Source organism: Haemaphysalis longicornis, unplaced genomic scaffold, assembly GCF_048455015.1.
Source record: "Haemaphysalis longicornis isolate Haplotype H1 unplaced genomic scaffold, Haemaphysalis longicornis Haplotype H1 scaffold_1, whole genome shotgun sequence".
Taxonomy (NCBI): Eukaryota; Metazoa; Arthropoda; class Arachnida; order Ixodida; family Ixodidae; genus Haemaphysalis; species Haemaphysalis longicornis.
In genome coordinates, this window is record NW_027526203.1 from 429027105 (window position 1) to 429099193 (window position 72089).

Genomic DNA, 72089 nt, shown 5'->3' on the forward strand with positions numbered 1-72089 from the left:
GTGAAACAAAAAGTAAACGGAGCACGGGTTGGAGATTTTGACGGGGTTTCTCCGCCATGTGCCTAGCCATCAGCATCGAAGTGATTTTTCAAGAAAGTCATTCTAAAATAAAATCCTGCCGCTGGCAGCCGCATTTTTTTTTTAATTCGAAAGTTTGCCCTGCGGCATAGCGGTGCACGATTCACAGGTACACTAACAAGTTTGCTTCTCGTATATAGTCCAGAAGGTGCCGATGAAATGGTCCATGAACCCAGCGCTGCAGGTCTAGAGGGCGGCCAGGGTGGAGGCCGGTTGCACGAAGGTGCCGTAATCGGATCTGATGCAGTCCGGGGCAGGTCCACAGGAGATGCTGCACATTCACATTCTGTACGGCGGAGTCGCAGAATGGGCAGGTAGAGTCGTATGGACCGCGGTACTGCGATGGCCAAGAGGCAGTCACAGACGGCGTAAGGGCCATCCCAACGCGTATCCTCCGCAGCGCAACCTCCTCTCGGCGAGTTAAGTCACCAGGGAGGTTTGAACCACACGGGGGTATGAGGGCTCGCGTGGTGCGCAGGAGAATTTCCTTCTGTTGTGCCAGGTTTCCACTTGGATCTTCGGGGAAAAGTGGCAGTGGTCGCATCAAGGTATGCGGGTGACTAGCCGTGTCTGCCTCCCTACTGCCGGGTACAGCTGAACGGGGTACCCATTCTATGCGGATCTGCAGTAGAGTGCTTCGTGCAAAGAGGTGAATGGCATCTGCGAACGCTGTAGCTTGTGTTACGCGGCGTATGTCGTGGATGGCTTGCGTAGAGTCTGTGCGTATTATTAGTCGACAGTATGGCCCTGCCTGGACAATAGGCAGTATTGCGGCCATCCCATCGTGTACCGCTGTTAGTTCAGCAAGATACGCTGGTGGCATCGGGTTAGCTTCATAAGAGCAACATTGGTCCACCCAGAGGTAACTGGGGGCAGATGAGTGCAGTGTGCACCATGCCATTTTTGACGCTGGCGTCTACATATGCAATTGCCGTTTCCGCGTCTGGGCTATGTAGGCGAGAGACTTGGGCCGTGGCCTCGCGAGGTACCGGGTGACGGAGGCGACCGATTGGTTTGTTGTCTGTTAACTGTGCTCGCTGCCACGGAGGAATGTTTGAACCTTTCACAGTGGTACTTGGTACAACGTACCCCATGTACCGGGCTAGCGCAGCGGCGGCACCGGTCATCGAGATTTTACAGGCCCGGGCAGAGCATAAAGTAGGAATTATTCTAATTTCCCAAAGCCATGCTCCGTTTACTTTTTGTTGCACCTGTACCGACGATCAATCATTCACTTGACTCCAGGAAGCAAGGAAAGAAATGATGTCCAGCTTTGTACTGATTTCATAAGTTTATGGCCATTGGAGAGAGGCTCCGCTCAGCCAAAAACTCCACGTCTCGTACCTTCGAACCTCCAGTCCAAAAACGTTCGGTGCTTCCTTTCCTCCCACAAAATGGCGTAAACGCGCCGCTCGAGCCGTGCAGTCGTAGCACATCTGCGTCCGCCGGACTCACATCCGGGATGACTGGGATTACCGCTTTCCTGACTAACAGAGTTCTGGTTTCAGAGCAGCCTTGGCAGTGGACCGTGCGCCGCTCCGGCTGCTGCTTGCACAGAGGGGCATCGGGATTAATGAAGATTACACATTTCCGCTGGGCGCCCATTGCGACTAATTTGCTTTTTAACGTTTGCCGGGAGACGTTCTTTCTCTCGAGATTAGTACGGGGTTGCTGAAATACCTACGCTAGTAAAGAAAAAAAAACTTTTTCTTACCATTCTTCCCAGGAATAATCATAGGGTTCAGTGTTTTTTTTTTTTCGGCCAAGTTCGCTGTTTTAGCGCTGGCAGCCACGTGTAAGCATGTGTTTCCGCATAACTCAGTTTTACATGCAATTCATTGAGCGCGTGTGCTCGTACAGCGATCGCACCGTGCTCCTTTTCCCCCTTGGAGGGAAAAAAAAGCAGAATGACGTTATGCAGTGCTTCGGTCGTAGGAGTAAGAGAGACCCAAACCACGACGGCTGGGAGAGGAGGAAGTAGCCCGAGAGCACACCCCTCGAGGCGTTCATTGACTTCCGCTTGGCGCTGAGTGCGCGCACGCATCGCGTCTGCCCCAGAAACAGAGCTCATCGGAATCTCGAGATGTGGCTATCCGTAATCGATGTGCGTCCGGGGTTCTCGAAGGGCGCGATGAAGTCTTTGTACTTGGAATTGCGCGAACACGATTCGCGGCTGATCCGGACACGGCACTGCCAGCCAGCGCGCTCGGTCAATGTGCGCCGCGCGGCGCAACACCCGGCGTTGCGCTTCCCCGTTGCGACCATTAGAGGGAGGCGAGCCCTCCAGCGAACCGAAGCCCGGAGAATCGCCCGATTTCGCATCATTCCTGGGGAAAATGACAATCACCCGAAAAGAAAACAGCGATCGGCCGATCCGCATGACCTGCCGCCAGCCACGTACGGGGCTCGTTCCCACGAACGCCGTTCATTCCGCTGCTCGCGAGACGCTTTTGGAGCTTGTATTTCCCGCCGCCGACAACGCCGGACAGTTGGTCTCGGCGCTGCTGCTCTTGTTTGAGCTTTTTTCTCCGCTCGAGACGTCCGCATTGTGGCGCGCTCCTGATCGCCGCGAAGCCTCTCCCGGAACTATATTTTACACGGTACAAGTTCTCGAATGAGGAAAGAAATGGCCGCTCCACCGCCCACAGCAGTTGAGGCCCCCGCATAGCAATTCACGCTCCTCATTTCATGGGTCGAGCGGGCCTGCGCTGTGGCGCTCGCCAGCGCCTATGCCCGGTCGGCCGAGGTGCGTCAGATGAAGGCTGCTTCATTGAGTCCGCTGCTCCCCTCCTCGATGCTTTGTGTCCAGTATTCAGCCCGTATCGTGCTATGCGAATGGTACTCAGCTTTTGCGGGTAACTGGTGCGCAAATTCAAACTCTCCTAACGGGAACACTGGCGCTTGTGATCGGCGTGAAACTATCAGTTCTTACTGGATAATTATTTTGCTTGGCTATTTTTGTCTCATTCTGACATGTACCCTTGCGCTCATTAAGAGGCCTGAAAAAGAAATAGGGTTCAGTAAGGGATCTGAAAAATAAAATTATAAAGAGTTTAGCAACAGTACGAATCAAACAGTATGTTTATGCATGTCGTGTATATATATATATATATATATATATATATATATATATATATATATAGATAGATAGATAGATAGATAGATAAGGGTTGGCAGTCAAGAAAATCTCGGAAAGCAAAGGGGAGAATGCGGTAGGTCGTACAAACAGATGAAGAATTTTTTCAGACAGAAAGAAAGTGGTAAAAAAATAGTGGTCATCGCACCAGACGCGTATTCTTGAGGTCGTGGGTTCGGATCCCACGGGGCGGGCATTTTTTCACCACTTTCTTCCTGTCTCAAAAATTATTTATCTGCTTCTATGACCTACCGCATTCTCCACTTTGCTTTCCGAGGTTTTCTTGACTGCCAACCCTTATTTCTGTCTTAATTCAACGAGCCCCTCATGTCCCATTCTGATTCGCTATTTTTATATATATATATACATCAGGTGCCTCTGCGCCGTAAAATTGGACTAAACAACCAATTTATAGCTTTCGTACTTAACATTTTTCTTCTTAAACAACATTTAATAAATACATCTAAGGCTGAGGTATTCCGATGATCCGAGGACCCGATAAACACTTTCTGAAAATATATCTCCGTCCTAATGTAATTTACACATACAGCGCGCTCACTGCGGTCTGAATTTGTGGCTTTCAAGCCCTTTGCCCTATAGTAACATTCACATACTCCCGCCTACTGAGGGCTCCTTTTACGAAAAACGGTCCCGGTTGATCACAGCACAGCAGCACAACACGTTCTTCTTTTTGGGGCGCCTATAGGTTTGTTACGAAACGAACTTGTAGGCAATCTGTGCGCAATGAACAAGGCATTTGTGCGCATGTGACGACATCGAGCTCTGTGTCGCGTAAATTCGACTTCACGTTTCTTTCCCTGTATTCGCAGCCAAAAGTAAATCAGCGTACAAACCAGTGTCGAGAGCGGGATGTGAATGACAAGAAGTCGTTCAATCAGTGTCCCTAATTAAACTCCAGCCTCATTTTCCCCCCTTTTCTTTTTCGTCGATTCGCCCCGGCCCTGACTTTTGTAGCTTTCTTTCTCACTCTTTTTTACGTGCCCTGGTTGGCCGCTTGCAGTCTTTTCAATTAGGACGTGATTCTTCCTCTACGTGATGACTTACAGGTGTGTTCTTTTTCAAATAATTCAATTAGCCAGCACGTTCGCCTTGTTACACTGGCGCTGCTCTTGTTGTGTTTCGGTGTCCCTTCCCCTCGTTCGGAGTGTCGAAGTGGAATTATGACCCCCGAGGCGATTCTCACTGCTCTGGCCTCGCCATTGAAAAGCAAGAAAGTTCGTGGCTGGCGCCGACGGTGATGCCCGAAACGCAAACAAAAACGAACTATACTTGGAGGGGCAACGCGGCCGCCCAAGTGCGATCGGGCAAGGAGGGAGCGGCAACGCCATAATTAAAAGGTCTCATACGCCTCCTCGCCGATAAATGTGGGCGCCAACAAGAGTGTGAAAAGTGAGAAGGCGTTAACACGTATCTGGCGAAGATATCGCGACGAAACGAGACAAAAAGTAAAATTGGGCGCGTGGAATGAGGTGGGTGTTGAGGAAGCAGAAAGTTGCAGACAGGGGGCTTCAAAGACTGGAGGCGTTCGGTAATCAGCAACGCAATCTGATATCCAACTCTTAATTAAACTCGAGACGAGTTGATTAGAAAGCGTGCGGGGGCGAGGGTATGCGCTGGATGAAAAACAAAAAGAGAGAGAAGATGTGGCGGGGGGGTTATGGGAACGCCGGGATCGTCGGACGCAGACTGTCTCGGGGAGCAGTCGCGGAGAGAAGGTCAAGAATCCTTTATAATTAGAATTGAAAACAAGTAATTTGTTACTGGGAAGAAGGCTGGCGTTCTGCTTTGCCCTTCCGATCGTAGCTTTAATTGTGTGGCAGCACGCTACGCAACGACGGCGGACCTGTTTTAGCCGCGGCGGACGAAGCGAGGTGTGTCTGTGCTCCCTCCATCGGGGTTCATTTGGAAGACGTCAGAAATTAAGACGATGTAATGAGAAAGCCGGCGACGACGTTTTCTTTTCGGTAGCTGGGAGGAAGGAAGGAGCCGAGGAAGGCAGAAAGAAGGGGCGGCCAAAGCTCGCGAGGACCGAGCTGGTGGGTTGAGACGAGCGCGATATTTACGAGAAATGAAATTAGAGCAGCACGAAGGCGGAAATTAAAGTCAAAATGACGGTTTCGGAATTAGAAAAACGTGTTTAACGGTGATGGCTCGCGGTGCACGCGGGTCTTGTGCGCGCGATAACAGATGTGATTAGTTCCCCCAGTCCCTTTTTGGCTGTCACCGCAAAGACACGCTCTTTGTGGGCTTTTCGCGGAGATCGCCGCTCTAGCGAGTCGCAGCGTTCGCTGTCAGTTAGACTCTGAAGGAGTCATTTGCTCTCTCTGCCCCTTTGTGAGCGGCCCCGTGAGGAAGCCCGGCCCAACAGAAAAGTGGCACGCCGGCAACGCGACTGTTTAATTTACTCGCGGTGCGTTGCAGCAGCAGCAGCAGCCAGAGTTTAGTAAATGACAATCCGTAATAATGTTACGGAAGGACAAGAAACAACAAGAACCATAGCTTAGGCGAAATGTTCGCGTGGAGGTAAGCTGACAACTCTTTTAAGTTCCAGTTCACTTTCATTTCACCAGGGGGCCGGACTTGTTGTTTGTTGAGCGGTTTAATTTCACGTTCTGTATTTATTTCTCCTTTTTCCTCCATGGCGCAATAGGCATGCTATCCTCACCCGTGCAACGTCCCTGGTATTGTGCATGTCAGGGCTGTGACGCCTGAAGACTGTTCCACATTCAGCGGCTGCTAAAGATCGAAAGCGCGGCACTCCATTTGCTTTTTCAGCGGTGGTCACGGGAGCGATTGTCGAAAGCTTGCTGAGGCTGAGACATACGCCAGTTTACGTCCCACCGCTGCTTGCTGGCTGTAGAAGTCTTTTCTGCTGGGGCGGCACCAACGTGTGTACACTTTTCGGTCGGCGAAAGCTATTTCCACGATGGCTGCTTCTAGAGGTGAAAGAAACCTCAGCAGTGCATGATGCGGTACAAATGTCGTTGCTTCTGAAATAACTATAGTTCTGTTGTTGCCAACACCACTAATAGAAATAAAATAGTGCTATGAAAGTTATAACGAATGGAAAGGCGTAGAAAAAAAATTAATAGGGTCTCGCCTAGGACGGAGGCTTGTCGAACATAAAAGACAAAGAAAACAACCCAACATCATGTCAGTTGAAGTTGCCATAAAAAATAAGGACGTGTTTCTTGAGGTTCGGACGTAGTCGTGGATATTTAATTTTGCCTGCTCTAAAACCAGTGGGAGCTTACTAATAGATTTTATACGTTGCCCAACTATTGACAGACATGCCGTGAGTTTGAACCTTTTCTTGACAAGGAAGGCGCAAATTATTTTCATGATGAAAATAAAATCGTCGGGTTTAGTGAGGTTGAACTAGACAGGCGCTAGGAAGATTGACTGGCAATATAATAAGAACGCCTTTATCAGTGAGGATGCCGGCAACCCTGATGACGTATTCGGTCGCAACCTCCCTTTTTTAACAGCGAAGCTGTTTAGCAAAACGTGATTTGTCGAGTTCGTGGTTAAAAGCACGAAGAAATTTCCTAGAGCACGCACGTGACGCGGGCCTCGCGGCGACCTCCCGGCAGTTAACAAAACCAAGAAAATGCCTAGCGCTCGTATGTGCGTGCCTCGCGGCGACCGCCCAGCGTCCCTGGCACACGTTTTTCAAGCCAAGCATACCGACTTAGAGAGATTGGCCAAGATTTGCAAAAAAGAAAAAAAGAACTCCAGCGTTCGCCATCATCGTGGCAACACCTGCTCGGAACGAGTAATACGCGCCATTGCGTACGCCCAATGATTATCACTTCCAAAAAAAATGAAAGAAGCTCACACTTATAGCAACAACGGTGGAGTAAAGGTCTTTGCGGTAGCGAAGAAGAAGCAAATCGGCTGAAATTGTGGACTCAAACCTTCGTGATGGTCGTAAAGGTTGTGTACAGCTTCGCTGCCTTCAAGACTTACGCATTAGTGTGAGCTTCTTCATTTTTTTGTAATAGAAACAATGCAAGCGTTTTTGATAGAAACACTTTAGAAACATCACCAGCGGCTGGCAAGAAACCGATACTGATGACCGTTCATGCCGCTTCGTCCAAAGCACTCGAACTGGGCACCACTTTTCCGCCTTCTAGGTGGGTGTCCGTCTTGCGAGAGGATTCGTTTCTACCTCATGAAGACACTTTGTTCCCACAACAGCACCAACACTTAGGTGCCACAGCAGAGTTGGGAATGTTTCGTCAGCACTCGATCGGCCTGTAAGAAGGACAGTTCATTCACACACAGCGGAGAAGAAAATAAATGGATGGGGAAGTCGCGAACCGAACGTAGAGCAGCACTTGTGGCGTTCAGTAATTAGTAATTGTAGTCGCATTCACGCCTGGGAGTGTCGCGGCGTCAGCGTCAGAAGCAAAGGCACCCCGGCCTGTCCTTGGGGCTTGTGAACTAGAGAGCGGCGACTCTCGGTCGGACGTCGATTGCCTTACGAGGGCTACACTTTGGCACGGATACCAGTTGCATTAATTAACCGGTTTCTCTAATTATCACCCCCGACGAGGCTGGTTGCAGAGCTGCGCTGTCGACAAGCTAGCTGCTGTGCGGTTCTCCGGGTCACCCCGAGCGCCTTTCCGCCGTAATTAATTGGATTAAGGCGAGAAAGAAGACGGCGGTTAATTTGAATATATGGCTCCTTCCTCCTCCCGTCGGCTGCTCAGTGGCACTCGCGAGAGTTCGGGCCCGCGCTTAGGCGTGAACCCGTACTTCAGCACTTCACCGCAGCGGGCGTGCGCGCAGAGTTGGCGATCTCTCGCTGACGGCCTCACAGCTATACTGTCCGGCCATATTGGCCCTCTCTGGGGTAGATTTCCGGCTTAAGTAGCGGCAATCAGGAGCCGTTAATTCATTTGGAGCCTCGGCGATTAGCGAAAGTCTATTAGCGTGGAGGGAGGAATTGGTAATGAGCGACCTTACTTAGCACGAGTTCTCCTCGAAGGAGATCTGAGAAATGTGCTGAAGCTGCTCACTTCTGCTTTCGCCTAAGAACAACGCTGCTAGCAAGAGGGCGAGCCGAGCAAAGGTCTGCGGAACCCCTTTACGTCTTCGCGCCAGGGCAATTATAGGCACGTGTTACGAACTCGCTGGAGAGCTTTCATCCTCTGCCACGGAAACGCTACTAAGTTTTTGTTTGCTCGCTTATATTGCCCTTTCGCGCCAGTATGTACTTTTTTTCTTTTCCAACGATGACGATTCAGCGAAAAAAGTATTTTCTTTCATTCGTGAAAGCGGCATCTGTTCCACCACACGTTTCCGGATAACACGATTATTGGTCGCATCAGTCTCATCAGCGTCAAACCGACGCCAATGCTAGTTTCTGTCGAACAAAAACAATCGAGGCGATCATGGTTAAACGGTGCTCATTGCTCCAGCCGTTTCATGCGAAATTCGGCACCTTCCCCTTTTAAACGTCAATGTCAGAAGTTTATGGTTGTTTTGGTTTACGGTAAATGTGTTGCGTTAAAATGAAACTGGCTTCTCTACATTAGAAATGAAAAATAAATGCCTCGGTTTCGCTGTGTTTATCATTGAGACCAGAGGCACCGGCAGTACATTAAGATGGAGAAAATGAAAAGACCGAAACGCGCCTTTTTCTATGCGGTCCGTTCGGGAAGGCGAGTGATTTAGAGCCAGCAACACGTGGGGTAGGGAGGGGGGCACGCGGCGTCGCGGTGCATGTCACGTTAAAGTGCTCAGCGGACGCTCAAAGCGAGCAGCCTCCCGACAACAGTTGCGACTAGGGAGGACACGAAAAGCTCTCCTGCTTCACGCTTCCGAACCCGTCATGACAGTTAGAATCGAATGATATATGTCGTTGGCAGGCTTCGCAAAGCACGCATGTAGCGTTCAAGCACGCCAAAGAGAGCGAAAAAAACACACGTAGAAGACTTTCAAAAGCGGCACGGAGCAATTAGCTTCTCTCCCATTGAAAGGAACCGACAAGTAAGAGCGAACAAGCAGAGAGTAAAAAAAGAACGAGGGGTGAGAGGGGCAGCAGCAGCAGCAGCAGCAGCGCTGAGGAGCATAACCAACAAGGGGCTGCTTTTCGCGCCGAGCGTCGGGCGCGGAAAAGAGCGTCACCAATTAAAGCGGAAGAAACAGTTGTCCGAAGCAGTGTGTTCGCGCAGGGTGCTAATTATTTGGACGAGTGCACGTCGTCGCCGCGCCCGCGTCTCCTCTTTGTGAGGCGCTCCCCCATCGGGCACGACTGGTCGCCGGTTATTTGGCCGGGGGAACAATGCGCGGCGCCGGTAATGAACAACACGCGTCAGGCCGAGCTCCGTTTAAACCAACGCCGCGACGACAAAGGAGCAGCGGCGCCTTCTTTTCCGGCTCCTGGCTTCAGTGATTGCGGGTCGCCGCCAGGCGTTGATGCTGTTCGGCGAGGTCCGCGCGGGGGGCAGCCAGACTACCGATCGCGTGCTGTTTGCGCGCCGTTAATTGCTGGCCGGACCCGCGGCCGAGGGGAGACAAAGGGGGAATCGATAAGGGCGCGCTGCAAAGGCCGCTCGCGAGCAGCCAGGGCAGACGGCACGCTTAATTGATCGGATCACGCGGATTATGGCCAGGTGGTAGTTTGCCGGGGCCTTGTTTGTCAGGGAACCCACCCCCTCCCGCTGCACCGGGGCCATTCTGCGGCGGAGCGGAAATCGCGGTGCAGGCGGAAAAATAAAAGTCGGAAGTGCACGAATGAAACGGAATAATAAAGACTCCGTGCTCTTCGACGCTGTTCTTTCTTTCCACGACTGGTGGTTGAGCGAGATAAACATTAGCGGCCTGAAATGAGGAGACTGCTCAATGTAACACGCCAAAGCTTCGCATGCGGCATTTACGGTAAATTTACCATTACAGCGAAAGTACCGAGGAGCATATACATTTTGGCATGCATAACAACGAATGGCAAATGTATTAGTATGTACTTTGTTTCGTTCTCGAAATAATGTCGCGGGAAAAAAAAAAGTTTTGTGTATGGGGCAGAGGAAGCTTGTTTGAACTGTTTTGTGCGGAAAATACGAAACTGTAACGGAAAGTTCTGTAAAACGAGGCCGGGTATGCGTATACAAGCCTTATACGCTATCTGGGAGCAGCTGTGAGTAAATCTCGAATAACAAGCCGCCTTTTACAAAAGTCAAGCATTTTTGAAATAAACATCAGTCAACATTGAACGGGTGCAGCGATTATTACGGAACGACATGGGAAGAACGAATACATTGACTTCAGACAAGAAGTCAATGTAACGAGAAGTCAAATTCGACAAACACCAGCACGACATATTGCAAGATGGAAAAAGAAGCTGGGATTTCGGAACCTATTTATTTGTGAGGTTTTCTGCTCTGCTAGAATTCACTGTACTTCAGTTTCTTCCTGTTTTCTGCCTCGCTACGATGTCTCCGTCCATAGTTTTGTCAAGCTTAGAAAAGTCAGTCGTGCCAGTTGTGCCGAACTGCAGGGACCAAATGCCTACTGACGTCAGAAGTTTTAACGGCCCTAAGTTTTTCGTTGAGGTTCTTATTATTTTACTTGATTAGATATGGCCCAGATTTAATCTTGCGAGGCGAAGCTCACTGATATGGGAGCATCATCTCGCCTGTCGAGCCCGAGAACTTGAGTCGCAATAGTCTCATCATTCCGACGGTCATAGCAGATAAAAAATAACCAAATTTATTCTGGTTAATTTCAGGTCCCCATTTCTGGTATCGTGTGCTCCGACATGCGAAGCGAGTCAAGAAGAGGGAAGCCGAAAAGGAGCGTATTACCGATTTCGGTCGTTACGGCCTAATAGGCACAAATACAGGGAGCGGACCGAGCGCCTCGGTAGCAAGATATGTCGCTATACAGGACGGCTCACGCGGAGACTGCATGCATGTTGCGAAAGTCGATACCGAAGAAACCAAGAACACAAAATATGAGAGGGGTGGAACGCTGCCCATCAAATTAATTTCTAATCGTGTCGATAACGTGGTGACGCTGCCCAACGGTGCTTTCCGTGCTTTCGCTGACAAGGTCGGTGATTATTTTTAATTAGGCTGAGTAGGCTAAGAGGGGGGGCGTGGCATTGCTTGATGCCGTCGCGGTGATCTATAGGCGGTCGCCAGTGGAGCGGATTCACGTTTTACCGGATGAGCGGCTGCCCCTTTTGTTTGGGCTGGCTGCAGCAGCCGGCCTCAGTTATGCCCGGCTGCCCTCGCCGTGTCAAGCTGCGACACGTCATCGGTGTAGAAAGATACGTGTGTGAAAGGGCGCCTTGCATACGTCCTGTGGCAGCACAGTGCGAGTGAGCCCTGAGGTTACCTCAACGCACGATTTTAGTGTCCGTTTTAGGCTGTTCCCAACGTATACCTGCCATTTTCACGTATGTAATACCATCACAAACTCGAATATCACTGGCGAGTCACTGTGCGTAAAAACTAGAGACGCTTCACGTCGGCTCACCCGCCCAACTCTTACGTGGAAACAAATCATATCGATAATTAGGGTATTGCAGCTATAGTTTGGTAGGGACTTTCTCTCTTGCCATACTCCTGCTGTCCACATGGGAAATTTCAAAATTACGTGTGAAATTTTGATATTTTCGTCATAATTAGCACGCCAAGGGCACTGTTTTGAAGGCGCCATGGGGCGCCTCGTGCGCTAGGGGTAAGTGCAGCGAGATTTGGCCACGGGATGTTTTCATGCAAATCAGCCCCACCCTGGACTCGTATAAGTGCGGCATCGCGCCTCGAATTTTTTAAATGCAGAGCATTTCAGTAACTCACGATGTCACCCGCGTTGTCCCGTCGTAGTCCGCACCGTCGTTGTCCGCACCCCTCCCCCTACACTATATAAAAGAAAATACTATCCGGCGCCCGGTTTCGATCCCTCGACCCTGCGGGCGGAACGCAATGTACATGGTGCTCTACCCACTGCGCCACAAAGCCGACACAGAATGGGATGCTACGAACGCGCCTTATATCGTTGACTCATTCAAATTACTGCTGACGAGCGCTTTCTCGTCAGCAGTTGCCACAAGTGCAACAACATTAACGTAACGCAAACTACTTAACGTCGTGCGCCCCCGGAAATGCTCTGCATTTGATCGTGCCCCTCGCGAGGGGGATGTTTTTTTTTTAAAGAAGATAGTCTTTCTTGGGCTGCTTAAACGCAAAAATTTTGGTCCGTCTGTCTGTACGTATGTCTCTCTCTGTCCCTTGATTCAGCCGCCCGGCCAAAAGTTAAAAAAATTCTTGAACGAGAAATGCATATAGGCGAAACATTTCCAAACTACTAAATCTGGTAGCATACTTCATACTTTTCAACATTTTTCAGCAAAAAGAATAATTAGGCATATTTGAGGCAAAACATCGATGCATGACTAATACCAGCCCTGTTCTTTTATTTTGAAATGGACGTGGAAACAAGTTCGGCGATAGGAAACACGGAAAATGCGTTATAAAAAATATTTTATAACAGAATACAAAAAGGGGTTCGCGCTCAAACCTGGAGCTCGTGGCTCGAGCGCCAAGCCAAACAGTAACAAAAGGTCCCAACAGATTGCGCGCCAGCAGTGCGACGCGGGAAAATTGAATTTAATTCAGCGAACTTCTATTGCGTTTATCATGAGAGGACCGATACAGCAGGTGGCTGGGGGAAAGAGGAGAGGCAGTCACTTGGGAGGTGGTGCAGAAGGCTATCGTCTCTCGACGACATTTCCAGTGAAGTGAGACGATATGCGGCCATTTTTTCCCCGCCGGTGTAGCACATGTATACCATACAAGCTTTAAGGCCTGCAAACAGGTCTTGAATGCCTTTGCATTTCGTGTAGATGCTTGTTTAATATCGCAGGTATTTTTTCAATGGTCGTTGGAGGCACCATGGTTATCTCGTGACGTGAACTTCGTTCCCCGCATTATTGACACTATAGAGTAAGGCCTGTGGGAGTTACTACCTTTTGTACGCGATGCATGATCCTTCCATTCGGTAAATATAGAAGAATGAGGCACAAAAGGAAGGCATGTCATCATTTTGCTATCCACCCTGCACTACTACCGTCAATACGATCACTTCGAAGACGCAAACACACCGTCGAACAAAGTGCCGTACGGCATACCGGGAAACAGTCTTTCACACGTTCCTCGACCGCCATTATGACATGCAATGTCGCAGTCTTCGTTTCTTAGCATGCTTTCAGAGAAGTCTTTGAAGGGTGTTTGCCTGTTACAATAAAAAAATCACTACAGTGGGAAAAACAAATAACTAGCACATTATAAAATTAAGCGCAGTAAGCGCCCCGTTTGTTTAACGCAAATGGGCAGGCAATTTTTCCACGAGTATCGCATCCTCTATATAGGCTTAGCGGGAAAAAATGAAAGCAGGACTTCACGAGGCAATTAAGACTCCCGAAGGAAACCTAATAAAAGAATAAGGAAAACAAAGTTCCGACCGTAATATAGTCCACGGCGTGTATAACTGCTTCGGCCTTAATGAATACGCGATAATGAAGAATTTGAAATTAGCACGCGATCCCCTCTCGCGCCGGGCTGTCTTCGAGCCGGCAATGAATGACGCGAGTCATTTATAGCTTCATTACTCTTTGTGATTTTTTAATTAGGGGGAGGGGGCGTAACACTATACTCGAGGAGTGCCAGCCGCCATAGCTCTTGCTTCATCAGTTAATCAGGTGGCTGGAAGATACATCTCGTTCGCTCCGTGATTGCCACGTTTGATCCTTTCAACGCTGACGGCGGCTGTTGTTCTTGGTGCAATTAAGCACAAAACTCAAATAGTTATGCGTGCGCGCGGCCATCTCGTATAAATGAGCGTCTCCGGCGCTGAAGTGGAAAAAGGAATGAGTCTCGCAGAACGCTCCTTTCTCGCTTCGGGATCTCGGCAGGTTTCCGTCAGAGCGCCGTCCAGCGCGGGAGGGTGGATGCGGGGCCTGACGAACGCGGTGCGCACCGGTTGGCGGTGGCGCTTGGCAGCTGGTCACGGCGCTATCCTCCTCCAGGGAAGTTCTGACCGGATCCATTCCCGCCACTGTTGTTTTCCAAGATTACGAGTTTTTCAACCGTCGGCACAATGATGGGTGGCTATTTCAGACATCATTCGGGCGTTCAAACGAAAATGAATGAATTAAATAACAAGATATGGACGAAATAAAAAGAAAGCTGCGAACGGTTAACGCAGGTTCGCCATTTGGGCATCGGTAGAATTGCGGGAGGCTTGTGATGGCAGCAGTGGTGGTTCGGCCCATTCCTTCCTAGCGGTAGGAATGGAGTGTTGAATGAGTTCGTGGGGCTTCTTGGTAAGGAAGGCTGTTGCATCTCATGCTGCGCTCATTACCGGAAGCGGCGGAATCAGGGAAGGGATATTATCAAGTGCGACGGGGAATTAGGCCGGGTTCAGACTGTTGCCGGAACTGTCGTAAGAACTGTAAAGAAGGACGTCATTTCACGTCTCAGCCAACCGAACTGCGTTACACGCCGTTTTTTTTTACGTCCGTGCACGATATGGCTTTTGCGTCTGTAGTCTGAACATAGCCTTACGCGCGGGCAAAACGTGGTTGGTTAGCTGGATCGTGCGAGGGAGCCGAATAACTGATAGCATTCAAAATTATACAACTAAATGAAGATTGGCGAATGGTGCAAAGGTTTATCACCCTTTAGTCAAAAAATGCAAGTAACTGTATTTTCAGCGTTGGTGCTAAAAGCTCAGTCGAATAGTCCCCGAGCGAAAAGTGGCGGGTAGCGGTGATCGAGTGAGGGGATTCGCATTTACTTGCATCAACTGCGTACAAGAAAACAATAAAAAAAAGCAAACCATACAAGGAAACCTTGTATGGCTGTTCCCTACTGGATAATGTTCATCCCTTGGCAATCGTAACGTTTTAGGCGTTATGGTTAAGCGCGCTGCGCGTACAAAGTAGCGACTGTGGGTTGTCGAAGGGCACACCGTGTGGCGCCTGCGTTTGGAGGGGTCGCAGCAGCAACAAATAAAGGCGAGTGCGGAGGGAGAAGACCGTTGGTGATGGATATTTATGACCAGCGTTTCACTGCAGGCGGAAGCCACAAAATAGGGTGCGCATCCGGCCGCGCCCTCCTGTTCGAGATGTGCTTCGCCCCTGTTGAATAACCGGTCGAGGTTTGTGCGCCACAAAATCTCGATCCTTATGGCCACACGTGCCTCTTTTAACAGCTAGCACGAATGAAAAGGGTCAATAATTTTTTTACTTAATATTTTGTAAGATTTACGGTGTCCGCGCTTTGTTTTATTGTCAAAGGTGACCGGTGCTCATGGCTGCTGTAAAACTGAAGTAAGACGCAGCGAACGTGTGGAACGAGATGCTCTAGTTTCCTGTTCGTGTAGCTTTCGTGTTCCTAATTCTTGCAAACGGTAGCAGAAAAGTATTGATGCGGTGAAAAGTATTTTCTGTCTTAAAATGGGATGTATATGCCCGGATGTGACGAAAAAAAAAATGTTCATACTTGCGCATACAGTTACGCCACGAGGTCTCCCCAATCCCATTTTTTTCTTTTTGATGCGGCATCTGTGGTGCTTCACTAGCTACAAGCAAAACCTGACAACATTCTTGGGGAATCAGGGAATTAGCCAGTACGCCACCTTCGTTGCTGGTGACGTAAAAGGCGAGTTATACAGAGTAATACGCCTCTTATGAATCCCCCGTATGTCATTATAGTTTGTACGTTCGTGTGGAGTCCTCTAACCTTGACACTGTATATGAACAACGTATAGAGTGCAAAACATTACAAAATATTGGATAATATACGCACGCATAAGGAACACAAGCAAAACGGACATAATACAACAGAGGAGATCATTACAACTTACAGATTAAAAAAAAAAACATTTCCATAATACGGATAGGTATGTAGAGTTACAACAGTAGTATTCAGTATGAACAAAATAAAATTCCATAGGCAGCATACATTTCAGACAGTACGGAAACATATGAAGCAAGCGCTGTAACAAGAGTCTAACTACAACTAAAATGAGGAATTCCATGCTACGGAACAAAGAAATATACAACATGGTTCGATGTAGGAGAATAAGTGCGAGTGTCTTAGAGAGTGATATTTCTTCTAGTGTCTGACTGCAACAGATAGAGTGAGCGGTTCAAAATATCTACGTCGGCAGAATAGAAGTTACATGTGCTCTGCAGCCGGAACAGCGTACCGTGCCTGTTACAGGCGCTGAGAGTACTAAAAGGATGACATTTTCTCCTGGTTTTACGAGGAACTGTTAGCTGTATAGCTCAGAAAGAAGATCCGCGCTGTTAATTTGTCCATGTATTAGCTTAAAAAGGAATAAGAGGTCAGCTGTAGAGCGCCTAGCCTTTAGATCAGGCAGCACTCGAGAGTAAACCGTGGTCCCGAGTCAAGACAGTGATACTCGCGATGGAAGCGATGTCTAAGTATCGGCAAAATCCTATTAACAGGGGAGCTGTTTAACCCGGCCGTAAGTTGTCCAACGCGAGCAGAAAACCTCCAATTGGAAAGAAAAAAACAAACGCGTCCCCTGGTGGGAAACGAACCTGGGTCCCTCTCGTTCTGAAACCGACGTCTATCCGCTTGTGAGATCATCGCATTCCGGGCCCGCAGCATTATTTCCTTTGTGTAAGTAGTAGCGTTTGCTTTGGACTTCACGTGAGCGTTCGTTCGTTCGTTCGTTTGTTATTTCTCTCTCTCTCTCTCTCTCTCTCTCTCTCTCTATATATATATATATATATATATATATATATATATATTTATATATATATATATATATATATATATATATATATATATGTATATGTATATACATGTCACTTCACATGCATCCCATGATAATGGTAAGGTGATGATGATATGTACCTATCATTATTATCACCATCATGTGTATATATATAAAAAGACCGGCCCCCGGTCGAAACGTTAGAATAAATGTTGTTATGTTTTTCAGTTTGACTTCTCTATCGTACAGCTAACCTCACAGCCAGGAACCTTTTCTCTTAACTATATATATATATATACATATATATATACATATATATATATATATATATATATATATATATATATATATATATATATATATATATATATATATATATATATATATATATATATATATATATATATATATAAAATTCAGGGAGTAGTAGAACTTTGAAGATGGTAGAGGACACAAGAGAAGAAAAACTTCGAACAAGATAAAAGCACGATTGTGGCCTACGTTTCAGCAAAGAGAACTTGCTTTGAGGAAAGCAAGTTCTCTTTGCTGAAACGTAGGCCACAATCGTGCTTTTATTTTGTTCGAAGTTTTTCTTCTCTTATATATATATATATATATATATATGATACGTCGAGATTTCGGCGGAAGTTAACGATGCCCCCGTGGCCAATATGATTCTGGAGCGTTCCACTACGGCGCGCTTCATGCCTGGGTGTAGAATTCGACGCGTTAAACACCATCATCTGAATCTGATTCTGATTTTGAGTGAATGCGGCTTGGCCTCATTTTCACTAATGAAAGAAGTATATGTGTATATTTATGACCTCCTCGTACAAGTGACGATGTATTCATCCGTAAGAAACATAACTTATTAGAAGACCTTCTTTTCCGACGAGTCGTCAGGATTACCTACTGGAAATAGCAGCAATACTAAGACACAGGGCACTCATGTGCATTTGACAAGCCGCTAATAAAAATCTCTGCTGAAGGGGTCACTGAAGACTGCAGTCTTTTTGATGCTCAATGAAGCACGCAAAGCATTTTAAAGCGAGGTGAACATACGGCAAGAAATTCATTTTTGAGCATAGGGTATCCCTAACATTCGACAGTGATGGTTAGTCGGCTCCGTCGTTCTCTTAAAAAAAAAAGACATTTATTGTTGTGTGTATATTTAAATTTATTTTATGTGTACGTGGCGTTCACAGTCAAAAGTAAAAAAAATGAAATAAAAATACAGATGGCGCAACCGCCGCTGGTGCTTCTAGGGCACTGGTCCTCCTATGGTAATGATTTGAGGGAATAAATAGAAAGTATGAAAGTAAGCCGTGCATGTATGCGCCAACAATGATTCAGTAAGCTTTTAGCCACAATAGAACTGTAACTGAAAAGGTAGCGGCAACTCAAAAGAAACCTCAACTGGTAAGGGTACTGGCAATGGAACTTCAGGGAGTATGGGGGGTCAGCATCTTCGGTGTGGTGGGGGGCTTTGCCCCGGGACATCCGTGGGGCTCGGGGGCTCGGGGGCTCGGGGGCTCCGGCCGACTACGCCGACTACGTGGGGGCTCGGAGGCTGCGGCCCCCGAGCTCCCGGCGGCGCCTATGCTAGTGGAAGTTGCGCCAATTATTTTTGCTCTTTATCAATATAGCCATGCTGTTAGATTTGCGTGTGTAAAGGTCAGTTGGCTGTCAAATAGTACACCAAGATCAGTTGTGGTCGAAATTCCAAAATTCGAGGCAAGTTAACATAATGAACAGAGTACTGAAAAAAAAACGGGCAGTTTGTTTACGCGTGGCGTGTAAGACAACACTTAGCTTTTCGCCGCGTTCACTATCAGTTTGTTTTCTTTGCACCAGTGAGCAAATGCATCGACTGCTCTTTGCGGGTTCCCGCAGTCGTTGAGACACAAAACTTCCTTTAAAATCTTGATGTCATCCGCCTAAAGTAAACAGGATGAGTACTTCATAGCGGCCGAAACATCACTGACAAATAGAGAGAACAAAAGAGGGCCTAGAACGGACCCCTGCGGCACTTCACTTGAGGAACAGTATAGTGATAGGATTGCTGGCGGTTAATATTTCAGTAGCAGGTTCACCCACGCAAGGCTGAATTAACTGATTTACAGGTCAAGAAATGAATTATATGTGTTGAGGAGGGGGAGTTTAGTAATTAACAAGTGGTGACTGACCACATCAAACGCTTTGCTTAAGTCAAAATACACAGTATCTAATGGTTTTATACAATGGACCGCTTCATACGCTCGTTGCATAAAAAAACAAAGTTAGTGGTGTTGGAACGACCAGACATAAACCCGTGCTGTTCGGAAAGTAGTATGTATACCTTTAACACTGGAAAACAAAACATAGTGCAAAATAGTCTCAAAAAGCTTAGACGGCGCACACAGAAACGAAATAGGCCGGTAGTTACTGGCATTAGCTTTATCGCCACTTTTGAAGACCGGGACCATGCGTGCTGCCTTCCGGGCTCCTGCAAAAGTAGCAGATTGAAATAAATTAATAAATATATTGGTTACTATAGGAATCATAAGCTTCCCAGAAGTTTTTAATATTGCAGGTGGAATGGCGTCAGGACCGCAGGAAGATGACAGTTTGAGGCGCTTGAAGTTGCGAACGTTATCTTCACTAATTCTAGGAACTCAGAAATTAACGACACAGAAGGTAGAGTTAGACAAAAGATCAACGTCACCGTTTATAAACACGGGGCTGAACTTCTCTGGAAAGGAATTCGCAACCTCTTCGATCGGGTTTCCATCGTCGTCCAAAAGGTTTACTGTTTCTGTCGCTTTGCTGGCAGATCGGGAGTTCATGTACTGTCAGAAACTTTTCTGGTCACGCGTAGCGCTAACTGTAGTTAGACCGATCACGATCATGCAACTCTTTGCACAGGGTTCTGTAAACCCTAAACTCCTGTCTCTAAGCTTCAGATTGTGAGCCGCGAGTTTTCCTGTGAGCAACGGGCCTTAGGTTTTAGAGCTGTTCGCAGTTCTATAGAAAACCAATTAGGGAATTTAGATTCTTTGCCGAACTTTTTTGGTATGAGAATGCGCATTCCTTGCTGAATAACTGAAAGTTTATTGACTTGGTCATCAACAGAGGGTCGTTTTACAATAAATAAATAAATAAATAAATAAATAAATAAATAAATAAATAAATAAATAAATAAATAAATAAATAAATAAATAAATAAATAAATAAATAAATAAATAAATAAATAAATAAAATCGATCCCCGTCTTGGTGCTAGTACGCTAACAAAAAAAGAAGAAAACATACAATGAGATGGAACGTACAACACGGATCACTGAAAATACACTAGAATAACACAAGAACTAAAAACGTAAAAGCAATCACGTGGCACACAATAGACGGAGTAGTTAGTCCCAAATAATCTACTGAGTAAGTGTGCAGAAACAATTAAAAGATAGTGAAATAAGGTCACAAGGATGTACAAACAATAAGTTGATCAAAATGCAGTAGTATGTATCGGAGCAAGAAAAAAAAAAAAAAAAGGTGGGTGGCATAACAAGATTGTGTGGAAGGAGTGGGAACATATGCCGTTAGCAACAGAAGGCACTGTTCAGACCTACACGAAACTGTTTCAGGGAGCCATTGAAAACATCCAAATTGTCACCAAGTAACTTGTACAGTCGACCAGATTTAGGGGAAATCCCCAAGGTGGAGTAAGTTTCTACGAAGGAAAGGTTGACATCCACCTTAATGTCGCCGTACGGCTACAAAGAAAAGATGTACAGCGTTCTTAGAACCTTCGCAGTTGAAGAAAAATTCGTCCTGGCCCAGGATCCTGTAGCCGTACGGCTGCATTGAAGTGGATGTCAACCTTTCCTTCGTAAGTTGTACAGTCTTTGCAGTCGGTAGACAGGCGAGTGACGACTATCAGTTGCGCCAGTGTGAAATGGATAGCGCTACCTTGTGCACTTGAGGGGTACTCGGAGCATGAGCTCGGACAGGACGGGCACGGAATGGCTCCGTGTTGTAGCTTATGCAGAAAAAAAAGATCAGCGCGATCAAGCCGACAGCTCAAAGAAAGCTGATGTTGACTAGATGTAGAAGCAGAACTGCGTTCTAGCCGGTGTTTTTTTTATTGATATGAATTTTTTCTGCACCCCTTCCGGATATTGATGGTTGGACGTGCATGTTCCATTCCAAACAATGGATGAGTAATCTAACAGGGAAGGCAGACTGATCAGATACAGCTTTGAAAAAAGAACAGGAGAAGTGAAATCTCTGGTAAACCTGCACACCCCAACCAGAGAGCGGAGGGCCCGTCCAACAATCTGTCTGATATGGGAGTTAAACTGAGTGAATTGTCGAAGAGTACTCCAAGGTCTCTGACCTCGGAAACGTTTGGAAGATGGGCATTATTAAGAGTCTAAAAAAATGGGAAGGGATGTGTTTTCCGGCTGTAGGTGATAACTTTGGTCTTTAATGGGTTTAGAATTAAGCCCTGCTCAGCACACCTGCAGCGTGCGAAAGATTATATGTCATGCGGAAGGGCAACGCAGTCCTTTGGGCAATTAATTATTTTGTATACCTTTATATCGCGGCATACAAAAGAAAAAATGAGCTCTTAATAGCAGCAGATACGTCGTTAATGAAAATAGAGAGCAGAAGAGGGCCCAACACGAACCCCTGAGAACGCCACTGGTAGGACTGTAGTCGACAGATGTTTGGCCGTTTACACTAACATAACAGCGTCTATTAATGATATAGCTGCCTAGTAAGGCAACTAAAGGAGCATCGACGCCCTAGAGCAACAGTTTTTTGAGTAGCAGTGGGGGTGTGACGACGCCGAAAGCATTACTAAGATCACAGTAAACTGCATCAATCTGGGCTCGGTCTGAGACTGCTTTGCGTCATACAGAAAGCAAGATTAGTTGTCGTTGACCACCCAGCGATGAAACCATGCTAATTGGGTAACAACGCATTTTTCACACACGAAGTTAACGCTGAGTGTAAAGCGAACTCAAAGAGTTTGGATCCACAAAGGATTGAAATCGGCTGGGAGTTTGTTTAGTCCGATCTGTGGCCTGACTTAAAGAAAGGATAAATTTTAGAAATTTTCCATGAAGCAGGAAACATGTTAGTAGTTAAGCAGTTATTAAATATAGATGTCAAAATCGTAACTAGAGTGTCTGTAAAAGCTTTAACAGGGCCGCAGGAATGTCATCTTGGCCAGACGACAAAGAAGTTTTCATGCGCTTGAGGCTTTCGAATTCAACGTTCTAATCAAGAAGAACTGTACTTGCCCCACGCACGCTGTTTATAAATTGAGTTGTCTCGTTATCTCTGGTAGGTGCGAAAGTGCTATCAAAGTGACGCGCGAAGGAATTGGCTACATCAGTTATACCTCAACCCCGGAAGAATCAACTAAACGAATGCGATCATCTGAGCTCATTGACTGGGACCGAACGAACTTCCAGAATTTTGAAGTATCACGAGTTACACTAATCTCCACAGACTCTACGTAGGAACTGTAGTCTCTTTTGTACAGCTTTTTACACGTGGAATGGTGAATTCATTATAATAATAATAATAATAATAATAATAATAATAATAATAATAATAATAATAATAATAATAATAATAATAATAATAATAATAATAATAATAATGATAAAGAACTGAAAATGAAGGGACGAAATTGCAAAGAATTACCTTATCTAGCGCTCTCACCCTCTTAACTAAAAAACTAACAACAAACGCACCGGATCATGCACGGCGATCTGTATAATCCGGGGCCCTCATGCGGTTAACTAAAAAATAAAAAAAAACGAAAGAATAAGACGCTGTCTGGATTGACGCGTTCCTTCAATGCCACAAAGTAAACGTAAGGTTGGTGAAACAAAAAAAAAAACGACTTAAGAATGCATACGCATTAGTAGACAATTCTGAGAATTTTTGTAGCTTTATTATTTTAGTTCCACTATCCACACCTTTTATTGCACAACACTGGTTAACTGCTTATACCAGAGTGTACCGTTTGTATACACCGCCTCCGGATTTTAAAGTTTTGCCGCGGAGCCTGTGCGCACGCCGCATGTGATCGGTGGTAGCATCAGCTTCTCCACGCATTCTCCACCATCACCACTACAAACGTCGGCGTCGAGATACTCCTTGCGCACGGTTGCTCGGCCTTTCCCGTGGCGTGAGATATTCGCCACTCGCGGTGTAAACGCTCGGCACCTGGCGGCTAGCGCGAGCAACGGAGCTAGGCTGGCCAGAATTAGGTCTCGTTGTTTCCCTCTTCGTAGGGTAGCGCTGGGGCTTCGCGCTTATCGTATACGGATTTCTGAACGCAACCTCCAACTGCGAAGTATTATAACACCCACAAAGAAAGAGCTCGGAGACGAAACAGTTAACGTTCATGCAGGTTTGTGGCGGCCCATTCACGTGTCGTCCAGGTAACAAGTACGAATATACGTTTTCATTAGTACCCGCGAGAAGTAGACGATGGATTTCGGAAAGTGTTTTGAATCAGGAACTTGATAATTGGAAGTAAGCAGCGGTGGGAATGATAGTTTGCTGGGTGTATTTCGCTCTGTATGACTAGGCCGTCCTAGTAAGGGGTGATTTTTTGATTGGTGAGAAATAACGGAACAAAGTACTTCGACCCGCCGCGGTGGCTCAGTGGCTAAGGCGTTGCGCTGCTGAGCACGAGGTCGCGGGTTCGATTCCCGGCCGCGGCGGCCGCTTTTCTGATGGAGGCGAAAAGCAAAAACGCCCGTGTGTACGAGATTTCGGCGCACGTTAAAGAACCCCAGGTGGTCAAAATTAATCCGGAGCCCTCCACTACGGCGCGCCTCATCGCCTGCGTTGCGTCGGCGCGTTAAACCCCACAATCAATCAATCAATCAACAAAGTACTTCCCCGTTGTAATGCGCATCACGTATTTTTTCGGCCTAAGGCACGTGATGTGCCTGTAATTTGCCCTTTGTTGATTAGCGCCTCATGCTGGTCTGATCTCCCTTAAGTGCTCGTTGCTCTAACATGTTTTTTTTTTAAACAGGCGCATGAGATTCTAATGCTTACAGCGGAACGCAGGCACGCGTCCCAGCAGTCGCTGCGTGTTAGAAAAAAGCCGACGTGCTTGTGACCGAGCGTCAGCGATGGGCAATTGATGGGTGGCCAGTGGACATAGGTCCGAAGCTGCAATTGCGTCAAGCAGGGAACGCGAGGCAGCGTCATGCTGAAACATGTTTGTTCCGTTTTGCTCACGCCGAGGGGTCGTTCCCATTTCTCTTGATCGTGAAGCGTGCGTGCGCTAGCTTAGTCGTTCACCGTTAAATGTGCTGTATGCATTAAACGCCCGCTATGCGGTCGCTTAATGCATACAGGTATTAAAAACCGCGTATTAAAAAGTTAAATTGGCGTTAATACGTCGTTGGTCCTGAGCGCGAGACTTGGGCAATGGGGACTCGCCGCTCTGGAATCTCGGGCAGACGGGCATTGGTTACTTCTGAAACCACTGATAAAGGAAAAAAAATATCCCAACCAGGTTTGCTATTTCATAAGCGATCATTTCAAGCTCGCTTCGTTGAGAAGCAGAACCCGGCTCATGAGCGCTGCGGGCGTTTCTCCACGAAACAGAATCAGATGCTTATACGCAGCGCGCAAAACTAAGTAAAGAAGCGTAAGAAAACTATAGGTCTGCATTTCTTTCGTCTGCTCAAGTTGTTTATTTCATGCAATGTGTATTCTCACTGAGTCGTCATTCATTAGTCCGCAACAAGGCGTCTTTGCAGCCATTTGTTTTCGTAGTTAACTGTCAAAACCGCGCCTTAACATCTTTAGCAGTTCGGGCACTGCAAAAAGGTGATTGCACGTATCAAACAGCACTGTTGTGCAAGCGCTGTCCCTTCCACAACCTCAGCAGTCTCACTGGAAGAGCCTTTTACCTTGATAAAAACACCACACGGTTCCTGAGCTATCCATGACGCCTGTTCGCATGCACGAACGATGATTTCGGCAGTGTGGCCGGTGCGGTCGTTGAAGCCGCTCGAGGTGATTTTTTAAACAGCGATAATGAACTCTACCGCGATGAAGCACCGACGCCGCAGCGCAAGAACCACAGCACTGAAGCGGAGAGAGTTGGGCCACCGACCTGTTTGCGACGGCCATACTTATTGTTTTGCACATTGTTGCAAGACTACGCCACAATATTGTAGACGAGAGCACGATGCTCGAGTTTCTCCCTCAATCTGCCTTTGCTTCCGTATTTTGCTATACTGGATGCAATCTACAAGCTGAGAAGGAGCGTTCGCAAGCCCTGGATTCCCGGCCTTTTTTCTCTCGGGGCTTTGTTTGCGCGGGGGCGGGGCGGCGCCTAATGAGCGCGCCGTTAATTCGTCCCTTAACGAAGGTTTCGGGAGGCAGCGCGTGGCATCGATCGGCCGGGGGCGGCGTCGTCCCCCCCCCCTCCCTCATGTGTGGCCATGCGTCGGTTTGCTGAGAACAACAATGGGTCGCGCGCGCCTCCCGTCTTCCAGAGATCCGGTCCGGGCGGCAATTAAAGCTGGCTGGGGGAGGCCGACGCCTGGGCCCGGCGACGGGACGCGGCTGGCGCTCTCGGGCCCGGATAATTGTTGCGTCCGCAATCACGCCGCCTCATTATGCGCCCCGCATCCCCGCAATTAGCCCAGGTGCACCCTTTGTTGATCGCGCCGCTCGGTGCTCGGGGCGCACGCAGGCGGCCCACGATCGGCCGCTTAGAGCGCTTTTAATTGCTTCGTGGGAAACTGGAGAGCCATGCAGTCCGAATGCGCGCGGCCCCCACTCTGGTGAAAGCGGAATCAGTGCCGCGTCACGCCCCCGGTGGCAGCGGCTCACGCGCTGCCCATCGCGAGCCACGCGTTCGGCCCGCGCCGATCGATGGCCAGTCCGGCGTGACTGCCGCCTCACGCCACCGCTTTCGCTCGCGGCTCATGTCGAGCCGACAACCAACATGACCACCGCGACTCATTACAAGCCGGCCGGCCGGCCATCTGAATAATGCTGCCACGCTCGGCGCCTAACAACGCGGATTCCTACAAGTGGTGTACTGCACAGCCTAACGGGTCCGTGGGCCCTCCGCTTTCCCGGCCATTTGAGGCACCCGCAACGCCACAACGCTAGGGGCATACTTATTGGCATAGCTTTGGCGTAGGTTGCCACGGTAGCAAGTATGGCATAAGTCAGCGAGGGAGTCGAATCCCAAGTAACATTTAAAAGTGCCGGTGACACGGCTCCTTTCACAGAATACACATCTTCCCGGCTTGAAGGCCCGAAGTAAACTGTTCGTCACTTGACAGTTTTCTCGGCTAAATTATAATGCAGCGCCTCCTGGGGGCTAAGGATAAATTACATCAGGTGTTGGAGGAGGGGAACATCTGTTTTTTTTTTCTTTCTTCGCCGATTTCGTATGTCATGTGGACTACCGACAAATGCTTGCGTAGCTCTGCAACGATTTCCATTCAGCGATACCTGTCTTTCCGTTGAAAGGTATCGGCAGGTGCTTAGGCATGTTTCACCGACGAAGCACTCAGCGGTCGAGTTATTATACTTAAGTTGCCGTCGACTGTCCCAGCGTCCTCCCACGGTGACTCCGACTGGGTCACTTCCTCACCAATACCGCTTCTTCAGAGAAGGCGCTTTTTTCCCCTTCTGTTGCTTCCCCTCACCGTTCTGTCTCCCGCGTTCTCGCCACTTTCGGTTAACGGCCGACTCCTCTGCGAATGGAACTATCTCACGATATAACGTCACTCTCCGCAAGACCGCGTTCCATAAAATTGATATATTCTCCCGCCAGGACACGTCATCCCGCGTCAGAGGGAGGCGAAGCAGCAGGCGGAAAAAGGGAGTGCGGGGAACAGCTTTCCCTCCGCGTTCTCTTTTCCTTTTCCATTTGTTTACATCGGGATTCCCGGCTTTTCTTTTTCTCCCATCTGCGTTATTCTCCTTTTCGTTCTTTTTTCTTGCCCAGCGCACGCAGGCCACGCAGGGAGAACCGAGCGGGGATGATTGGAGGGGGGAAGCCCTATTTCTGGGAGAAAAAATGGCGTATGAAACAGTCGGAGGGAAAGCATTGATGCTTATAGTGGGTTTTGGCTAAGCTCGGGTTCTACAAGCGTAACGCGTTCCACCGCGCGCTTCCTGTTGGATCACTCATGGTCGTAGATATGTAGATGTGCTGCGCCTGTGCAGCCTAATGTCGTGCGTGGTATAGGAAGTGATTACGGCCATTATGTCCCAGGACGTCTTTTGCCTCTTTTTTTCTTTTGCCCCCTCTCTCCCTGGTCTTTTGGACTTCAACACCCCCGGAAAGGGATCTCTGAAAATAGCCAGCTCTTACGACAGGCATCTGCAGAGGTCGTAGATATTGATGCTCCATATCTACGCTTCGGCATATGCGCGGATATTGCTTTTTTTCCCCCGACGTCTTTTATCTATCCCGAAATTCTAAAGGGTTAGCCAGAGAGAACATAGGCATCATGTACACTACGCAAGCCCCGCCCCACCTTGAGAAAAAAGAGAAGTGAAGAATAAGAAAAAAAAAAACAAGGATAGATGACAGGAAAGTGAAAATATTCAATCAAGATGACAGTCAGTCTTGGCACAGCCGTCCGAAGATTTGGTCAAAGCGTTTTTTTTTTTTCAGAGAAGACACAGCGGTGATATTGCACGCACAATGACGACGCAGAATACCCCCCAAACTTGCAAAAGAAAAAGCGGAAGCTTTTTAGTTCGTCGTCCAAAACGGTTATTTTTATCGGTTATGGCGACACCGACTCTACCAAGTTGGTTTGTTTGTATTTTTAATCTTGCGACAAGTCCAATAGCCCTGACTTGCACTATCGTTTGGTTATTTTAATAAAAATACGCGCATGGTCAACGAGATGAACGTTGGGTTTATGCCTGGCGGGTACTGTATAAGCGTTTTTAATCCACATCGAAAAATGTGATTAGCTCACTCGTAATCATCGCACTGGAGGAAAAAAATGTGTATAGGTACCGCGTGGGCAAAAGAGTGTCGTCCTCGCAATCATCTACGCAAGCGCGCCTTGCTGTTTTCGAAATTTATGTAACGAACAGGAGAGAAAAAGCTGCAGAAATTCTTAGAATTGTCTACTAACGTTCACGCCTTCTTCCGGCGCTTCTCTGTTTCGCCATACTTGCGTTTCCTTGGTGGCGTTGAAGAAACACGTCAATCCAGCAGGCATGTTCTTTGTTTCGTTTTTTTCTTGATTTTTTAGTTACCAGAGTTAAGGCACAGGAACAGTTAGACCCTTGGGATTTCACGAGTTCATTTCGATTTTTCTTTATTTCTATAATATATTTTGTTCTTGTGTTCATAGCGTGAGGGTGCTGAATTAAGAAACATCTTTTTGATTTCGGTAGTTCATTTTAAGCATCTAGTTTTCTTTTAAAAATTTAGGTAATCGCGTGTTGGCGCTGGTGGTAGACACCTGCGATTCTGTTACTTCATTTTTGGTTTTATTATTTTTTGTATATAGTTATTGGTTTCCTGCCGTAGACGAATAGCCAAATTGTCATATTTGGCTTCCAATAGTCAGACTGGGAGGCTTTTCGGTTCGCTTGATTATCTTCTCGTTTTTCTTCTTTTTAGTTATTTTCCATGATCTACATTTACACTATATAACGAATTAATGTCATAGCTTCTCCAATTACGCATTTCGCATTACACGGCGTTACAAGGCATTACGCTGTTCGCATTGGGGTGCTCGTCGAAGAAAGCTTGCGCATTAAGAAAATCTGACCCGATGTTGGCACAATTGACGTTCATGCAGTAAGATACTCGTCAAGTTTTCTGTCTTACCACCGAGAATGTCGTTGGCAGGCGGAGCGAATATTTCCGGCGCAGCCAGCTCAGCGCTTTCGCGCCTCCTCTTAGTTTCTCAGCCGCACTCGCCGCGTTTTTTCCCGAGCGCTGGGCCCCCCGTTCAGCTGGGCCATAAATTACGGCCAACGCGGTGACGTTTTGGGGAGGTGCTGATCCACCCAGGTAACAAGAACGCCTCGCGCGAGGCTCGGAGGAAAGGTGCCCACGGGAAGGAGCCCTGCGTGGAGCGCGCCTCGGATGGGCGGGGTGGAGTTTGCGGCTTCCGACAACACCTCATTCATGCTGCCGCCACCTTGGTCACACGCGCGGCTTGTAGCCCCACTTCCCAGCAGCACTTGCCTCGCATGCCTGCGCGTTTTTGTTTTACTCGCGAGGCAGGTGCTCGCGTCAATTGCGACGCTATAAGCCACCTTCTCGCCGGTACTGTGGCGGAGTCATTTATGCGGACAAAAAGAGGCTGGACAGACAAGTGGGATATGAAACCTAGCTGCCTGAGAAATTTCGCAGAATTTACATACATCAGGTACCGGGGAAAATGGTTACCTTATGGAGAGATATGAGGGAGCCGTCGCTAATTTCTTTGGGTTTGGAGCCCGTCGGTGATGCAACTTACATCCCTCGAAGCGGTAGAATAACAAAGCCGTATACACCACTGCCGCATCTATCGCCACGATCGCTTTCTGCGGATTGTGAAGTGGCCGTGCTCCTTCCTACCGCCCCGACGTTTCGTGCGCGCTCGTTCTGGCGCTCGGCGATCCGGGCTGCGGACACCTCGGCTCGTGTAGCGACAGCGAGGGAGGCACCGTCGTCGTCGGCCGCCAGTAATCTGGGGATCTGTCGGTGGGAATGCCGCCAGTGGCGCTACATTCCGGCTACACACCTGCCCGCGGTGGCAAGCCGCGAAAGTCGGGCTGTCTTCGGGCAGATTTGTGCCCCGACGGCGTTATCTGGGAGGAGGCCCGCGTGACACGACAGCGAGCAGCGACAGAAGCGACGACGCCGGCGGAGGCCGTTCGATCCGTCTTTTGTTTCTCCTCCGGGGGCGAGGAGGCGAGTCCGAGGCGAGGAATGCCGCGGAGGCATCACTCATCCGGCCGCTGGCGGACACGCGCGGCCCTTGGATGGAATGCCGTTTGTGTGTTTGACAAGTAACTAATGGCGGGAGGGCAGGCCAAGTTTGTCCCTCCGCCGAGAGCGAGGCGAGAGTTCGTCAGCGGCGGTGGTATATTTGTACGCGGCGCGTTCGAAAACGGCCGGCGAGAGGGCGCCGAGGGGTGGTCCATAAATCTCGCCGGTCCGAGTGCGCGACAAGAGTTCAGCGATCGGGGACCGCGTTGTCCCTCGCCGAGGAGCCGGGGTCAGCCCAGCCGGTCGCCGGGGTCAGGGCCGTATCGCCCGCCAAGGGACGACCTGCCATGCCAATTAACAACCCGCTGAGGTAGCCGCGGCCAGCAGGAATTCTGCCGCCCTCCTCTCGCCAAAGGTGTGCCCCGCTGAATCTGGCGGCCCGGCTCGCTTGCGTGGGCCCGACCGCGATGGATTGGCGCCCAAAGACGTAATTGCGGAAAACGGCCGCCGCTGATCGATTCTGAACCCAGCATGCGCGCGCGTCCTCTTAATTCCGGCCCTTGTGCAATACCGGCCCGCCGAGTGACAGCCGCCGCCGACCGGCCGGTGGCTTGCTCCGGTGGCCTGGCAGCCGTGGGTGTGATGCGCTCCTGCCGAAACGGCCGCACCGCGCCGACCTCTGAAGTACGCGCCTTCTTTTGCGCCTGCTTGGCGGACTTCTCGAGAGTTCTAACGCGGACTCGCGGGCGCTTCATAACTGCGCCATGTGGTTGGACCAAATAATAACGCTATTGTCCCTCCTAGAAAGGCTGAGAACTGAGAAGAAATAATAATAACATGTTTCGAGTCCTTTTTTCTCTGAAACCAAGCATTTGTGGAATGAAGCTCCCTTCCACTCTCCTTTTTTTTTTTTTTTTTCACTGGGCACGAAAGGATGCTGGGGGAGGGGTGCTTGCCATACAAATGCCACCCAATTAAAAACTGGCTCGTCATTTGTAGTCATACGCTTATAGCGTAGTCGTATTTATTACCGAATGCGGACGGCCACCTGACGCCATAGTGTGTTATAACGAAAATTATAGTGGCCTAGAGGTCCGAAAAAAAAAGTTGTTGGCACGTCCGAGTCGCAGTGAACCTAACCCGGCAATTTAAAAACAATGCACTCCTTCGGTGTTTCCTTAAACTTCTAAACACCTTCCGATGCAGGAGGTTGTAAGCATTGATACGAACCTCGATTACGCCTGGTGACCAAGCGCTCGCACATTCCTGGAATTCAGTTGAGTCGATCCCTGCCATGGCTTTCGCGAGTGATGTAGTCAGCTGGAGATATTTCATTCGTTCGCAGCAATCTTGACCGTGGCAGTGACGAGTAGAGCGAGCAAGAACAAGCACAGAGCTGAAGAAAAGGAAGAGAAGGGGATCGCTGTGCCTCCCACAGGCCGGCCGAGGGACGGGGGCGCGCATGAAGCCGAGCGCATGCTCTGAATACTAGTTTTCATTTCCTCGAAGCCCAGGTGAGGGTCTCCTCGGTGGGTGCTCCAAGTGGGTCGTTGGCCGCGTTCGACCACACTTCTTTAGCCCGCTTCGCGTGGACTTCTGAGGTGATCTGGGAAGACAAAAGAAGCCCGATAATGGAGCTCACGCTTGCGCGCCCGGAAGAGAGCTGGCCTCGATCACGGAACCCGCGTCTCCGCTTCCGCTTCCCTGCTCTTACTTTCTCGACGACCCCTCTCAAATTTATCTCTAAAGCTGCTTAACGATCTCAATTAACAAGTCAATGAAGTTTGGACGTCATTTACCGAGTGCAAATCTCCCGGTATGGCGATATAATTTGCAGAAATTAATGATTCTTTGCTAGCGCATCTCAGACACGATGCAGGTTCGGAAACCTGCGTTAGGCGTGAAAAAAGAGCCCCTTCCCTTCCCCTCCCTGCAAACTTGCTTTTTTCTCTTCTTGTATTTATATTTCCCCGCATGTTTGCTATGGGTTTTAATTGCTCCAACGTACGAGGTAAAAGAATAAGGAGAAGGGTTCAGCGTTTTCGGAGTCGGATAATTAAATTTTTCTCTTTGGCTCCTCTCGGAAGAGATATGGCGGGGCTAGCGATTGAAAGGGCCGAGAAATATGAAGGAAATGGAGGGAGAAGAAGCCACGCTGATAAATGGAAGTCGAAGAGCTCTACGATCACTCAAGTTAGTAAAAGGTGATGGACAACTTATGTTTAATTAATCTCTTGTGCATACATACATACATACATACATACATACATACATACATACACATACATACATACATACATACATACATACATACATGCACACATACATACATACATACATACATACATACATACATACATACATACATACATACATACATACATACATACATACATACATACATACACACATACATACATGCGCATACACGACACAAAAATTATGTTTCAAGTAGCGTCCGTGTCGGTTTCCTAAACTGTGGGCTCCAAAATTTTACGAAATTTTACAGAGGTTTAAACGTACTGCCAGATAACTGTGGCTAAATACAGTAAAGTCCGGTTAAGACGATCTCGGTTAAGACGGGCTTCATCATAAAGCCGAACAACACTTTTGCCCTCTTGTAACACATGTTCATGGTGCCTTCGCGTTCGTCTTAACGGGAGTCAACTGTATGGCGAAAGAGGTGGCTAGCAATTCACCACAGACAAACGCTGCATAAAGGAAGAGAAATACAATTCCTCTCAAGCAGGAGTGAGAAAAATGGGAATCTAGCTAAAGTATTACAAAGTAAAGAAACACATATTAAACGTTGCTCGAAGGCTTTCGCGTAGGACAACTCGAGGACACGGTTTCTGAAAGCACAATTTAAGGCGATACTGTGTATTATTCACTGAGAGGAGTGTTTCTTAACCGGAAACGACTCCAGCTAAGATTTCTCGTGTGTTTCTTGAAAAAAAAAAAAACTGCGCATAGGATCCTGCATTGCCTTAAATTAAAGAGGCCGTGAAGACAAAATACAAGTTGGGTTCGTTAAAAAGACTGCTTTGCCCCATAGCAGTGACACCAATTTTAACGCTAATTTCAGGCAACTAAGCGAGATATTAAAGGATGCTTGTGAAGCAGTGGCGACTCCCCAGCCACTTTCCGGCAACTTTTGCGACGTCACAGAATCTTGTTTGTTCGATTGGCGGCGGCCGATCCAAACCATCGCGAAGAAACATGTTTGGAGCCTCCTGATCTATTTGTTCGTATCACTGGAATGCCAAGGTGCAGTTAACCCACTGATAATTATGTTTTAGTGCCGGCCCGTCACTCCTGCACATATCACGTTACTTTAGCGCCAAATTTGAACATTTTGCAGTACTTCTCGCGGCTTTTGGGTTAAAAAAGTATTTCGCGGCTGAAATGGGCCTGAGTGAAGTACTCAAGGCCAGTAAGTAAACAAAGTCGTATTTTGTCTTCATGGCCCCTTTAAACCAGCAGGAAGTGTCAGACGTCTTTGCGAAGATGCCCAAACGAGACATTCTCAGAGGTATAAAATCGCCTGGAAAGCAGTTACTCGGAAATCCCAGTCTCATTTGGCACTTTTGGTACCGGAGTTAGGCATTATTGGGCGTAAATCAGCTGCAGCTGTCCACCGCCGGCATCAGCTGCACCAATGCGGTGGTGTACGCATGGTCTCTCGGGTGCGTCTGACGACGGTGGCGCATGCGCCGTTCCGGGAAGTGGTCAGTCGCTACGGTGCCGTCAGTCGGGCTGAATTTAAATAACCACTTAGCTCGGAGATAATTACAAACGCGGCCGAGGCGCCTAGGCAGGGTGTCCGCGCAAGCTGGCTGCCAAAAATGTAGACGTCTTGCTTCGGGATGCCTCGGCATGATGGATTATGACGCATCGCTGGACCACTGGAGATTGTTCGGCGAGAGATATCCAGATGGACGTGTATAATGCGGACCGCGCTTATCGCATCGCCGAGACGAACTTTGCGCCGCCGCGGCAGATGGACGCGGGGCGGCGTTGAAAGCGAGGGGATGCCTTAATTTTTCTGGGGGCCGCCGTGAGGCGCAATTAGTGGGGCTCATTTACATGGCACCGAATGTGGCCCGATCACGCTCCCATATCCGCTTTCCGCCATCCATTGGGACCGCGCTGTCGTCGCTCGGTGTCCGCCAGCCTCCGCCGCCGCCGCAACACGCGGTCGCTAAACAGGATGCTTCATTAGTTAACCCCGCGCACGGTGCCCACTGAGCGGGGTAATTGATTGGGCCGCCGGGCCCCGAGGTGAGGCCGAAGTGATTAAGCGCCACCGGGCACGAACCCGCCACTTGCGCCGACCGCGTCGCCCTTAGTCAGCTGACCGGCTTGTCTTCGCCGCTGTTTGTCTTAATTAAAGGACCTGGCGCGAACGGCGGTCCGGCCGCGACTCCGGTCTCCGGTCGGCGGCAAGAGGCGTTCCGCTCGGGCCCTGACTGAGAGCGCGTCCCAGAGAGCCATCTTGGGCGTCGGCTGATTCAGAAGACAAAAGCGCGAGCTAAATCGAGACGCGTCTCGCGGCCAGTGCACGCGGCGAGAGAAAGCCCGAAATGGAAAGAAGTAAACCCGAGGGTGAAATAATCGCGGCCCGAGAAGAAAAAAGGCAAAGCAGCCAGAGACATTCCCGACGATCGGCATCGTTAAAGCAAATGCTTCGTTCACGACTCTTCAAGATTGCCACCAACCGTTCCATCATTTCGAGCTCATTACGCTCTCTATACGAAAGCGAAGAACGTAGAAGAAAATCCCTTGTCTCCGCCTTTTGTCCGTCCGTGGAGGACCGGTTTCAGACTTCACGGGATCCGCCGCCGCCGCCACTGCCGGACGTCCCGCTCGCCCTTTGCCTCGCGCCGTGCCGTCTGCTCGCCGGTTCGCCCTTGCCGTCTTCTGCGCGGCGTTTATTTGCCGAAGCTGTTGTTGGAACGTTCTTAATTCTCCCCCTCGCTTCCCTTTCCTTTTTTTTCTTTTTTTTCCTCGTTGCTCCTTAATACTGGTGCTCTCCCGCCGCAGTCTCTTCGGTGTGAGTGTCACTGGGTATCCTGGGGCCGGTTGCGTGAATTGAGTTGCACAACAAGTTGTAAAGATGGCTGAACTCACGCACACACGTGCCGAGCACTTTGCGCCTAGCAAATGCGGCCTCTGCAGTGGTTCGCGGCTGCTACCCTGTACCGGCGTCTGAATGCGTGTTCATGTCCACGTCTGCAAAAAAAAAAAAAAAAAAAAGAAGAAAGCGCATGGTTTATTCCGCTTAGGAAGGAATCGAAAAGCAGACGGGATGTCAGGGGATGCGTGTATGTACAAACGCGCATACAAAAATGCTCTCACCACGTTGGTTACGAGTGGATGAAACGCCATTGTGACTACGCTCCTATTTTCGGGACACGTCAGTGTCTCTCAAGAAGAGGATAGCGTCACCAAAAAATAAGCGTAGCTTATTTAGTGACGCTAGAGGAGGAGAGGCAGCATGGTCCTCCTCCCAACAGAGGGACGCCGCATTGTCTGCTCCCCCACACCACTGCCACCTCTTACACTGCTCACGTCAATCCATGACGATACTGATGTGTAGTGACACAGTAGGCAGTTTTAGCATATCGTTACCGTGTTTGCGTTACCCTTTACCGTGTTACCGGAAGCGCTGGTGACGGTGAAGCCTGTGCCGGTAAGTTACCGTTCGCGGTAACTCTCGCGCTGCGCAGTCTACTCCCGCAAACACGGTAAACGGTAACGTAAACACGGTAACGATATGCTAAAACTGCCTAGTAATAAAAAAAAGTTTACGGATTATGGCCGCTGCTACTCCCAGAAATTTCTCGCCCGTCCGGCAGCTCATCTGCGTGTTTCGCGAATACGTTAAGATGTTAAGAACTCCTCAGGCCCATAACACAGTCAATGGGCTGAGGGGCTGAAGAGGGATTCACAAAAATGAGCAATGCCGCCGTCCACAAACGTTTGCCCATGACGCTACGTGTGTACGTACTACATACGTGCAGACAAGTGTTCACAAGGTGCTATGCACCCATTGCGGCCATATTCCGGGGCAATGGATGTGCGCATCAGCGACGCTAGGATCCCGGCATGACCAGAAAAGGGATGACATATTTTCACCCTATTCTTGAATCATGATTTCAAAAGAACGTGGCACTGATAGAGGAAGCCCTCAGGGGGAATAAAAAAAAATTGACATAATGCCAATGACATGCTCCTAAAATGTTTCGGTTCTGACGATTTCAAATAATCATATCCATTAAAAACACAGCGCTAAAAGGCGGCGGCGAGGGCAGACGCAAAGTGAGATACGCGGGTGGGCCCTCTGTCCCGGTCTACTAGCGCGCTTATTATTATTATTTTTTGTTGCTTACACTGGTTAAACGATTTACGAACGAAACAGCTGAGCAACAAGTAGATTTAGGAGCAGAATATTTCTTGCACGCTCACATCAAGAGAATAGAAAAAGTGGAATTTATAACACGATAAGGGTCATCAAAGCTTTGAAACGTAGACAGCATTCAAAGATTATTACCTACGAATCGTTTCGGCAATAAATAATGCACAGATAGACCTAACTCCGCAATCTATAATGTACCAGCTAATGCCACCGCCTCGTCTTATAGTCTCCTGCTTGTTTTATCTCAAATTCATCAGCGAATGTCTGAGCGCTAAACAAAAAGAGTCAAGAGGTCGTCGGAAATGACGTCAGAAGACGGAAACCGGTCGTCCATCTGCATAACAACGCGCTCTGAACGCCCCCTGTGCAAATAATGCGTTGCCCGATGAGTGCGCTATCATACGGGAAAACCGCAGGACGGGGGAGATCGATTCGGGCTAATTTTCATTACCTTCTGGGCCAATATTATCCTGCCCGTGATCGTTCGTTACGGGGGCGAATGGGCGGCCGTCGCGTCGTCGGGGCCGGCACAATAATGACAACGCAGGGGGCCAGTTTCTCTCGCTCCCTCCTGTTTTCGTTCGTCTTAATAGCTTACTCATAAGGCCGCAGGGATCATGTCTAATGGTTCAATGCGTACGTAATTGATTCTTTAACTGCACTGAGACTGCACTTAAGGAACGCTTTAATGGACGAAGGTTCCTGCCTTAATCCATTACCCCTTCGTCAAATTGGCCAGTGAGGGATAAAAATAGGGAAAGGAAAAGCCGAGGAGGCCTAATGTCGGCGCAAGGCGGGTTTTTGGTCAGAATTAGAGCGGGCGAAACGAAAATGACTATTACTCTACGTTTGCTCAGCTAATTTAAATGACACTGCCAGTGAAACCCCGTCTTTCCAGTATTTACGCAGTTTACAAACAGTGGGAAAGGTACAAGGCTAATTCGTGAAATAATTTCAAGTTAACCACACCAGTTCGGTGGTACGACAATGACCAGTCGAGCTTTATAAATTTGTATAGCCGACACTGTATTTGCCTTTTATATACGCCCTCTTTATGAGTTGATACCTACAGTTCTCTTTGCATTTCTTTTTAAGAACACTAATATATCTCAAAATGTATCAAAATTGTATAAATGTAGCACAATTTCAAAATATTTGGAAATTCAGAGGCGTGGGAAGGGGCAGCCCCCTCGACACCCCCTACCCTTAGCGTACGACGGTGTGTCGTGCGTTCGCTGCCTTGGATAGGATACGTGCAGGCAGCTACAGAGGCTATATTACAGTGATCTGATTTTATACGATTTATGCCCCTGTGGCACCAAGCATGCTAAACGGGCCAAGTTTGTGACCATTGAAGACATCGTTGGTGAGGTATCCCTTCGTGTAGCGAAGTGGCGTGTTGTTACGGGGGTGTGAGTGAAACATGTTTCACTGTAACATCCGCATATCGTGCACTCTAGCCGTACAAGCGATCGTATTGCGAATTTCGCTCCGAACAACACGAAATGAGAGAGAGAGAGAGAGAGAGAGAGAGAGAGAGAGAGAGAGAGAGAGAGAGAGAGAGAGAGAGAGAGAGAGAGAGAGAGAGAGAGGGAGAGGGAGAGAGAGAGAGAGGCTCTTTATAGAAGAAGTACAAAGGCTTTCATTTCTTATATTGCTTACCAACTGCATAAGCAAGATAAGAAGGCCGCACTACAAGGGCGACATTCGAAAGGGATTGTATTCTTGTGAATGGTCAGGTTAAAAGCATGCCACTGCTTAAAAATAGCCGACTGGTTAAACAGACACATATGAAAATTTGCAACGGAGGTCTGGGTTTGGGAGGTTCTGCTGCAGACTGAATGAGAGGACCTGGGAATCCTTGATGAGCTCCGGAATCTTATGCGACCGGGATCTATTGTATTCCTCCTCCACCACGAACACAGTATCCGCGACCGCGAACCATCCCGTGACCTCGTGGTCCCTCTCAATCGACAGCATGCGTCTGCGTTTATTGGGCACAATTTTCACGGTGATAGCACTAAGTGTTGTTATCTGGAGTGCACAGGGCTGTGTCCGCAATTGTGTGTCCGCATCCAAGCAGGATATAAAGATTTCCCTGTGCCGTAGGTTCTACACCACACCAGCGAACGACGGCAGAAACCAGGGGTTGCTATTTTTTCTGTGCAAAATGCAAGGGAAAGTTTTTACTACCACCAACCTGGCCAGTGAAGAACGTTTATTTGCTCTTGCTCGTCGACATTTCGCGCGGATACTCTCAGCTCGACGTTACCAGAGCTAACTTCTAGTGCGGCGTTCATCGCAAAAGCCGCCGACACAAGGCAAGCAAGCAGAGTGCGTAAGCTCTTTGTCGTGTCACAGAGCTATAAGCGCCCCACGACCGTGCCTGTGGAGTACGAAAAGTTGCTCCGTTCCGCGATCGGCTTCCCTTTTTCTTCGGGCTGGACCGGCTGGACATTTTAGTTATTCGGTCTCGCGAACGGCCTGACGGTCCCGGGCAAGCGGCCGCGAAAGGAGCGACCGAAGCCCATCAGGAGGCCTCGGCATTTGTTTGCGCGAACGCTCGTCTTCTCGTTTTCTTTAAATCAATGCGCGCTACCCGGCGGCGTGCCACCTCGGAATTGCTACGGCGAGGGGGAAAGAGGCGGAGGGCGCGCAGTGTGCGGCGTACAACGCATCGACACCGGCGGTCCTCGTGGCGTACCCTGTAAGAAAAGAGGGCGAGAGGAACCGACAAGAGCTGGGCGGCGGTGTGGGGGTTCGCAAGGATGAAACCGCCGGCACATTTGTCATGTTCGTGTGACTGTCATATCAGAGAAGGCAGCAGACAGGACAGCGGGACGCAAGGCAGCCAGGGCACTCGATTCGGCGGGAACGCACGACGTTTCTGTCGTTCGGCAGGGGCGCATGATCGTCTCGGTCCAGTCCCTCCCTCTCTCACCTGGGAGGCCTGTGTCAAGTGCTTGACACGTTCGGCCCCAACGACGCTCTTCTCCGGCCAGGCGATCGGTTTCTCCCTTTTGCGTTGCGTGCGATCTCACGCCAGCGGTCCTTGACTGCTGAGAGGGCTTACCCGGTGTCACCGGCCATCACCGGGCTTGCGGGTCGCTAATACATGCTGCCTGCTACAGATTGCGCGACTCTACTTGACATATGCTTGCCTGCGAATCCTGTCGCAACATTCCTGACCGAGCTGCTTCGAAAGCCTCTTACAAGGGGACCGTGTCCGGAGTGTCGCCGAACCGTGGACATCCTTCATTCAGTCTAACGGCTAATTTGTGATGTCGGAAACACGTTCCCTTCAACATAAATCAATGCAAACTGTACTGCTACAACTTTGCTGGTACTATATTTGATTTCTCATTAACAATATGAATTCTGTGCTTACCACCGTGCCCTTTAATGAACAAGAGATGCCTATCATTCTTTTCTTTTTGTCAGAACTCAATCGCTCCTCTGAGCAACGCCGAGCTAGATAGGGACGCAGCGCCTGCGAACTTTTCGAAATGTGCGCCGTGTGGCCCCAGCTGAATGGCGGCGCGTTAAAGCTCGCTATTCTCGGCGGGAAACAGCTGCTGCCGGGAGGGGGGGGGGGGCGGCGCGACCCGACACGCTGTCTGCAGCGTGAGTGTGCCGCGGCGGCCGTGGTGTGACTGTTGGCCGTTGTTCTCGCAGCGGCTGCCAACAACGCGGCGGCGGCGGCGCCCTTCTACGAGGCGGCAGCGGGCGGCGTGTACGGAGGCACTCCGCTGTCGCTGCTGGCGCTGCCGGCGTCCTGCGTGCCGGACGTGAGCGCCAAGGCGGCCCTGCCGGCGGCGGCCGTGGCCCGGGTGTCTCCGGAGCCCGGCCCGGGTTCGCGCGACGAGCTCCGGCGGCTCGTGTCCGAGCCCGACCTGCTGCTCGCCTCGGAGGTGGACGTGGACGTGGGCTTCGTGTGCAAGAAGTGCCAGCTCGTGTTCCCCGCCGAGCCGCTGGTGGTGGCGCACCAGCGCGCAGCCTGCTTCGCGGCGGGCAAGCCGCCCAACGTGGGCGCCGACTTCAAGCCTTTCCTGAGACTGGTGCAGCGCGCGTGGGAGTGCCGCCGCTGCCGCGACCGGCTGCACACGGCCCGCGAGTTCAAGTTCCACTGCGACTCCGAGCGCCACTGCGGCGGCAAGAGCCCCGCCGCCGGCAAGGACAGCGGCCACCACAACTAGCGGCAGCGGGGCTGCCCGCACTCTGTAGAGCTCCACAAAGTAACGGACTAGTCACTCTAGGCCTCTCTGTGTGTGTGTGTGTGTGTGTCCGCGTACCCCCTCTTTTGCGTTGTTTGAAAGAGGCTGCCACGTAGAACGAGCGTATATCCCGCGGTTGTACAAACGCGCACCAAGAGAAAAGACGAGTAGCTCTCCTGGCTCCAAACGGGTAAAGTCGTTCTCTTCCCCTAATTTGAGAAAATTGTCTCCGCGTCTGGTTTTTCTGGGGTCATTTCTGTTCAGGGAAGATGAAAACCTTCATTCTGTCACTCAGTCCTGCATACGTTCGTTGCTCGAAATGATCTCGCTGTCGACAAATGAACCCGTGAAGGCCGTGGCACATGCGCATCTTTCCTTGTGCCCCCGCAGAAGGAGGTTTCTGTCGTGTCGGCGATCACCTTACTACGGCCCTCTTGGCGCCCGCGGATGCGCCCCCTGGCGAGAGTCACGGCAACTAACGAGAGGCTGCCTTCCCGCGAGTTCGTGCGCATGCCAGTGTATGTTGTTCGCGGAGCAACACTAGCCGACTACCTCCGAGTATCGTGTGTTCGTGCGTGCCTCTCCTGCCCGTGCTGGTGGCGTGCGTGTCAGATAGTGGCACCTAATTTGTTAGACCCAAGGCCGGTGTGTGGAATCACAGGAACTCTTTGTCCTGTTCTTTTCTTCGCTAACTTCATCACTTCTGGCGGCACCCTTCGGCCTATGTTCATTTCTTGCTGGCGTCGTTTGCCCTGTGAGGGCCTCCGCGTTTTAGGTGTGTACAAAGCCGTGGTGATATGTTGAACGAGCGTTGGTTCGCGACTTTTGCAATAACTTTTTCGCGACGTGTAGTTGCTAGAAGCAGCTCGGCCCTGCCCTGTTTGCGGGCCCGAGTCGTTGGCAGTCCTGCTCACGGACGGCCGGGCGCACGAGCGGCGCACCGGACGGAAATGGCCGGACGCTCATACATGGTTCCTATCTATTGCGAAATGCACTGTTACGTGTGAGCAGCATTTCGAAAAACGCAAGCAAAAATCCCCGCTCGAAGGGCCGAGTTTTCCGATAGCTTACAAGCCCTGCTCCCTGCTTCATTTTGAGCTGTCGTCTCATCTACAGTCAGTCTTGAGACAGGCTTGGTCGAGATGTGCCCGCGTCCAAGTGGTAAAGGTCAACATTTTGTTCCGCTGAGGCCGCTACTAATAGCGAACCGAAAGTTCGCCGCCGTTATGTTTGTTATTGCTTGCCTCCGACAACGTGTATCAATTTCAAACGGTCCAAAGTATTTTTCTCTCAATTACACAGACTGCGTTTGTACCCTTCATGAACACAAACGCTTGAAACTGGCTAAAAAGTAGACTCGGAGTAAACACCACGTTCGGTCCGTGTACCGCCCATCGTCCACGTGCAGGGAACACGGGGACGTTTATTTCTGTTATCGTTGCGAATTTTCGATTTGAGTGAAGGGAGCAGTGCTAGTAAGCCGGAAAGCTGCCCTTGAGGTCGGCAGACAAACAAGCAAAAACAAAATATATAGTATATATAAATATATATACAAGCACATTCATTGTGCTGATGACAGTTCCTAACTCAAAACAAAAAAGCATACTGCGTTTTTGTATGTCCACGTATTGTGATTATGTTTGAAGCGAGCAGACGTGTGATTCTCCTGTTGTTGCCGTAAAGGAGGGACCTGTTTATACGTGTCGCGTTGCGTCCTGGGACGAGCTAACGGAAAGAAAACACTCGACGGTTCCAGCTCTTTTTTTTCTCTCCTCCTTCGCGTAGAGGCACGGATAGTGGCCGAGGAAGTGCTCCCGTCAACCGACGACGTTCAAAGTGAAGGCCCCGTGGCCATCTGAGCCGAGCGGGGCGACGCGCACTGGCGACGCTCTCTCCGAGCGCCGAGCGAACGCGTCACCCCGCGCTCGGCCGTTTACGGCACTCGCCGCGACGCCTATCGTGACGGCGCGCTTCCCTCAGCCGGGGCCCGAAATCTGTTCAGTTCGATCGGACTGCAGCTCGCGTCGTTGGCGTTTTTGTTCCCTGGCCATCGAAGGTTGCGAGGTATTGTGCTGTTATATACACACGTGAAAGTTCCTAGGTGATCGTCGAAACTCCCTTCCCAAGTCTTCGCCGGCGCTCGCCAACGTTTTGTTCTTCCACAGTGAACCATACACGTAAAAAATACCTGTGTACATACCATAGTCTCGTCGATCATGTCTGGGTGGCGTCTGAATGAGAAAGTCTGTGTGAACGATAGGAAACGTGCTTGTCTGGCAACTGGGACAGACTTCTTTATTCCACTGCAGAAGGGACGGAACCAACGTAGAGGGAACGACGTTAGCAGCTGATGAATCCTTTTTCGGTAATTCCTGCTTTTTTGCCCTTGCAGAGCCTCTGCGCACGTTTTCTTAACGAGACCTGGACCCGGAGGAATGGTTCCTTGCGAACTCGTATCGCACGCGAACGCTCTGAGGCATGATTTTAACATCAAGTGAACGTAGGTCTTCCTCATTCAAATGATCAAATTATGTAGTCGGTGGTTAGCTTAGCTCTGCCTCATGCTAAATTATCTGCTCAGAATTAAGCTTTTCGCGGTCAAGTGGCTTCACAAAATTTGTGAAAGTGTTCATCTGTGACGCTTTTATTCTCCACACTTTTCTTTTTCTGGACAAAAAAGTGCTTGTAATCACACGTTCAAGTGCGGTGTGTTCAGGTGGTTTACATTTAGTTCTCACAACGCAGAAAGTAATCCTTTTTTTTTCATAGCTGCACGTGTCTTTTGGGTCATTGCTTCTGGTTTTTTATGCATAAAACTAGTTCGAAACTCAAAAAAAAAAAAAGAAAAAACTCTGAACTCGGTTTTAGTTGGCAATGTAACTTCAAAAGAAGCTTAAAAGGTACGAGTGTCAAAAGAGGCAATCTTACCACAAAGACACGAAACGCAGCTTGTTGCAGAGCGAGCACCACTAAGAAATCTGGATCATTTTTTTCTTATGTAACCAAAAAAATAAAAGTAATTCCATAAGATTGATACGAAGAAAGCAGTGTGTATTCAGGTCAAAAGGCACTGTTTAACCTACGTTAATATCGTTCCGCACGTCGCTAACTGCAATAAATCACTGGTTGCCTAAGTGTTCTCAACAGTTGGAGTGCTCGTGAAATGTTTTTCGTTGCTCTGTGATTAACGTTACATTTACAATAGAAATCAGAATGCGGCTATTTAAACTTGTCGGTGTAGCGACTCGGTGAGCGGGACGGTGTAGAAACGTGTGTAAGAGTCCGGGCATGTAATCGATTCACTCCGAAACAGTCAGAAGATCTTCATTTCTATAGCTCGGCCAATGGCCGCGCAGCCAGTGCGCCTAATGTATGCGGTCATCGCTGTTTTTGGCGCTCTCCTCGCGCTCAGAAGCCAGACTAATCGGCTGCGAGCACACTGGGATTTATTGCTCTAGGTGGCAGCGTTAACTGTGGCATACGCAAAGAAGGCATCTTTCAGTTTGGCTCCTTTATTCTCTCCCGTGAGACTTGTTTGACTGGAACGGTTGCATTCCACAAGCAGAGGGGAAAGAGACGCGTGGGTGGGCATAGAGGCAGCTGGGCCCAATGACGGAACAACTGCGGCGTTGTCTTGGAAATTCCCATCTCGCTGCTGCTGAGTCACCGATTCGGCGAGTTTAAGCCATTCAGCCTTACATATGCTGGGCCAGACTGTGTTCTTCAACGGGTTCAGCATTGTTCGTGATACGTACAGCGTGGAGTATGTGCTTGTAGTGCATGTTGTTGTTCATGAATGACAGCCTCGGGCAAGAGTTCCGAGGTTCGAGAAACAACTATAGAGTCCAAAATACAACGTCTACCTCTTTGGTGTTTTCTTTAGTCAGCCAAATGCAACAACTTTGTTACCCGCAAGCAGAAGCTCTCCCAGGGCATGCGAAGTTCACGAAAAAAAAAAAAAAAGGAACGTAATTAATTATCTCTCTTCTTTTTCTCGCAAAGAAGACCAACTCTTGGCGCCATCTGTGAGCAGACAAGGAAGTGTGCGCATCCTCAGTTAGTCGCGTCGTCATCCAGATCGGGGCGCCTTTGCCATGCTGGGCCATTGATTCGCCTGTACCCCGAGCACTTCAGGGAAGTTTTGCATTGTTTTCTTAGCTAACGAGTAGATCATCGTTTTATATTTCCTCGATAGACACGCAGGTAAAGAAACAGCGGCCTCGGTGCGCCTTTTTGCGCTCTTGTGACGCACGGGTTTGGACGGAAGGAAGCGGATTTTGCGGCGCGCGTTCCGTAGACGACCAATACCTCAGGCACTCGGGTCAAAGAACGCGCGCGATTCCGTCACACGCAGACACCCTCATTCATGCCTACTTCATCCACACACCGTCATTCAGCAGCCGCCTAATGTAAGTCTTCTTGGGAACGCTTCAAGACAAACACCTCAAGTGTTTTCAACCCAGTAAAACCGGGAAGAGACCAAGGATGCACGTTACGGTGTACATACGGCTGACACGACTTACAAACGCCTCAACACGAACGCGACCAGTTTGAACCAACTTATATACGTATTAAACCTGACTTAACGTTAAGCCAAGGTTTGCATCCGGTTTCTATCAAACCCACTCCCGCCTCCCAGTGTATATCTTCGTTCGTTTTTTGAAGTAGTACATTGTCGAGCTAGTCGAAACAGGTATGGTGTCTTCGTTCTAGGTTGCAAGTGTGCTTTGTTTGGGCTGCGGATCGACCGGTGCGCTAGGCAGATAAAAAAAGGTGAAACAGCAAGAGCTACCTTGAACCGCGTTCACTTAATTTCAGAATAGGTCTCGTCAGGCCTTCGCCTGCAACCTCCGCCCGTTCTGTGGGTTTTTCAGCCCTGAACGCCAAGCAAGTTTCTACTACCTCAAACCCAAGTAAAAAATAGTATCTCGAAGTTCCTATGTGCATGTATATGCATCAGAACATGTATGTACATGTGTCGCGTATATATGTATACATACGTGTATGTATATACAGAAACATATAGTATAAGGTGTAGGATGATGTCGACCTCAACACACTATTTTTTTTCCAAAGACAGCTTACGTGGCCTCAGTCCCTTCAGGACAAGCGATAGAAGACGCTGCGTATCGTCAGGTTTGCTTTGCGTTCAACCATCGTTCGGGATTTTTTCTTGGTTCCTTTCACGGGACTGCGTCTCAAACGTAGTTTCGGAGTTGAGTATGTTGTCAAAACGTCTGACCGAACTGCGGGTGCTTGAATACTGCCCGTTGCCTACATGTTACGTTTTGAGTGCCGTTGTGTCCCAGTTTTTTTAAACATATATATAAATATATATATATCTCGATCATCACAGTGTTTGTTGTAAATAGTCCTCAAACTTTTTTTTTTTCGTGGTGAGCTGATTACACTATAGCGTGTCTAACATGGAAGGGAGAACCACAGCCACACAACAACAAACTACAGCCAGCAGCTGGTACTCGCTCTGCTGCGAGCCTGTGAATCAGAGGAAAAAAGAAGCAAAGACTTGGGAGCGTCGCTCAAACGTTTCCCGAGGAGTTCAAGGACTTCACTATTTCAGTCCCGGTCCTAATTGTTGATTTCTGTTGGGTATTCATGTTGTTTGTTATGTAATATATGCCCCCTACACTTGCTCGAATGTTTCTCAGTTCTCAATCGAATAGTGTTTCGCCCTCAAGCTTTCATGTACACTTTTTCATGTTTCAGTTGTCATGCGAAACGAATGGTTCAATCAGTGGCAATTATGACATCCGCAAGTTTCGTTTCCAGGATTTGACGCATTGCCCGTCGTACTTGTGTAGTGCAAAAAGAAAAAGAGAACGATTGGTCAAGCTCTGCTCCCGTTTTTCTCCTTGGAAACATTGCCAATGGTTTTTCTGGGATACGTAACCACTGCAGGTCTATTTTTGGTAAGTGACGTAGAAGATGTAATAACGGTGACAATAATGTCAATAATAAACTACTGCGATGCTGAGGATGGTGAAAGGGTTCTAGGTTTTTACATCACAGCTCATGTAGTTGGCTTGAAGTTCTGGAATAAACTGTCTTATGTGAGAAAACTGCCTTTTGTCACTCTTCAACCCGCGAGCCTTGGCCGGGCATAGCGGCCAAATGGCGAATGCGCACGTGCCGATGGTACGACGAGACTCAAAAATGGCAGCGTCTCCACTCCGTGGATGATGGCGAGGGTTCGGAGTACGGGGACTCGAAATGACATCCAAGTTGCGCCCCGAGTGACATCCGATTTTCGCCCCGACCGCCATTCGATTTGAAGCCGTGAGTTGCACCTTGATTATTCCCCAAATGAAACTGCACCTCACGGCTCAAATCGAATTTCGCTTGATTTTCGCTTGATAGTGGTGTGCGCATGGATGGACGCGGACGGACATTGGGGGGTCCTAAGGTACTCTGCACCGTTACAGGCGAGGGAGTAAGCCGTTTGACTCTCGGGTACTAACTCACGGTCGTAGCCCAGTGGGTAAGACGACTGGCACTAACTCTGTCTGGTCTACCAGACACAGGCTCGAATCCTGCCGGTTCCTGTGGGATTTTTTGCGATTGTAAATGCTGTGCGCACGGACGCTGACGGACATTGTGCGGTCCTAAGGTGCTTCGCACCTAAAACTGGCGTGCAGTGCTGGCCCTAAAGGTTGTGACGGCATTCAGCTGTGCCAATCCTCCTGGAAAAGAAAGCGAAAAATGTTTAAAAGCAGGCTTCTCAATTTCATGGACAAGATATTACGTAAACGGTAGATGGGTGGTAAATAATCGCAGGCATACACTGATTCAGCGCTCGCCACCACTGTAGAGTACAAGGCGCTGCATTGGGGCAACCCCAGTAATAAACAAGTAGCATGACAAGTTTGGGAATAATGAAGCTTGGGCTTTTCCCACTATACTACGCAATAAGTTCCACTCTCCACAACGTTTAAACTGTTGCTGGTATTGGACAAAACCGTGGGGCATTGTTTGATAGACTATTCGGAGGCGCAAGCTTCGAATAGCTTTCGAACAGTGGGTGACGTAATACTGTATATACGCATTGGCTGCACACAGGCAATAAAAACAAAAGGCGAAAAGTAAGGGTAGTTCCGTGGATGTTCGAACTACAATTCTTCCAGCATCTCCACCGTGGGTTAATTTCAGCGAATCACAATAAAATTGAAATACGTTTCAAAAGGGGAATTTTTTTTTTACTTTGCCCTTCCAGTCGCGGAGCGCGAGTTGTGTACTACCGCAAGCAAAGTGGTGTGCCGAGGGTTAAAAAAAAGTGGCTTAGTATTCCAACTTTCCAAGTGATATCTTTCGCGCGAGGACTCTACAAGGACACCAAGATGGACAGATGGTGTTTGTGGGTATTTGCACAATGCTTGTTTTTCAGCGACAGAAATGAGTTGCATTCAACGTAAGAAACAAGGACGACAGAATCGAAATCAGTGCTGACCACCTCAAAGTAAGTTATTCACTGAGGGACATAAAGCGACTGTCAGTGAACTTTCCCACCTACAGTATGCCATCCCGAACAGAGGGGTCGTGCACAAAGATTTAGTCCTTACACCAGGGGTCGGCAACCTTTTGAGGCGGAGGGCCAATTAATTGCATGAAGCCGACACGGCGGGGGCCGGACGGCGAATGGAAGGGGGGGGGGGGGGCTTTGCAGGCAAAGAAAAAAAAAATCTGCTATTGACACTAATGTACAAAACTCGAATATATATCATAAATCATGTTTATTTTCAGCACGGATGTCACAACGTGGCATATTACGAACAAGTTTCAAGCAAAAAGAAAAAAAAAAGAAAAACTCTTTAAATTCGACTTTTGGTGCGGAACATCCTTAGCCAACTCTCAAATATCTACATCAAGGTTTCTCACCGACAGACGCAGAAAGTCTTGGAGCTCGGCGTCCACGGATGTCGTTGGACCTGCACAAAGGAAGGGAGTTAAGACATTATCGTTTTAAGTGTGAAGATGGGGGACAACGCCAGCTGCAAGCGATTATCGTTTTAAGTGTGAAGATGGGGGACAACGCCAGCTGCAAGCGATCTTTCTTTGTTCCTGTCTTACCCCATTTCAGGTCAAAACTGCCATTTTTCAGATAGGAAGTGGCAAGGGAAAGGGGGGTGTTCTTACGTCGTGTCGGAGGCCACATAATACTGCCCCGCTGACCGCGTGCGACATGCGTGACCGCGTGCGACACGCGGGCTGCAGGTTGCCGACCCCTGCCGCTACAATGATTCGCACACAGCTACAGTGTCTACTAGCTTCCACTAACACACACAGACACAGACACACAGACAGACATATACACACTCTCTCTCTTTCTCTCACACAAATACACACACATAAACATGCACACACACATGCACACACGCACACACACAGACACACACACATACACATGCACACACACATGCACACACGCACACACACAGACACACGCACACATAGACACACACAGACGCACGCACAAACCCACACAGACACAGACAGACACACACATACATACACACACATCCACACATCCACACACGCACACACACAAACACAGACACAGACACACAGACACACACACACTCACACACACGCACACACACATGCACACACGCACACACACAGACGGACACACAAACACACACATACACATACACACACACACACACACACACACACACACACACACACACACACACACACACACGCACACACACACAATATCTCCCTTTGATAGAAATCCAAAAATCCAAGGTGCACTCAGGGCACATTAATGCCCCCCAGTCACTTTACAAGGTTTTTTAAGCGACAGCATTAAATGGCCCGGGCCATTCTGCGCCCTCGTCCTGCGTTGTTGGAATTGGCGTCAGGGAAAGAAAAATGGCTGCTTGAGGAGCGTTCCATAGCACGAGGCATTCTGTGTTCTGTGAGCTTCAGAATAAAGTAAAAACGCAGGCACCGCGCTGCTGTAGGCAACAAAGGGTGACAAGGATAGCGAAGTTGCAGCTGTGGCTTTAAGTACCGTGTTCGGCGGCACATTATGTGCCACCCCTCTGACCTGACATAGGGGCGCAACACCCACAATCACTCGCAGCGTAAAACCGGAAGGAGCGCTCATCGGTGTTCGATTGGACATAAATACTTTCACATTCACTGCTCATAAGAAGCGCTTCGCTGTTCTCGATTTTTTATTACAACTGGAACACATTGCCATATGCCCAAAAAGTATACAGTGTGGCCTCTGGAGTGCTATTTACAATGGTCGACACGCAAAAATAGTATTTCTTACACACTCTTTCCTCCACTTCCTCCGAATCAAACAATCAGTTGATCTCCTTGCCAAATTCCGCCTCGTTTAAAATTCATAAATCACTTCGAACCGGCTAAAATACCATGTCAACGATAATCTACACTAACAAGCACAAGCTTTCGGCACTGACTGACTGACTGACCCACTGACTGACTGACTGACTGACTGACCCACCGACTGACTGACTGACTGACGGACTGAGTGACTGACTCAGGTAAGCTCTGTCAAGTGCCGCTCGTGTAAGAAAGAACACTTGTGGATTTGGATGTACTTGCACTTGGAAGGGTCAGTGCGAAGCGTCCCAAAACCCAACTTTGTCTTCAGTTCAACAGCTACACACATTGTTTTTTTAAAATTATGATAACGATGATGCTCATATCGGTAATCATCAAGGAATAATTAATATATCACTTAACTCAAAGAATAATCACCGACGTACTGGGAGAAAATTAGAACAACCCGAAAGAATAAACAAACAATAAAATAAAAATAGGCTTCATGCAATGGTGCCATTTAGACAGTGCGAACCTGATCATGCGCTTGTGACCTGAGGATACAACGAGACTAAATATCCAATGAGACGAACGCTCAAATCGAACTTAAAAATCCAACGAGTCTGGAGATTCAACGAGAAGACAGATACAGCAGTCCCTGAATGTTTAATCAGACAGAATATCTAATGAGACGGCAGGTCCAAATGTGACTGAACTTCCCACAATGCGGATGGTCCACCACGACGAAATGCCTAGTGTCTTTCGTTTCGCTGGACCTTCAGGCACGGAATCCCCTAAGAAATGCTTGTAAGAAGCCCTGGTTTCTCAGACGCACCGCTAAGAGTACAGCTTCTAAATTTGGAAGTGTAATAACAATAATAAAATAATAATAAAATGTGATGAAATGGCGTCGTTTATAACGTGCACATTTATCCAAGGCTCCGAAAGTTCCCTTAATCTCTTTCCCAAACTATGTATCCTTTTGACTGAACAGTCAACCTGGCATACAGAATTGGATCTCCTTACTCGTTGGACCACCTGACAGGTTGAATATCCTGACCAGTTTGACCATCCGACTCGTTGTATCTGTTTACTCGTTGGATTTATTGGTTCGTCGGACCCTTAGAAGGCACAACAAGTCAAAGGGTAGGACGATTTAAAAAATCCAACGAGTGCGCAGGTGTACCAGTGCGTAAAACCCCGAAATTTGGATAAAAAATGGAAAAGATCAAACAAGTTAGAAGGTGTAACAAGTCAAAAAGTAAAAATTGTCGAATCTTTTCCATTTTTTTTACGCACCGATACACCTGCGGATTGAGTGCGCCGTATAGCGGAGGGCTACGGATTAATATAGGGCACGTGGGGATTTTGAAGGGACAGAAAAACCATTTAGGTGGTTCCTCATCTCATATCCTCATATCATATCATCCGTGTCCTCTATCTCATACGAAAGTCAGCGTTTTATGACCACAAGAAATTTTGAAATAAATTGGCTGAAGTAATTTTAATTCGGGATTAAAATTTCTGAAATCTGGAACGTGGCGCCGTGTAGTGTTTAAACGTAAGACTATCGTACATACACAAACAACTCCGTCGGTTTCGATGCGTGATTCAAAAACCGTTTAACGGAATAGGAAAGCTGCATTTTATTATTCTTTTAGCTGGGGACAAGTTCTTAAATACCCCTTTTTCATCTCACGTAGAGTTAAATGTATGCTGCCGCACAGCTAATTATCGTGGTTGTCAGCATTCGTTTTGGTAGCATACTTAAGGCTATAGTAAGGGTACCAGCATACAACCACTTCGGCTTAGCAGCCCAACTCCTGAGCCACTGAGCAACCGTGGCGGCTTTGTTGAATGTTTTGACTATTGAGACTTCTTGATCATAATTGGACGGTTTGGCTCGTTTACCTATAGACTACCTGGAGCTCGTTAGCAATATTGGACCATTATCAATATTGGAGCCCTTCACTGGGCTTCCACGTGACTATCTGACTTTTGAATTGTTGGATCTCTTAAGAGACCGCAGGGGACCATTCGGGGCCCACCTAGCTGAAATGTATGCGCTCAAGGGAGCCTGCGTAGGCAAGTAAGTATGTTACATTCTCCTGCCACCGCATTCTCTGATAGCTTCACTATTTTAAAGTAACAGTAATTAAAGTCCCACTGACGCATGCTTCTTCCTTGATGCTTCGGTGTGTGTCATATACACCCCTTTTTTATTTTTACTTCTTTTTGTTTGCCGCATTGTTTGATGATGCTGAACATATCCGAGATTATAGGTGCCCAACAAATCTTAAGCGATGCCAAATAGACCACTACAAAGTATGCATGCTCAAGCAATCTCAGATTGATGCGGTGACTAGTTTTTGACTAATTCAGATCTGCGATGCCATAGCAGCCAACAATGCTGCGAGAAACGCTTTTTGTGCACCGCTTACACACTCCGCACACTGACTGTTAGCTCATAGCTGGGCAGAGGAGTTGCTGAAAATGGCACTGCGATTGCGCCCGGAATTTAGACAGCACAGGCGCCAGAACGTCTCCTCTTGTTGAGGATACTGTCGTGACTAAAACAACAATAACGACAAAGCTGATTTATCTGGCGCAGTGTTACCACGCGTCACATTCCAGGCGCTGCAAAGAAGTCCGCAAGATTTCATTGAACCTTCTTCCTTTGTGTGCGCGTGGAAAGGTGACGGAATCGTCGCTGCCCAGGAGGAACGGCCGCTCTTGAAAATCAGGTAACATGATTGGTAAGTTCCACGGGTTCTACGCGGAAAATAAACGTGCCCGATATTTGTTGATTGCAGGTTAAACGTAAAATTGAGAGTATATATAGACACTGGTCAACATTTACTTTAGTCGTTGTGGCAGCGTGCCCTATATATATACGTGCTGTTGGCAGCGTTATGCACGGCCACGTGCATTTGATTGCACGCGTACCTCACGATCGCTCCCGAGCAGTGTGTCCTCATTGACACGCATTGCAGCGAAGACGCTTAGCACCACTGTACACAACGTATCAGACTAGCTCGGTTGAGACGACTAATGGGACCATGAAGACAACATACACACTTGCTTTATTTGAAAAAAAAAAAGACAATTCACTCAGTCTCATCTTAGCGCCAGATAACGTTGTCCTCACCAATAAATAATCGATAATACCGACAAACGTTTAAATAAATTTCTCAGCAGACAACGCCGGCGGTGAACGCCGGCGGTGCACAGGGAACAAAAACAGAGTAATCACCGTTTAAACTCTTGCTACCATTAAAATGGCCGGCGCTATCAAATGGAATCATAGGTAGCCCCACAATCGCACAATCATGTTTATTCACAGATGTTGAGTCGTCCCTTTTCCATCTTTTTTTTGTTATTATCTGGCATAGAAAGGAAGGAACAGCGCACATTCTAACAAAGGACGGACAGAGTTACGCACCACAACTCTGTGTAACTCTGTCCGTCCTTTGTTAGAATGTGCGCTGTTCCTTCCTTTGTATCTGAAAACCACCAACTAGCCCAACATGGCACCCTATCTGGCATAACTGCTTGCAGGTTCCGTTAACTTGACACCGTTGTTATTCTGACACGTCAACATTTCGAATGAATCAAACTGGTTCTTTGTCTCCAAGCTCCCCTTAAGCGGCTTTTTTTATTGCGGAAGTCTGCTATTCATCATGACGAAAAACTAAATGTACAGATACCCTCCGGATTCCCGAAGGAATCCGGAGCGTATATTGGGGTTTTTAAAGGCGCATGTGCTGTGTGCAGGACCAGCGGCCACTTGGACCGAACTATACTAATGGCCCCAGACGGATCGGCGATGAAACTTCTGCAAGGACCTCTTAGTCTTATAAGATCATATACGGCGCCAGTAGTAGTAGCAGTAGCAGTAATAGTAATAGGAGTCGTAGTAGTAATCGTAGTAGTAGTAGTAGTAGTAATAGTAGTAGTAGTAGTAGTAGTAGTAGTAGTATTAGTAGTAGTAGTAGGGGTGGTGGTGGTAGTAGTAGCTCAGTATTTGTGTAGAGCTCAGTATTCGTGTAAAGGAAAAACCAAAACAAGCATCGAAACCGCATGATGGATGATAAGGCGCCGCTGAACAATGAGATTCCCCCCCCCCCCCCCCCCCCCGCTCATGTGCTCTGGTAAACATTAGGTTTGCAGCTGCTCTCGAAAAGGGAGGGGTGTTTGACGTCATTCGAGGGCTAGCGCATACGTCCGGCTATGCAGGACCCAGCATTTCTCGCCCAAGACGCCGAGCGCATGCGTCAGGACCCAGCATTTGCAGCCAGAGAAGCCGAGTGTAAGCGACAAGCCCGCCGAGACAACAAGGAACATTTCACATCCTACCCATCACACAGCAGTGGTTTACAACAACTGCGGTGGACATCCACTTTCGCAGGGTGGGATGGCGTCCATTTTTTTTATCCTGGCCATCGGAGACGTAGCACCATGAGGGTATCTAAGGCTTTATTCCATCATCGATCGTAGAAGCCTCGGTAATGACACACACCAGCAGTGGTTTCGCCTGGACGCTCACAAGTAGCTTGAGCAACCTTCAAGAGGCCAGGAGGCGGAAAGGTGAAGATGAGACTCGTGGGTGATTTTGTTGTTTGCTGCTGCCTGAGAACTGCAAGAGACAGCCTTAGCCTTTTCCTGTGCAACGCTTCCAGAAGCTCGTGCTCTGTTTGTGAAGGCGATATACAAGCAGCTGATGAATCTATGCATACGATTCGACGTCAGGGCTTCGTGTATTTTGACCGGAGAAGTGGGGGGACTTGTCTACGTCACACTAGCCATCTTCCGTGTGTGTGCGTGGGTGCGTGTGCGTGCATGTGTGTGCGTGTACGTGGGTGTGTGTTCACCCCATCACCTCTCATCATTTTCCGTGCCCTTAGCATGTCCTTCCGGAGTTTAAGTACCCCTGAATTGTTAGCTACCTGGTCGATCCCTGTGAGATGAAGTAGAAGACAGCGGTGGTGTGTGCGTCAGACAGGCTTCGACGACGATGAAGTTTTATACGAAGATGAGATGACCGAACGTGAACAATCGCCTTTTATGGATATGTGCCACGCAAGATCTCGCCACAAGTGAACCGGCAGAACAATCCGAAGCATAACAGTGACCAAAGAACAGGAAGAGGATGGGAACAGGATTTTTTTTGGGTGAAGAAGCTGGGTGGAATCGAAGGAGCCGGGTTTTGAAGGCTGCCTGCAAGATGCGGTAGCAGTGGCCTCCAGAGGCCGTCGTGAGGACACCCGGAGACCCAGCCAGGCTGCATTGCCAGCCGTGCCTACTAGCTGTTCGTCGACCACGCATTAAATGGGTGGCCTCGAATGTGCAACGTGGTGTTCCCGTGCCGATATCCCGAAAGCCGCCGACAATCTGGACTGTCCAACGTATCCGCATAGAGTGCGGCGTACCACGTGAGACGTTTTATCTATCATGGGCGTGTGCGTGTCTATAAACTGAACTGGGAACTGCTGCTATTTTTCTCCTCCTCGTCTAACTTGTGTATCTTGAGCATCGCGTGTCTTTAGGATGGAGTTTATTATTGCATTTTTCTTGTCCCTGTAACGTCCTACTCATTAACTCGTCCCGTATCTATAAATGTTCGTCTCTGTCTTCTACGTGCTTCTCAAGCGTCGGTCTCATTTTTGCAACGCGAATTCTGACGGCTAGCCACTAATACCATCCCACTCTGCCATCGAAAAAGGCGGTGACAACGAGAATGGTTGTTCATATTTAGCTCCTTGGTAAATAATGATGGTGTCGACGAAGACAGGGTCATCGGCGGAAGCGCTGGTTTTACTCCGCGGACTCATTTGAACGACCAGAGCAAGATAAGCACCCCTAAAAAAGAAATTGTCTGTCTAAGACAGGGGTCTCAAACTCACATGAGTTAGCGGGCCGCAGTCACGAATTTTAGTCCTGCAAGGGCCGGAATAGTCAAGAAGGTTGAAACGAAGGGGGGGGGGGGTTAACAAAATGTGAGATAACGCTGCCATTTCAAAGAAACAAGTAGGTCCTTCCCACATGTTGTACATAGGCTTGGTCATTCCTGAATAGAATTGGTGTCAGAATTTGAGACACATATCGATACCGATCTACAGGATGACTAAAATGGGGATGCCGATTCTGAAATATAAAATATTTGTTCCACTATTATGCTTCAACACATGGTGACCGCATTGGGTGCCTCACAAAAAAAGGTTTGAAGGCAGTTGCGTCTGTGTATCTCACTAGAATAAAGCGTTATTGATAGTAATAGACGAGAAAATATTGCGAGTATCATTTAGTAAAGTCGCAAAACTTTATTCCTTGACAAGAACAATATAGCTGATATTGTTCTAAACATGCTGGCTTGATGCCTGGCAACGCTTGGCTGCGACTAGAGAAGAAATGTCCGCATAAACTTATTGCGCGGAAACGATCCTCATGGTCGATCGCAGGTGCTCATCAGTCATCCTCGACCGGAGAGCTGACTTGTTCACCTTCAACAAGGAAAGCAGGTGTTCGCACAAGTAGGTGCTTCCGAACATGGCAATGATCCTGGTAGCCTGTTTACGTAGCGCCGGGTAAGTTGCATCGTCAAGAAACCTGTAGAAGTCTGATACAGCCCCGTCCTGAAATGTCTGCTTCAACGGGGTGTTAGCCAGTTCCATCTGTAGCTCGGGCGCGGCGCCATCCACCGGCACCGAAAAACGGCAACGAAAAAATTCGGAATTCATCGGCGAGGCTGGTCATGTCTTGGAAGCGTCCTTCGAATTCTCTTTGGAGATCATGGAGGAGGCCAGCGAAGTTATCACAGGATTGCTTACCCACGTTCTCCAGCGACTTCAGGGTTAGCAAATGATCAAACTTCTGAATTCTGATCTGTCTCTCCCAAAGCTGCAATTTGAATTGAAAGGCCTGAATGTCGTCATGCATTTTTGTGATCAGTTTGTTTTTCCCCTGAAGTTTAACGTTGACGCAGTTCAAGTGATCAGTGATATCAGTGAGGAACGCAAGGGAGAGAAGCCACGTTTCATCTGACAGCTCAACAATGGCCCTGTTCTTGGTCTTCATGAAGGCGTCAATTTCCTCTCGGAGATCAAAAAATCGTTTCACCACTCTTCCACGACTCAGCTAGCGCACCTCTGTATGGTACAAAATTTCACCATATTCGCTCCCAACCGCTTCTAAAAGAGATGCAAATTGGCGGTGGTTAAGAGCTCTTGAACGGATGAAGTTCACCGCGCTAAGTACGATTTCCATGACGCTCTTCATTTGCAGAGACTTGCCGCACAGCGCTCCTTGGTGCAAAATGCAGTGAACCGGGGCAAATTGATTGGTGATTCCGAGTGCAGCGAGTTTCGTCCGCAATCGACCAACAAGCCCGCTCTTGCATCCCGCCATTCAATTCGCACCGTCTGTGGCCAAACAAACCAACTTTTCCCACGGTAGTCCAGCGTGTTCGACCACTCTTTCGAGAACAGAAAGAATATCCGCCCCTGTGGTCATGCCTTTCATTGGGATTAAGTCCAGGAGTTCCTCAGTGACGTTCAGATTTTTTTTGACACCCTTTACAAATATAGCACATTGTGCGTTGTCTGTAATGTCAGTGCTTTCATCCACTGCAATAGAGAATGCTTCGAACTCGTGGCATCGGTTGATTAATCTTTTTTCAATGTCTCCACTGATCTCGTTAATTCTCTGGGCGACTGTGTTTGGAGGGAGGCTTATTTTCTCGAATGTCTTTTTAATGCTTGGACAGGTAGCCTCAGAGACTCCAAACAGGCACTGCTTCACGAAAAGACCTTCAATGAAGGGCTTGGATAATTTGGCGATAAGCTCAGAAATGACGAAGCTTGCCCTTACCGTTTCGTCGCTTGCTTTGGCCGCCTTTTTGAACAGGTTTTGCTGCTTTCCCAACGCCGCCTTCAGTTGAGTCACGGTGTGCTCGCGAACGTTGCCAGTAAGAGAACCATACTTCTCGTTATGGCAAGACATGAAGTGGCGTCGAACATTGTACTCCTTCGGCACAGCCACAGTCTGGTGGCAGACTAAGCACAACACCTTGTTTCTTGATTCCGTGAAGAAATAAGAAAGTTCCCATCGCTCCTGAAAGCACCTCTTCTCGTCTTCCACTTCGCGTTTTGCAGACTGCTTGGACAACGACATTGTGGCCCATTAGACTTCCACAGCAGAAACCTTCGTCGTTTGCAGATCTTACAAAAAACAACAGGTCAAAAAGACACCTGTCACATTTACGGAGGCGACAGGCGCGTAGGAGCACAATTACGCAGTGCGCTCTATCATAATAGACTTGGGGCGCCGCTATACCTTTCACAGTGCTGTCAACAGGTTGCGAGTCGGAGGATAGGCGCTTAGTTTTGAGTCTCGATATGGGGCGTTTGATGTCTGGAAGTACACAGTTTCGACGTGCAATGTGCAGTCTTTTCCTCAGCAGCGCGATGTCGCTCTCTCCTACGCCATAAATAACGCTGCGACCCGCCCCTAAACGCACGTGGGCGCATTTTGGAGCCCGAACCCAGAATCCGACGCGTGGCTGCGCCCTTTTCGTTACATCTGCAGCGAAGTAGAAGTGTTTGACACGAAGACGAACAGGAAAGCAAATATCCGCAAACACCACACAACACCCGGAAACCTTTGCATTTTCGCGGAAGCCTGGAAAACTCTGGTCAAGGCGCCGTCTTCTCATTAGCGGCGTGCAGCCCCGTTCGCAGGGTCATAAAACGCCGCGGGGAGTTTCTCCGCGGCCTGTACTAGCCCAGACCTGTGCGCACTGTATATAGTGCTCGATTCACAAGTCTCAGTTGCTTGCGACCCTTGTGCACCCGACTTAACGGCGCCCGAACTGAGGGGCCTCCGGAAAATAGGGGTGTCCCCTCTGGTAACGCAAAGCCGTGAAAGACGATATCCACGCGTTTTCGAGCAGTCTCTGGCCATCTGCGTCTTTGGCTACACAAGCAGGGCGCGCACTCACGCATTTGCCTAAAAAACAAAAATAAATGAACCAAGACACTCATGAGAGGGCCGCGGGCCGCAATAGAAGGGTCCGCGGGCCGCATGCGGCCCGGAGGCCGCGTGCTTGAGACTCCTGGTCTAAGACATACCCTTCTGTATGAAACACCTCGTAAGTTGGCCCACTGTAATTAAAACTGGCTACTGTGAGAAAAGAAACAATTGATCTGACACATTTTGTTGAAATGGGATTGTATCCACTTGGAGGCAATGTCTGTGAAACCAAAATCCATGCGAAAGCAATGTCTGCCTTCCTGCTTATCTAGGGTTTCACGGTTCGACATAGAAAGTATACGTGGCATCGTTCTTTTAGTAGGTAATGTCATAGCTTCGCATATAGTAAACAACCTGCGTAGCGGTTTCTGTGTGCTTTTAAGTGGTTGCAGTAGCCTGTTTTAATTACAATGCCACAACATTCAAGATTTTTTCATAAGAACGTTGTCTTAGACAGTTCATTTGAATGACAAAGCCTTGGATGTAACAAAAAGGAGACTGGGATGCTGGTAAATAAAAAAAAAACATAAGGGCGAACATAACGTAGAGCCGAAGCCAGCTGTTCGAAAAAAAAAAAAAAACATTGATTTGTAACTGTCGCTAATATCAGAGCTAAAATTTAAATTTATGAGGCAGAGAGTTGGTTCCTTAAATTACTTTGAAAGAAAACTTTGGTCAGTCAAACGAGCGATAAGAAACTTGATAGAAGTAAGGTTTAGGGTACGAAACGAGCATCCTACGTTAGATAACAAGCTCGGATGGAAGACATCGCAGCTCAGTTTAAGAGAAAGAAGCGGACTTTGACTGAGCATGGGATGAGGAGAACTGACAACCGATGGACCATCAGGGTAACAGAGTGGCTACAGAGAGACGGGACCTGAAGCAGTGGTAGACCAATAACTCGATGGAGGGATCAAACTAGAAAATTTGGAGGCAAAGAATGGACTAGGCATCGCAAAACAGGAATGGCTAGAGGTGAACACAAGCAGTTTATGGTGATGATGATGATGGTGGAGGTGGCTATAACGCCGGTTACTTTCTTTGGTGAGACAACACACGTTATAACCCCGATACAAGGGGGATACGACAAACAACCAAGGCAATCTGTGACTTTTAGTTAATTTCCCGGCGTTTTGTCCTCGTTCTAATTTTTTGTTTTAGTTAACCATGTGAGGGCTGTGAATAAGTTAGACCTTTGTGATGCCAGTGTTAATTTTAATGGGCTTTTATTTTATAATTTTTTTCCGCCCCTCCTCGTGTGGTGCCGCGACCCGTGCGACGCCATGATCTGTTTGACATCTTGGCCATGTGGCGTGGACGTCTCCACAATCTCGACCAGTTATTCCGTGCGTGCGTGCGTGCGTGCGTGTGAGTGCGTGTGTTTTTACGTATACCGACAGCTTATTTTATTCTGAAGAAGTCCGAGACACCGCAAAAAATGGGTGCGGTAGCTATAGGATGCTGCGCATTAAAAATGCCCGTCTTCGTCCCTCCCCTTTCAAGCTATTTTCCGGAATAAAAGTTTGCAGTGCACCAGGGCAGAGTTTTGTGCCAAATATCCCGCAGCATGCTTCCGCTGAAATCAGGCTTCGCTGTTGCCGTAATCCCTCGTCTGGAGCCGTCGTCGGGCTCGGGGAGATGTGCGCCTCGAGTGGTGGGCTCAAAGCTGCACGCGCTTCATCGCGCGTCAACAGCTGCTGCCGTGCGCCGAACAAAGGCTGGGGAGGACAAAAGGTGGACGGAAAAAGACTCATCGCACACCCATTGGTGGGTCTCAGAAGTGGCAAGGCTGGATCGGGTCAGGGATTCCAGTGGCTTGCAAACGACTGCGAAATGAACGGTTGCAGCGGCCGCCGACTGGCAATCGAACCTGTACGCACACGCGCGCGCGAGCCTGTACGGGCGTATAAGACGCACGTGCGCCCGGTCCGGCGGCTTGATTTTCTCCCGCTTTAGCGTAATGATGTCGTGCTATGAGCAGCTATAATTTTCCTCTTGCTCAGATTGGCTTTGCAATTGCCAAAGGAACGATGGAAAATACACCACGAAAGCCGCTCCCGGACGTCACAAATCCTGCTCAAAATGGGCATTCTGCTGAGAGGCCTCATAATCCTTTGCTTGGCGATTGCGCTGTCATTTTGGCTGGTGGCTCGAGCTACGCCTGTTATTTTCTCGCATGCAGCACGTACGCTCGCAGGGGCAGAATTACGCGTTCAATTAAAGCCCTCCTGGTAGAAATGTGGCGAGTACGGCGATCAGGCCATCCTGTTTTCCGTCGCACTTCCTCTGTACAGTAAACAGGGGAGGCGAAACGAAACAAATTATAAGGAAGACCGGCGCGCTGTGCAACAGAACTGTCGATAGTTACACTCGTGACTCTTGCCGCCTCGTGCAAACCTTCTTAAGTGCGCCGAAAAAAAAAAAGCGCAGTACATGCGGGCGCACTTCTGTAGGCTACCGCAGAAAAGCGTTAAGTAGTTAAGTAGCTGCTCACTACCTGATAGACTGTGCCTATTAAACGGTAACGATTTACATACTCAAGCCCATTCTTACGTGTTATTGTTTCCTTCTACTCACCTTCGCGTATGAAATTGAGCTTGCAGCGCTGAACATTTTTTTATCCGTTAGCCTTTGCCCGGGAGCTATTGTTCGCCTTCGAATTAATAAGTGGGCATTAGTAATGTAATACCATCGTTGTACACCTAGTCGACGCTAGGTGTGTATTAACAAGGTTTCTGTCGCTTTTGCCCTTGAAGAGTAGCTTGATTAAGAGTTACCGAAGCCTTTGTTCGTTATAATCATCCTAGAGTGCGCTACAAGGACCTGTCGTGATTGCATCAAATTACTAAGAGACAGAGCACCCAACGGCAAATGAGTGATCGTGGTTGGCGTGAAATCAAACTAGAATGTGACGCACTGTAGTGTTTAGTCCGCGAGTGGCCTTGATTCCCTTTAATGTCGCCCTTCCATAGGACCACGGTATGTAGTCCGACCTTAATTGCGGGGCATAATGACGTCAGAGCGGCAACATAAGGTTGATTAAAACACACAAAAAAATCCACTTGTCTTTATTTGCTTTGCTGTGAGCCGCATCAAAAAGTGACATTTGTGATACTTCATTCAATTCCTCTCCCAGTGCTTCAGACGCTGTCGGCCTCCTTCAGAAACTTTTCGCGCGTCGTCGCTGAATCGCATCAGCTTGATTTGTTCCTGTCACTACTGCGCCGGCTAGTTTGCTTCAGTACCAACGCTTTCTGCATATATACTTAACTAATCTCAATGAGTCGGTAAGGCACCCGGGTGACCTGATTTTTCATCTCCACTATTGAACGCTTTATACCATTTATGGACATTTTTGGGTCTGGCGTTTTCCGCCTCGCGGTATTCGGGGCCCCCACATGCCTCGCCCTTTACGCTTGGTAATCCCGGCCCGATCGTCGTCCGTGGTGTCCTTCCGCCGCGTTTGCGGCCATTGGCGCCTATTTTTTATTAGTAGGCTTCACTGTGCAATGCATAACGCGGGAAAGTCACCTCGCACAGGCGAAGCTTACGCTGTTCTCATTAAAGTCGACTTCTCTTCTAATCAAAAGTGCATTGCTTGGAAGGCATTCTTTTAGGGCAACATACGCCGTGTTATACCATTATATGAAGCGCCAAATGCGAACAGGTGGGCGAAGAGAGAGAGAGCGTGTTGAAGTGAGGAAAAAGGGAGCGGCTTCTCTCAATCTACGCATGCAAAATAAAAAAAGGAGGAGGGGGGGAGGGAGTGAACGCTTAACAGCTTCGCTGTAAAAAAAAAAAAAAACAGTGCGTGCCTCTATTTTCAGTGTTCAAGTTTTTTCTATTTTTTGTATTAGCATTGGTATCTACCATACAATCATTCAGCTTACAACATTCGTTCTCGAGCAGCGTGATTCTCCCCCCTAATCCGTCAATTCGAGTTCATACTCGCGTCCCTCTGCACTGGCATGAAACTTAACCCGCCGCGGTGGTTCAGTGGCTAAGGCGTTGCGCTGCTGAGCACGAGGTCACGGGCGATTTCCGGCTGCGGCGGCCGCTTTTCTGATGGAGGCGAAAAGCAAAAACGCCCGTGTATACGAGATTTCGGCGCCCGTTAAAGATACCCAGGTGGTCAAAATTAATCCAGAGCCCTCTACTACGGCGCGCCTTATCGCCTGCGTTGCGTCGGCGCGTTAAACCCTACAATCAATAAATCAATCAATGACATGAAACTTAGAAGGACAGAACGATGATCATTCGCGTGTATTCCCAGTGCAGGGTTGTGACTTTGGCAGCACTGGTTCGTCAAATTTATGTACTCCTTATGGCTTGATAGGAGCTTGAGCAACAGGTCAGATGGTTCTGCGTGAGGCCGGCCTCGTTAAAGTTAAGTTCGTGCACTTGAAAAGAATTTGTGCGTTGTCTTCGTGGCCCTTTCAAGCTTCGTGCATTTTTCAAAAGCACCTATTTTTTTTGTAGCAAATTAGGGGATCTTATCGTGGTGTGCGTTGACACAAAAAATTTCTTATCCAAGCGCTCTGTTCCTTCATCGCCTGTAGACTTGAAAACATGACTCTTCGGCGTTGTCAAGCGTATGGTCCCATGCGCGCAATTCACATTCCTTTACAAAGACTGAGCTAACACAACAGCAGACAACATGCTTAGCCAACGTCCTGAAAAAAAAGGGGTAAAAAACGTACGTGGATCTGCGTATGCATCGCCGCCTGCCACAGTTTTCTTACCCCGATGTCCGCAAGGTCAGTTTCTCGAACCGATCGCATTTCCGTCGCCTCCAACCCATTCGGTTATTTTTCCACACCTGCGCATCACTTTACCTTCCCAAGGCGCTGCGCAGAACTGCCATGTGGGCCTCTCCGACGTGACAGCGTGGGAAGGAACAGCCATAGGGCTGCAGCTGTAAGTTCTTCAGGCGGTGTTGGAACGCACGCACGCACGCACGCACGCACGCACGCACGCACGCACGCACGCACGCACGCACGCACGCACGCACGCACGCACGCACGCAAGCACGCACGCACATCCCTCCGTTTGTACACTCTTCCTGAGTAACGTGGTAAGCGGTTATCATCCTCTAATTAACGACAGCGTTCATGATTCCGGCGCTCATTCCGCTGGATGACACAAGAAGGTTCATGTAAAGGCGGTGATCGGGTGCGCTATGTTTTAGCTATCCAGGGTCCTTAGGTTCCGAATATTTGAATTGTAAGAATCAGGGTGGGGGTCGGGGGGGGGGGGGGAAGAGGTCAGGGGGTGTTCTGAAAACGGCAATATTGGAACAAATACTTCTTTTTGTTGGCGTACTTCACAAATTCATTATTAAAAAAGCGAGCAGCTTATTGCAAGCTGATGTCTTAAAAAACATTTTCACACCGGTAATGTGCGTCAAATAACTAGTAATGGACAAAGCGAGGCTCTCCAACTCTGGCCAAAGTTCGCAGGTGTTTCTGACAAGTTTCTGATGTTTCTGACCTTGCTCGTGCGACGGGTTCACTTCATTTTGTAACAGAAATGATGTCAGTGATATTTCTCGTTTCCACATTGTTTGGATTGGCGAAAGCGAGGATGTTAAATTGATTAGTAAATAAGATTGATTTTTGCGGCATTTTTATTGTTTTTTGTCGCGTGTTTATTTTTCTATCAAATGTTCAGTATATCACAGTGGGCTTTTAGAACACCAACGTTTTCCTCATGAAAGTATGCTTGTGGAAACACTGCCCAGATCCCAGTGCCGGATACACTAAATAATATTGCATACTTGAAAAATGGTTCGATGCACCAGTGTCTGCAGATGTTTCTAAATACTTTTTTTTTCATAAAAAACAAGAGTTAGTTCAATTTGTCTGTTAATCTAAACATTTATTTGTCTCTGGCTCTGTTTTAACCACATATGTTGTTGGTACATCAGTGAATGGAATTCAGCTTTCTCGAGACGAACTCAGCCGAGCAACGCCTGTAACTCTTGTTCTAATGCAAATGAGATATGTAACACATCCAACCTCGTTTTTCTGCTATGAAAAGCCTTAAACAGTGCGGCATTAGATTAGGGCAGTTATGTGAGAAGTGCCCTTTTTCGTGCAGTTTGATTCAGTGACATTCACTTCATTGTTCTCACCGAAAGCCTCGCGCATATATGGTTGCAGAAATGGTCATGGTTCTAATGCGCCCACTTTAAAACAAACTGCACGACGTTTGGATGCTTCAGATAGTCTATATGCGGGCAAAATTTGATTAGGGTGACTGCGTGAGGTTTGCCTTCAATCTAAATTTGAGGCCGATGCTCGGTCCGCGTTGTGCGGAGAATGGCGCCAACGTTCCTTTGGTGCATGACTATGGGGGGCAAATGGCGCAAGAACGGAGTGCAGCGATCGACTAGTGCTCGTCATGCTATACGGACTCCCTATTTGAATCAAGGCGAACAAGCTACTTAGGGCGAATGCACTTTACCCGACTAAAAATATGCCTCGCGTCCGGTGATCAACCTTCAACTGCATCTTTTCAGATTTTAGTATTTTCTTTACTGTGAGATGGAAGCCAAGCTGGCTTCATTGTGGTCGTTGGCTGTGCGTGGTGGGATATTTATGCCGTCTTTAATGCTTAGGCACGCGGCGTCTACGGGGGGAAGACGCCAAATGGTTTCCTTTTTTTTTTTTTAAGAAAAACTGTCTGAGTGCCTGAGTACTGACGTTAAGCGTAAACTCACTTGCAGTTCGTTTGTTCGCTTGGTTGTTAATGGCACACGTGGTAATCGAAGCCCTCTCTTCTGATATTCAATACCTGGACGAAAAATTTGGACATGTGTATGATAGGGTATCTTTGTCGCAACGTTTTTCATTTTTGTTTTTCAAAGGAGGACACATGCGTTTATTTGCCTCGAAATGTTTAATTTGTAAACGAGATTGGGAGGTTTAGAGACACGGGCACTCTGGCAGAGGTCGCATTTCAATGTACTGCCAGCGTAGCAAGCAATAGGCTCGTTGCAGTGCAGTTTTGTGTACGTGCAGACGGAAGGGGCTACCGCGTTGCGGAACAGGCGCGCCTATTGAATTCCAGTTACATTCCGGCGAACGAGAATTCTGTGTAACTCCGTTTTCTTCAATTCATATAAATTAAAACGAAGCTGAAACCACTGCTGAAGCAGCCGGCGCGCTGAACTGCATTCGCTCCATTCAATGCCCACTCGGCCAGAACAACTTTTCTTTGCTTTGTCACACGGAACAACTGTGCACCCGAAAAAAAATTTAATAAAACGAAACATAAAACGGCAATCTCTTTTGACCGCCCGGATACTGAAATTCCGGCAGGATGATACATTGGTCGAGGCCACAAATCCAGTCAGGTGACGACGCAGCTGCGGGTGCTACATTACGAACTTGCGCAATCCATGATGAGCGATTTCACGCGGCAGTTCTGCGGGGCTGTCCGCCATACGGCATTTTCACTGGGAACGCAAGCCAATCAGCAGAAGCAAATCTATGGAACTGAAAAGAAAACGGATTCCCTGACAGTTTATGAGCAGATGTTTTATGACAGCTCCCTGCCCCTGAAACTGACAGCATTCTTAGGCACGAAGTCACGTTTTAACGGTACCTTTCTAGTCATTGGGACTCTCTCCTCAACTCCAGTTGTTCTGAGTTTGAGGGACCATTATGGGAATTGGTAAAACTGATTGTAGGTGGAATGGATTTTCAAGGAACGCTAACACAAGTGCTTTCTGGCTGATTAGAGTCGGAAGTGCCCCCATGCGAATCCGGTACATAAAATGCTTATTCCTGATTTATTTTTTTATGGTAGCGTCAAAATGTGTAATCTGAGAGAGAGAGGAGGGAAGGAGGGAGGGAAGGAGGGAGGGAGAGAGGGAGGGAGAGAGAGAAGTGTACTTTTTTTGGGACAGGGCGGGGCTCTAGGACTAATGTGGAAGTGTGTTGAAAGAGGTTAAACGATGGGGGTGAGTTGAAATGGGCTACTAAATAGGCATGGTCCAGGTATTGTTGCGTCTTATGAAAAAAGGGAGTTTGTTAAGATGTGGGGAGCAGGTCCATCATTCTAAACTGCCAGTGCCCAAACGCTCTTAAGTCCGGACATTGCAATGACATGAATAATGTTTTTCAGTCAGGTGTAACACACATGGTGCAGGACAGGCCCAAGAGCGCCCTGTCCTCGTGGATTTCAGTATGGTTACCGGTACATTAGTAAAGAAAATCATAAATGAATCACATCAGGATTGACCACTGTGCGGGTTTCAAGAGACATTCAAGAGAAAACAGCCGCTTTAGACATATATAGCACCGAAAACCCGTTTTATCAGTACCCATAATAGTCCCTCTTCCCCAGGACTACTGGCGAAGGGCCAATAAGTAACTAGGCACCGTTGAAATACCGTGAATAAGCAGGGTGTTGGGCCACACTGAAAAAATATCGGAATACACATTGTTTCAGAGCCGTATCCACAAATTTCTTTCGGAGGGGGTTATGGTTTATCGGAAGGAAGGAGATCGGCGAAAAGTAACACTAAGGCTCGCTTACGCGTTGCTTGGAAAAAATTCCGGCAGGGGTTCACCCCCCCCCCCCCCCCCCCCCTCTGGCTACGTCTCTGCATTGCTTAACAAACATGTATAAAAAGGACACACTCAGTTTTCCAAGTGCCAAAACAAATTATTATTTTGAACAGCTTCTCAGGAAGACTGCGATTTCAAGAACACAAAAACTCTATGAATTGCTTCAATGCTAGCACGACCTCACTGCAAGCTTGCAGAATTCAGAGCAATTTAGGAACAACTAAAATGCATTACAACCGTTTAAAGCAGTCATAGTGCGTTGAGTTCCAGTGGAGCTGACTGTTCCTGATTTCCTCTCAATGTGCACCTAGGGGCTCCACCTCGCACGTCTTCTTTTAATTCTACAAACTCAATGTTGTAACCCATGCTCAAAATCAAAACCCACGACTTTTTTGCAGCTTCTATCCAGCACACTATGCCACACAGAAGGGTCACCCCGTGTAAAGAAAACAAAGCTGTGCCATGCCCTGAACATACCGTCGCCGCGCGCTTACCCCACGCAGGGTATTGACATATACTGACCGAAGGCAGTTCCTCTCAACTCCATTTTCGAACTTGTGGAGCAGATGTATTAATCATTATATCAATCTGTGACCGTTGCAGCAGAGAGAGAGAGGGCGATCTTTAATGAAGTCTGGCGATGTTAGCTGGGCTAAAATGCCTAACTTGCTACGCCAGTTGATGACGTGATGAAGATGATGGCGATGATGTTCAAGAACTTGATGCGCACAGAGACGGCGAGCTATTCACAGCGACTGGTCTAGACCTGTGTGTTGCAGGTACTCTATCAGAGCTTTCGTAGCCCGTAAAGCACGTTTGGACAAGCCCATGGTCCTAAAACGTCCTTTAGCTGCATGTCCACGGAAAGCGGCAATCTCAAAGCCACTGCGAGGGACACTCTTTGAGCACTGAGTCAAGCACATTCACAGAGCAGGTGCTGCAGGGTTTCTCGCACATTACAGTGTGGGCAGAGTGGCGACGTAGCCTGTTTTATCTTAAAGAGGAAGTTGCGCGTGTATCGGACATTCAACCGCATGCGATGTAGAATTGCTTCTACCCGCTTGGAAGGTCCTGGTGGCATTTTGAATTTGCAGTTGGGATCGATGAAAGATAGCTGCGCGTAATGACGTGATACGCAATCCCAGGCTGCACGCTGCATGTTCCATGCCACGCTGGATGCAAGTACAGATGCATCTTTCCTGGAGAATGGTATAGCTATTGCCGATGGACGATGCTTATGCGCAACGGATGCAGCAATGTCCGCCTTCACATTGCCAGTTATCTTACAATGGGCTGGAATCCACTCAACTGCAATGCGATGGTGCGTTTGTAGAGCTTGAAGATGTAAAGCGTGTATGTCAGACACAAGCTGGTGTTTTGGAAAAGACGCTAGACATTGAAGGGCAGCCCTTGAGTCTGTGAAGATGGCCCACTCTCATGCGGGTTGCTTGACGATATGAGCGAAAGCCACCCTCAGAGCTGCAAGTTCGGTAGCCATAGTTGACGTTCTGAGACTGAGCATGGCACTGATGGTGGTACGAGATGATGGTATCTACATCCCGATAGTGGATGATGTTGATGACACATGGCCATCAGTGTACACGTGAGTGTGGTCTCTGTATATCCGCGAAACGTAGTCCAAGGCGAAGAACTTTAGTGCGGGAGCCGGAATATGCTCCTTACTCGTGATACCGGGCACAGTAGTCGTGACCGGTATGGGCAGGAACATCCAGGGCGGGTGCTCAGGAGGAGCAGGCTGTTGATACACCTTTGGTAGAAATTCACGCACTTCTTTGGCCCGGCTTGTCGCTAGAGGATGGCCCCGCTGTCTTGCCACAATCCGCAGACGCGCACGGAGCAACTCCTGCGTGCTTAGAGCGAGTGGTGAGAGCTGCCTGCATTCTGTCAGCGTTCCGATGGTAGAGGTTGTCTTTGGAACGCCAATGCAGACCCGCAGGATTTGTGCTTGCATGCTCTCTAGTGCTTTGACAGTTCCTTTTGATAGAGGGACCAAAGCAGGGATGCTGTAACTCATCAGGCCAACGCAAAGCGCTTTGTATACCCGTAGAAGAGAATTGACTGAACAACCGCCAGTGCTGGTGGAGAGCATGCGGAATATGCGAGCGAACGAAGTAATCTTGTCCTTGAGGTGGCGAAAATGAGGCGCCCAGGTGAGATTACTATCAAATGTCACTCCCAAGAACTTGTGGGTCGGGACGTATGGAATTGCGGTCCCTCCAACAGTGAGGCCGTAGCGCGTAAGGTCACGCTTTGTAAAGGCTATCCCAGCACATTTGTTCCCGGAAATCACTAATCCTCTTGTTACCAGAAATGCCGCAATGGAGTCAATTGCTCGCTGAAGTCTTGACCGTAACACTCGCCTATTGCGGCCAGAACTCCATATGCAGAGGTCGTCGGCGTACAAAGAGACTTCTACCGACTGTGGCACGCATTTCTCCAGGCCAACTATGGCAATGTTGAAGAGTGTAGGGCTCAGCACCCCACCCTGGGGTCACGTGATGTATCGATGAGTCGCCCATGTCGGTAGACATGTACACATACCTATCGGAGAGGTAGTCCGAAAGCCATGCGTACATGCGGCCCCTGATGCCTAAAGACTTCAGCGCCGAGTTAATGGCTTCATGCTCGACGTAGTCATAGGTTGACTTGATGTCGAGGAACACGGCAACAGCAATTTTCCGCCGACACTTTGCTTCTCTTATGCTATTTGCAAGGGCGATGACGTTGTCGAGGCTGCTACGACTCCTGCCTCCTGCATGCCTTCAATCTTTTGTGGGAAACTGGTCGTCTAGAGCCAAGGTGGGAACACCCTCGCCTTGTCCCAGTCCTAAAGCCAGGTAAAGTTCCCACCGCCATCGAGTCTTACCGACCCATAGCGCTCCTGAGTTGTGTCGGGAAACTGATGGAAAAGATGGTGCTGCTCCGCTTGGACTGGGATTTGACCATCCGATATATATACCCGGCAGCTGACTTTATTGAAGCACTGCTGCTTTTCTCCTGGTAAAATATTCCTGACTACATTCATTCCATGGCATTGGCACCTGTAATAGAAGATTTGGTATACCTCGCCCATTCACCTTACCTAGTCTCTCTCTCTTCAACCTTGTTTTTCGCTTATAAAAGCTGTCACTCTTGCTTAATGATACGCACTCTTTTCAAGATTGATTGAGTAAACTTTATTCGAGACACCAAGCACGATGTTAGGGCGCCCGCCCGGTGACAGGCGTCCAGGATGCCCTGGAGGTGGCCTGCTCGTGTTGCCCTCACTACTACACGCGATCTGTTTAGAGGGATCGGACTGGCCAGCTTCTCTACCCCCTGCTTCGTGGTAATGTTGCGGAGTGGTGGCTGGGTAGGAGTGTAGGAGCATTCTACGGTGATGTGGTAGAGAGTTCCCATGTTTGGACAAACATGGTTTGGACCCAATCCCCACTCAAAAACTATATGGGAACACTATACTACATCACCGTAGAATGCCCCCCACACCCCTACCCAACCACTACTCCGCAACATTACCACGCAGCAGGAGGTGGAGAAGCTGCCCAGCCCCGACCCTTTTACCCAGCGCATGACGGCAGCGATATAAAATAATTGAGACCTCAAGCTTATGCGCCTCATCACTTGGATATGCATTTTGAGTAGATTAGTTATCAGTAGGCCCCATTTTCAAGATGAGCAGGGCAGTTTCTCAAAGGTTTGCGGCTCTGCGACCCGCGTCGGCAATGTCTACGTCAGCACTGCCCTCTCTCTGTGGGCGTTCCAAGCGCTTGAGCGCCTAGTTTCCACTGGTTCATTGAGGCGGGGGTGCCGTGGTCAAGACAAGTTGCCGCTCTGCGTCTTGAATTTCGCTTCTTTTCTCTCGTCGTGACAGCATCGCTGGTCATCCCCTTTCCCGAGGTGGAACGGCTCATGACCTTCAGTTATTTTTTGACGCCCACCACGTTCCTTTACACACTGCTGCCGCTGCTATGCATTGTGGTGTATTAGCTAGGCCACGTACGGAATTATAAAAAAATGGATGCGGCTTATCTCAGACAACCCTGCATATGCAAAGCGAAAGCAAGGTTTAGCCCGCTTAAGCCTTGGTTTTATTTGGTTAACCTTTGATTCAGCTGTAATTATTATAGTATACAGTCATCGTAAGCCAGGTATGACGGCTGTGCTTGTTGTGGTCCCGCTTGCGGTGTTTTACGACCCGAAACGCTCGCTCTTCCTCAGTCTCTGACGCTAGCTTTTCGCGCTTGGCATTCCGGACCCTCTCCAGTAAAGCAGCTCGCCGGGCGACATCCGCGGGATGGTCAGACGCCGCTGGCCGACGACGGCTCAAAGCCTCCCGCTACCCTGCAGCGCATGCTCCAAGCCAGAGGCGGCGGCGGCAAGCTCAGAGCGGCGAGTCATGTGATGCATTGCCAAGGCTACGGTGCCGCTGCGATCAAATGAAGGTCAAATTGCTGGTCACGGCGAAACTCGGCTTGACTAGGTCAGTGAAGCTTTGATTTAAAACATAAAAGCCCGGCTAGAAGCTAGCTTTCTTGTTGATATGCTCACGCGGGCGCCTATGATACGCTTCCGCGGTCCCA

General features: G+C 48.5%; 1 protein-coding gene across 1 annotated transcript; it reads left to right on the forward strand.

Moving 5' to 3' along the window:
• Nucleotides 1-33343: 33343 nt before the first annotated feature.
• Nucleotides 33344-46650, forward strand: LOC144161938 (uncharacterized). Its single transcript, XM_077692497.1, has 2 exons — nt 33344-33371; nt 40032-46650. The coding sequence occupies exons 1-2, from the start codon at nt 33344-33346 to the stop codon at nt 40550-40552; spliced, it is 549 nt and encodes a 182-aa protein (XP_077548623.1). The 3' UTR covers nt 40553-46650.
• The last annotated feature ends 25439 nt before the right edge of the window (nt 46651-72089 follow it).

Coding starts and splice junctions, on each gene's coding strand:
- LOC144161938 (XM_077692497.1), top strand. CDS start 33,344: ATGGGCCTGAGTGAAGTACTCAAGGCCA. Junction 33,372..40,031: donor GAGTGAAGTACTCAAGGCCA/GTAAGTAAACAA, acceptor TTGTTCTCGCAG/CGGCTGCCAACAACGCGGCG.